Below are 72,089 nucleotides of genomic sequence, written 5' to 3'. Positions count from 1 at the left end.
TCCTTTAACTTTTCTGGAATTGGATTGATCTCCATCCTCTCCCTGTATTGTGCTATGTGTTCCTCAGGATCCGTTGTACCATCATACAGCTTCATAGTAGGGATATGGAACCTTTTGGGTATCTCAGCATCACAAATTGGTGGTGCAAAACAAGATACCTTATGGCTTCCATCTGCAATCTCCGGGATAGGTTTGACTACCCCTGGAACACTTGATATCATATCCTTCAGTTTTTGTAGTTCTCTGGCCATAGCATGATTGATACCTGTATCCTGCATGAATCCATGGTTAGTGGTAAGAGAATTATTAAAAGTGTTACCTCCCATCGGGTTCAAGTTAGGAACATTGGGTGTGAATCCATATTGCTGGGATTCTGGGATAATGGATGGACCAGTGGAAGCAATGGTCTGCATTGGAATAAAATCTCCTTGATGGACATCTAGACTTCCTGTTTGCAAATTCTTCAAGGATCCTGGTATCTGTAGGGATCCTTGAGCCTGGGATGATCCTGGGACGAAGGAGGATCCTTGAACCTGGGATGATCCTGGAACGAAGGATGATCCTTGAACCTGGGATGATCCTGGGACGAAGGAGGATCCTTGAACCTGGGATAATCCTGGGACGAAGGAGGATCCTGAGTTCATGAAGGATCCCATATGTTGAGTATAAGATCCTGCCGGTTGGAAATACGATCCTGATGCCTGAGTCACTACTGCTGAGCCGAAATGCACTCCTCTTGATCCACCCATATATTGAATGTCTGGGACCTCTGATGGCTGAGAAGTAATCATTCGAGTATCAAAATTCAAAGATTTGGGCATCAGTGGGGAATGATCCTCTGTCGTTTTCTTTTGCCTTTTGAGATCTCCGATTTCTCTGAGGATCCTGTCATTAGTTTCATCCTGCTGCTGCATACGATCCCTCATCTGCAAAATCAAAGTAAATATATCACTAGTACTGGGAACAGAAGAAGTTAGAGCAGAAGATGATGGTTTAGAGGAGATAGAAGTTGGTCTCTTCTCAGCATTTTTCTGAGATCCAGCTGGTGGTGGAGGCAAAGGTGGAATGCCAGTAGATGAATTGACTGCCGACATCGCCGTGGAAGTATTCTTCAATGATGAAGCCATGCAACACTTCCGGAATGATCACCAACGGAAAAGCTTTCTTATGAATGAAGCACCAATTGCCCCACGGTGGGCGCCAAACTGTTTTGGTCAAAAATCACACAAGGATAATGCAACCAAACTCTTATGTAAACGGGGAGTGATGCTTGGTTTGTTGAACAAAGTAAAGGATCACTTTAGTGTAAAATACGCGAGTGACACAAGGATTTATACGAGGAAAAAGCCCTTGATCAATGAATGATCTCCGGCATAAAAAACCTCGGGTGATGGAAACTACCGATCACCAAACTTCAATATAACAAATAATGGTTACAACTTCGGATGGTAACGAGCTAGGTACAAGGATCACTATAGTATCGTATGCTAAGGTGTGTGAGAAATGTGTTGTGTCTTCCGAATGTGGAAGAGTGCTATTTATACAAGTGTGAGTGGCCCTATTTTAGGTAAATAGACTAACTATTAGCTCGTTACCCCTTTAGGAATAAAAGTAAATCTAGCCTAAATTATCGCCCTTAAATTATGCTGAGTTTCCATATCGTCCACAACGTTCATCTCTGATTAAGCATACGCCAAAGTTGTAAAGACGAGTCCCTTGTTTATGTTGCTAAGAGCGGATCATGCCAGACATTCCTGCAAGATAACATTAAATCCAATGAAAACAACTGTTAGTATGAGGATCCCTGTGATGGTCCGTGATCCTGATCCTGGAACTCTTCTGAGGATCACTATCTGCCAAAGAAATAAGGATCACTGGTTAGGATCATATGTAAGGATCATAAGTCATAAAAATCCAGCCCTAACACGTGTTACCGAGCTCTACCGAATCGTTAACTGAACGATTTGACGTAAGTTGTTAACTTAATGAGAATGCTTAAGTTATATTCGTTTAGCTTCGTTTGGTGAAGTCGTATGTTGAAATATAGAAATGTTCGTATGAAAGTAATATATATAGACTTGTATTATATATTGCGCCTTGTATATTTTGCCAAAATATATGTATATGCTGTTTAGGCGTTCGAAATAAATATGACAGTTATATTTATTTTATGAAAACTTCATCGAGTCGTTGCATGTTTAAAATAAATATATACTATATTTATTTTTATAAAAGCGAATCCATCTTGTTTGATATTTGGAATAAATATAAAAGCTTTATATTTATTTTTACAAAATGAAATCATATCATTTGATATTCGAAATAACATATAACTATATTTAAGCTTATAAAAGAATTGCCGCCTTTGTAACGTATTGTCAAAAGAAATTATATGTTCGTATTCGTTTTTCCAAAAATTCGATAGTTTATTTTATAATAAAACGTGTTGTATATTCCGGATTTTCTCGAAAAATGGGCAGAGTTTCCTCTGTTTTTGGACGCCCCCGACAACGCAAGTTGTCGTTACTTTTATCAAGATTCAACAACCCAACACATAATATATACGAAATTTATCAAAATGCCAAATATGAATAATCAATTCACTAAATGCAAGATCGTTAGTCGGTTCGAGCTCGTTTGTCACGTTAGATAAAAATAACAAATGAACGTAAATATTAATCGTCATAAATCCTTTACCGAGTCTTCGCGTGTCGAAACATCGAACCATTTAACTGAGTTGACCGGGTCGACTGAGTTGTCCGAGTCAGCTCTTGTTGACTGAGTTGACCGAGTCAACTGAGTTGACTCGGGTTGACTGAGTTTGACCGAGTCGGCTCACTGAGTTGTCTGAACCGCATTCAAAACTGACCCGAGCCTTCTTGTTGACTGTCCTTGACTCTGTTGACTCGCTGACCGAGTCAACCGATCCGCCTGACCAATCCGAACCCGGGACTTCTAAAAACTGAATCGAACATTTACAGCATATTATCATCATCAAATGTGAACCAATCGGTAACACAAGGTTACCGCTGCCGTCTCGGAGCACCGGTGGCCGTGCCGTTGCCGGCCACCACCGTCTTCATCATCATTATCTCACCAACAAGAAACATCCATCATCATCCGTAAAAAAAAAAGATATAAAAAGAACAGGGTGCGGGAGTGTTACCAGAAGCTTGTCGGACCAGAAGGACCACCATCACGCCGCCACTGTCGCCGCCGTGAGCGGCGGCTCCGCTCCGTCTGCCGCCGTTCTTTCTCTCTCTTCGGCCTCTCTCTCTCTATCTCGCCTCTCTCTCTCTATCCCCGTCTCTCTCTCTCTCTTCTGTGTTAAGCCGCCGTACACCACCACCAGTTGGTGGTGGCCGGCCGGTGACCTCCGGTTGTCGGAAATCATGAAGATCGGAGGGGGGGGTGTCTCGCCGGAAATGGAGATCGAGAGGGGAAAATGGAGGTGTTGGGGGTCTGCTGTGATGAACTCGAGAGAGAGGGGGGTGACTTTGATTTGTGTGTGTAAGTAATTTTGTGAGAGAGAGAGGGACCCTTTTGTGTGTGTCATATAAGTTACAGACAAAGAGTGAGGATGGGTGCTTGGCTTTGGGTGGGCATGGGTTTTATAGTAATTTATGTGAGTAATGACTAATGGGGTTTAGCTTGGTTCGGTGAATAAAGATCTACAAGGATCTTATGAAAATTTAGGCAATGATTTGTAGGGATTCCGTAAGATTTCGTAAGATCTTGCAAATCTTGCAAGATTTTGAGAAGATTCTAATATATTATGCGCGGGTTTAGGCTTGTGGGTTTTGGGCTTGGGCCCAGGGCCCACAAGTCCATCTCACGTGTAAGTGGCTCGTAATTCCAACGAGACCCCATATTGCACCCTAATTCCATAAGCATAAAAATTTTCGTGTAACATCCATATTTGTCGGTGTTGTCAGTATTTCGTTCGGTTTCGTTTCGTTATCGCTTAACGTTTAGCTTGCTCCTCCGCAAATCACCGTTCGCGCACTGTAAAGTCGGATAGACGTTCCTAGGCCCTCCAAAGACCTAGTTAAGTTAATTAGCGTCGTAAACACTATTTATTATATGCGTTAATTGCCTGTTAATTACGTAATTAAGCGCGTAAATTACCGGTTGTCACAATTAAAGGAGCATTTGATATCCTGGACCAATATAACATGAAGCTAAATCCTGCTAAGTGTCATTTCGGAGTAGGGGCAGGAAAATTTCTAGGATATATGGTGACCAAAAGAGGAATAGAGGCGAGCCCGGAGCAGATTAAAGCCATCTTGGATATTAAATCACCCTCAAATATGAAAGATGTTCAACGATTAAAACGGAGAGTGGCAGCATTAAACAGATGTATTTCAAGATCCTCAGAGAAATGCTAAGAGTTTTATGATATCCTGAAAAAGAATAAGAAATTTGAATGGGGTGAGAAGCATGAAGAAGCCCTGCAGGATTTGAAGCAATATCTTTCAACTGCACCTCTACTGATGAAGCCTGAAAATGGTAAGCCACTATCCCTATACCTCGCAGTATCAGGGAATGCTGTAAGTGCCGTCCTTGTAAAAGATCATCAACGTTAGCAATATCATGTATATTATGTTAGTAAAAGTTTGTTAAACGCTGAAACTAGGTATTCTCATTTAGAAAAATTGATACTAGCATTAGTTATGGCATCAACGAAGCTTAGACATTACTTTGAGACACATAGGATTCATGTTAAAACAAATTATCCTGTCAAAAATGTGCTTAGGAAACCAGAAATGTCAGGCAGGATGGCCAAGTGGTCAGTGAAGTTGAGTGCTTATGATTTAGTGTATGAACCTAGAAATGCCATAAAGTCTCAGGCTTTAGCTGACTTTGTGGCTGATTTCAGTAGTGACATTCAGGATGAGGTAGACCTAGAAGTCCAACAGTTAGGAGAATCTTCAGGATCCTGGACGTTATACACTGATGGTGCATCTAATGTAAGAGGAGTAGGATTGGGAATACTACTAAAATCGCCACAGGGGGACATATTACCCCAGGCTATTAGGTGTGAGTTCCCTGCTAGTAATAAGGAAGCAGAGTATGAGGCTTTAATTGCAGGATTAGAATTGGCTAAGAATATGAGTATCAAGAATTTGCAAGTATATGTGACTCCTTGTTAATTACTGTCACACCCCGACCACGTAAAACAACAAAACGTGGCGGAAACGTCGGGGAGTGTTGTAACAGAATCATTGTTTCACAACCATGGATTAAACAAATTTCGTTTTATTGAATTAAATGAGTTACAATGTCTTAATAATAAAGAAACATAACAAAAATTAACTAGTCTTGCATCTTTTAATGTCACTAAGGCCTCGTCCAATCCTATGTGAGCATGCATCAATATCATCATCAAATATCATCAACTATTGTACCTGAAACACATGTGAAAATACGTCAGCATAAAAATGCCGGCGAGTACATAGGTTTTATGAAAAATAGGATCCATGACTTAGGTTTAAGAAAATGTTTAACCAAAAACTTGTCATGAATCCAGTTTAAGTGTTTGCTTTTATAAAACGTTTGAAAATCGATGATAGATATGTATAGTTAAAAAGAATGATGTAAGGTTAAATGAATAACCAAGTAAAAATGAGTTTGTATAAAACAAACTGTTTTGTAAAGCAATGTCTTGTGAAAAATATGTTACTTGTGTAAAAATGTATAAATCCAAATGGATGATTTAAATAACGCTACGCCATGTAATATAATACAAGCACTTATATATAGGAAGTACCAGCGGCATATCCACCATGCTTGTATCACATTACACACATCTCGTTACTTAAATCACTTACCCAAACAAACCACCAATGTAAATTGCTCACGTCTAAACCATTGTTAAATGTCAATCAAGCAATGTGTAAACAGAATGTCGTGTATGGCAAGTAAAATATGTAACAACTAAACCATAGGTAAGAATGCACAAACAATGTACTAAGTATGCGACGGATGGACATACATAGCATGATACCAAGTATAAGATGTCTTGTAAAACGATGTACTAAGTATGCACACAATGGACATACATAGCATGTGATGTAAAATGTACTAAGTATGATGAACCTACATAGCATGAAATGTTATGTAAAACGATGTACTAGGTATGCACACAATGGGCATACATAGCAAAAACATAATGAAATCATGTACTACTAGTGTACTAATGAACATAGCAAGTATATGATATGAAATCATGAAAAGCATGAAAGTAACAAGTAGGTACATGTGTTTCACCCCAAAATGTTTGAAAAACAGTAAAAGAGGGGACTATGTACTCACTTGAGATTGCTTAGAAGTCCTAGGATAACCACCAAGCAAAGCTAGAAGATCACGGAATCAAACGACACCTATATAGGTATCTACATTAATAACCGGACCTATCGGAGGATCGGGTAGTACGAGGGTTCGTAAACCAAATAAGTATGGGAACTTATGTAATATGGTTTAACAAAGCTTACGTACTAAAACGAAACCTATCCTTAGTGCTTACGACCCATTACGACCCGTTTAGGTAGCTTATGCTACTTTAATGCGTCGTTTGCGTAAAACGCGTTCGGAAAGCCTAACTAGTCCTATGACAAGTATTATATGCCTTAACATGTCTAATATTGTTGCTAAATCAGTTTAGATGTCAAAAATTACGTTACATAGGCTTAAAATGAATTTTGGCGCAAAAAGGGTATTTTGGTAATTTACCTAAGGCATAAGAACTACTTATCATACAACTACTTAAACGATGTAACCATAAGGTATAACCTCGGAAGGTTATTCCCTATACAACTATGGGCACCTAAAGTGTTTGGTCGGATCCTAAAGATCGACCAATTGGGTCGGGTTCGTAAGTATAAGCGATTGATTAGATCGCTTACCTTTACGACCCTAAACAAGCACAAATCTAAAAGCGACGAGCTAAACATGCTAGAACATGTTTAGTAGAGTTAGAAAACATGTTTGGTATTAAAACAAACGGTTTTAATACCCTAGAGTAGTTTGGTTACAAAATACGCGAGAAAACGCATTTTGGCCGAAACTGCGACTCGTCACTGAGCCTAGATAACGTGGTAATCAGTAGGTATAGTCACTGGGGACTATGACCATCATGATTACGCTCACGTTATGAAGTTCAAACGAACTTCGCATTGACCATAAACTGGTTAATGCAGAAAGTCAAACGCAGTTTGACTTTAACGCTAAAACGAACGAAAAACGCGAAAGAATACTTACAGAAGGTCCCCGCAAGATTCGAACCCGATTCACTCTCAGGTAGGAAGCATATACTTCCACTTAGAGAGTGTAGAATCAGATTCAAATGTGAGGAAGAATGAAATGGGTGAGGGGTATTTATAGATTTCCTTGAACCGTTAAGATCGTTCGTCGAAAAACGTGATTTGATCTAGACCTTACATGTGGGCACATGGTTTTCAAAAACCATGGGAGCCCCTAATGTGGACTATGTTCATTGAATACCATCCCATGGTTTTGCAAAACCATGGGTGAAAACCATTAACACTTCAAAATGGACTAGGTTCATTGAATCTGCCAGAAATTTCAAAAATGGTCCCTACACTTGTAAAACTTGATTTTTTGGCACTTTTAAACCCCTTTAACCTCATTTCAAGGCTCTAAAATGATATTAAAGTATAGGGAACTTAAAATGTGCTCACAGACATCACGGATGTCGGTTCGTTTGGCCGTACGGTTGCGTTATTCGGTTAATTACGACGGAAGTCGTAACGAACGCAAAAACGATCCAAATTAAGCGACGAATGGAATTTTATCATGCCAATCACTAAAATAAAATATTTTAATGATTACATAAATTTTTGGATGTCCGGATATATTCAGGATGTAAGATATGCGCAAAAATGCAAACTTATGCACTTTTGACGCTTTTAGTCTTTATTGAACAATAAAGTTTATTTTAGCATACCGAACCCTTCAAAACTTATTTCTAAGTTATGTAAGGGTTATTTAAGGTATGTTAAGCCTATTTCACTATTCCGGAGTGTTTGTTGCATTAAACTGGTTATATTTACGCATCAGATCGCGTATAACCTTCCAGAAAGCGATTTAAGGCCCGGAATCGAACAAGAATCAATATGTGCAAACGATACACATATTTATACAAATCCCAAGTATGAAATACAATATTTCATTGGTTTGGTATTTGTTTGATGGTGGTGGTGACACAGGTGTCACAGTCTCCCCTACTTTAGGAAATTTCGTCCCGAAATTTATTCGTAGGAGTCTATCTGGGACTTTGTGTCAAAAGCCACCATAGATATGCAAGGCAATATCCTGTCATTTCCTTAACGGAGACTTTTCAGAAATGGAAATGAAGGAAAAAATCAGGGATATTCATTTCCCGTCGAGGGAAAATTTTCAGAAACGAAAAATGCACAGAATGAGTCATTTTCCTTAATGGGTATCCTTTAGAAACGAAAATGCACGGAATGAGTCATTTTCCTTAATGGGTGTCCTTTAGAAACGAAAATGCACGGAATGAGTCATTTTCCTTAATGGGTATCCTTTAGAAACAAAAATGCACGGAATGAGTCATTTTCCTTAATGGGTATCCTTTAGAAACGAAAATGCACGGAATGAGTCATTTTCCTTAATGGGTATCCTTTAGAAACGAAAATGCACGGAATGAGTCATTTTCCATAATTTCTTCAGATACGAAAATGAACAGAATGAGTCATTTTCCACAATTTCTTCAGAAACGAAAATGAACGGAATGAGTCATTTTCCACAATTTCTTCAGATACGAAAATGAACGGAATGTGTCATTTTCCACAATTTCTTCAGAAACGAAAATGAACGGAATGAGTCATTTTCCACAATTTCTTCAGATACCAAAATGAACGGAATGAGTCATTTTCCACAATTTCTTCAGAAACGAAAATGAACGGAATGAGTCATTTTCCAGAATTTTTTTAGATACGAAAATGAACAGGGTTAACTCTAGATACACGACAAAACTTGCTGTGGTTTCTGTGCACTAAATTCCATAATTATGTATGCATCCATAATTACGTAATTCCTTGCACAGTCCGCACAGTTTGTTTTGTAATGTTTTGGGGAAGAATATCAAACTTGTGATGAGAGGGACTAGACTACCATAGGGTCCTTTTAATTAGATCGACAGATGATCTTTTTAACTAGGCCACCAAGGAGTCCTTTCAGCTATATCATCACATGATATTCCTAACTGGATTTTTGGATCAATCTGTTTAACTAGACCACTCAAGGGGTCTAATTATGGAATAGTACAATATAATCCAAGGGTCTTTACTATCACGTAAAAGCCCATTGAGGATTTAATATAGTACCTTTGGATATCCTACTATGAATCCCTTATACAAATGATATGGGAGATTCTACGAGGAATTGGATAACAAAAAACTTGGATTACACCCAAAACATAAAAGGGAACACATAAGCACATAATCACATAGTTTCTTAACTCAGTCATTAATTTGTTATCTTTGGACGCGGATACTTAAAGTACACCAGGAATCCAATCCGTGGATTTCATTTGGCACTTTAATCATTTTCAAGAATCTATCTATGAAGATAGAAAAATCTTAATAGGAATTCGGCTTTGTCCTTATTGAATTGTAATGTACGTATTGAATCATACAGAGAATTCAATTAAGGACTCCGATGAACGTTACTCACCCACAAGGATCTAATTATGAGGATAGAAAGATCCTATATGGATTTTGGAGTTTGTGTAACGAGAGGTGTTCCGACACCTTGCACTAGGCGTGCTTACGTCGATACACAAGGTAGAAAGTTCATGAGGTTAAGGCGCTAGATATGCCAAGGCGACATATGAAGCAGAAATTGAAGGTTAAGCAGCAGCAGGGTTTGTAACAGCTTTGCTTTGGATTGCAAAGTGGCACATGTTAACCAAATGTCCCCATCGTCCAGTGTGTGTACATTTGAAACAGGGTATTTGATTCGGATGATGACGGTGGTATTGGTTGCACCAATGAGCAGTTCCCTTATACGGATTCATCCCTGAGGCGAGTCATGGTGATAGCTAAATCAACAGTCCTCTGGAGTACGACGCCTATTTGCTGGGTAGTTGCAGCACCAGGTTCGGACATTTGGGTGTTGTTGCAATGAAAAGGCATCTTGAAGAAAATGAAAGGCATAGGAGAAAACAAGTGAAAGATAGCCAAAAGAGAATGACAACACATGAAGATTATGACCATTTGTTTGTTACCAAAGGCAAACAAATGAGATGGTGACTAATCAAAGTAAGCGGGTCAATATAATGTATCGCGAAGACATGCTCGCCTATAAGTGGACACTCACCCCAAGAGTTCCAAGGTAAGAGTGACTGGTCCGATACTGCGGATTTGTACGAACACTCTAGCCTTTGACAGAAGACCCATGGTACAGGCACCCACTCTTCCAGTTTGCACGTGTTCACATTATTTAGACCCAAACTTTGACGAGATTTTGAAAATTTAAAGGGTTCGAAACCTTATAACAAAGGGTTCAAAACCTAGTAATCAATCATCCTAGAACAGATGATTAGTTTTCAAAGCAGATCAAATTTATGTTCTTGTTATGGTTGTCACCTAAGGATAACTGACGGTATTGTTTTATGACTAAACGCAAGTAAACTCGCGTTAGGGTCCTAGGAAGGTTATAGTTTAGGTCAAAGCATTACTAATAACCTAATTCTCTATAACCATTGGCTCTGATACCAACTTTTCTGTCACACCCCGACCACGTAAAACAACAAAACGTGGCGGAAACGTCGGGGAGTGTTGTAACAGAATCATTGTTTCACAACCATGGATTAAACAAATTTCGTTTTATTAAATTAAATGAGTTACAATGTCTTAATAATAAAGAAACATAACAAAAATTAACTAGTCTTGCATCTTTTAATGTCACTAAGGCCTCGTCCAATCCTATGTGAGCATGCATCAATCTCATCATCAAATATCATCAACTATTGTACCTGAAACACATGTGAAAATACGTTAGGATAAAAATGTCGGCAAGTACATAGTTTTTATGAAAAATAGGATCCATGACTCAGGTTTAAGAAAATGTTTAACCAAAAACTTGTCATGAATCCAGTTTAAGTGTTTGCTTTTATAAAACGTTTGAAAATCGATGATAGATATGTATAGTTAAAAAGAATGATGTAAGGTTAAATGAATAACCAAGTAAAAATGAGTTTGTATAAAACAAACTGTTTTGTAAAGCAATGTCTTGTGAAAAATATGTTACTTGTGTAAAAATGTATAAATCCAAATGGATGATTTAAATAAAGCTACGCCATGTAATATAATACAAGCACTTATATATAGGAAGTACCAGCGGCATATCCACCATGCTTGTATCACATTACACACATCTCGTTACTTAAATCACTTACCCAAACAAACCACCAATGTAAATTGCTCACGTCTAAACCACTGTTAAATGTCAATCAAGCAATGTGTAAACAAAATGTCGTGTATGGCAAGTAAAATATGTAACAACTAAACCATAGGTAAGAATGCACAAACAATGTACTAAGTATGCGACGGATGGACATACATAGCATGATACCAAGTATAAGATGTCTTGTAAAACGATGTACTAAGTATGCACACAATGGACATACATGGCATGTGATGTAAAATGTACTAAGTATGATATGATGAACATACATAGCATGAAATGTTATGTAAAACGATGTACTAGGTATGCACACAATGGGCATACATAGCAAAAACATAATGAAATCATGTACTACTAGTGTACTAATGAACATAGCAAGTATATGATATGAAATCATGAAAAGCATGAAAGTAACAAGTAGGCACATGTGTTTCACCCCAAAATGTTTGAAAAACAGTAAAAGAGGGGACTATGTACTCACTTGAGATTGCTTAGAAGTCCTAGGATAACCACCAAGCAAAGCTAGAAGATCACGGAATCAAACGACACCTATATAGGTATCTACATTAATAACCGGACCTATCGGAGGATCGGGTAGTACGAGGGTTCGTAAACTAAATAAGTATGGGAACTTATGTAATATGGTTTAACAAAGCTTACGTACTAAAACAAAACCTATCCTAAGTGCTTACGACCCATTACGACCAGTTTAGGTAGCTTATGCTACTTTAACGCGTCGTTTGCGTAAAACGCGTTCGGAAAGCCTAACTAGTCCTATGACAAGTATTATATGCCTTAACATGTCTAATATTGTTGCTTAATCAATTTAGATGTCAAGAATTACATTACATAGGCTTAAAATGAATTTTGGCGCAAAAAGGGTATTTTGGTAATTTACCTAAGGCATAAGAACTACTTATCATACAACTACTTAAACGATGTGACCATAAGGTATAACCTCGGAAGGTTATTCCCTATACAACTATGGTCACCTAAAGTGTTTGGTCGGATCCTAAAGATCCACCAATTGGGTCGGGTTCGTAAGTATAAGCGATTGATTAGATCGCTTACCTTTACGACCCTAAACAAGCACAAATCTAAAAGCGACGAGCTAAACATGCTAGAACATGTTTAGTAGAGTTAGAAAACAGGTTTGGTATTAAAACAAACGGTTTTAATACCCTAGAGTAGTTTGGTTACAAAATACGCGAGAAAACGCATTTTGGCCGAAACTGCGACTCGTCACTGAGCCTAGATAACGTGGTAATCAGTAGGTATAGTCACTGGGGACTATGACCATCGTGATTACGCTCACGTTATGAAGTTCAAACGAACTTCGCATTGACCATAAACTGGTTAATGCAGAAAGTCAAACGCAGTTTGACTTTAACGCTAAAACGAACGAAAAACGCGAAAGAATACTTATAGAAGGTCCCCGCAAGATTCGAACCCGATTCACACTCAGGTAGGAAGCATATACTTCCACTTAGAGAGTGTAGAATCAGATTCAAATGTGAGGAAGAATGAAATGGGTGAGGGGTATTTATAGATTTCCTTGAACCGTTAAGATCGTTCGTCGAAAAACGTGATTTGATCTAGACCTTACATGTGGGCACATGGTTTTCAAAAACCATGGGAGCCCCTAATGTGGACTATGTTCATTGAATACCATCCTATGGTTTTGCAAAACCATGGGTGAAAACCATTAACACTTCAAAATGGACTAGGTTCATTGAATCTGCCAGAAATTTCAAAAATGGTCCCTACACTTGTAAAACTTGATTTTTTGGCACTTTTAAACCCCTTTAACCTCATTTCAAGGCTCTAAAATGATACTAAAGTATAGGGAACTTAAAATGTGCTCACAGACATCACAGATGTCGGTTCGTTTGGCCGTACGGTTGCGTTATTCGGTTAATTACGACGGAAGTCGTAACGAACGCAAAAACGATCCAAATTAAGCGACGAATGGAATTTTATCATGCCAATCACTAAAATAAAATATTTTAATGATTACATAAATTTTTGGATGTCCGGGTATATTCAGGACGTAAGATATGCGCAAAAATGCAAACTTATGCACTTTTGACGCTTTTAGTCTTTATTGATCAATAAAGTTTATTTTAGCATACCGAACCCTTCAAAACTTATTTCTAAGTTACGTAAGGGTTATTTAAGGTATGTTAAGCCTATTTCACTATTCCGGAGTGTTTGTTGCATTAAACTGGTTATATTTACGCATCAGATCGCGTATAACCTTCCAGAAAGGGATTTAAGGCCCAGAATCGAACAAGAATCAATATGTGCAAACGATACACATATTTATACAAATCCCAAGTATGAAATACAATATTTCATTGGTTTGGTATTTGTTTGATGGTGGTGGTGACACAGGTGTCACAGTCTCCCCTACTTTAGGAAATTTCGTCCCGAAATTTATTCGTAGGAGTCTATCTGTGACTTTGTGTCAAAAGACACCAAAGATATGCAAGGCAATATCCTGTCATTTCCTTATCGGAGACTTTTCAGAAATGGAAATGAAGGAAAAAATCAGGGATATTCATTTCCCATCGAGGGAAAATTTTCAGAAACGAAAAATGAACAGTATGAGTCATTTTCCTTAATGGGTATCCTTTAGAAACGAAAATGCACGGAATGAGTCATTTTCCTTAATGGGTGTCCTTTAGAAACGAAAATGCACGGAATGAGTCATTTTCCTTAATGGGTATCCTTTAGAAACGAAAATGCACGGAATGAGTCATTTTCCTTAATGGGTATCCTTTAGAAACGAAAATGCACGGAATGAGTCATTTTCCTTAATGGGTATCCTTTAGAAACGAAAATGCACGTAATGAGTCATTTTCCATAATTTCTTCAGATACGAAAATGAACGGAATGAGTCATTTTCCACAATTTCTTCAGAAACGAAAATGAACGGAATAAGTCATTTTCCACAATTTCTTCAGATACGAAAATGAACGGAATGAGTCATTTTCCACAATTTCTTCAGAAACGAAAATGAACGGAATGAGTCATTTTCCACAATTTCTTCAGAAACGAAAATGAACGGAATGAGTCATTTTCCACAATTTCTTCAGATACCAAAATGAACGGAATGAGTCATTTTCCAGAATTTCTTCAGATACGAAAATGAACAGGGTTAACTCTAGATACACGACAAAACTTTTTGTGGTTTCTGTGCACTAAATTCCATAGTTATGTATGCATCCATAATTACGTAATTCCTTGCACAGTTCGCACAGTTTGTTTTGTAATGTTTTGGGGAAGAATATCAAACTTGTGATGAGAGTGACTAGACTACCATAGGGTCCTTTTAATTAGATCGACAGATGATCTTTTTAACTAGGCCACCAAGGAGTCCTTTCAGCTATATCATCACATGATATTCCTAACTGGATTTTTGGATCAATATGTTTAACTAGACCACTCAAGGGGTCTAATTATGGAATAGTACAATATAATCCAAGGGTCTTTACTATCACGTAAAAGCCCATTGAGGATTTAATATAGTACCTTTGGATATCCTACTATGAATCCCTTATACAAATGATATGGGAGATTCTACGAGGAATTGGATAAAAAAAAACTTGGATTACACCCAAAACATAAAAGGGAACACATAAGCACATAATCACATAGTTGCTTAACTCAGTTATTAATTTGTTATCTTTGGACGCGGATACTTAAAGTACACCAGGAATCCAATCCGTGGATTTCATTTGGCACTTTAATCATTTTCAAGAATCTATCTATGAAGATAGAAAAATCTTAATAGGAATTCGGCTTTGTCCTTATTGAATTGTAATGTACGTATTGAATCATACAGAGAATTCAATTAAGGACTCCGATGAACGTTACTCACCCACAAGGATCTAATTATGAGGATAGAAAGATCCTATATGGATTTTGGAGTTTGTGTAACGAGAGGTGTTCCGACACCTTGCACTAGGCGTGCTTACGTCGATACACAAGGTAGAAAGTTCATGAGGTTAAGGCGCTAGATATGCCAAGGCGACATATGAAGCAGAAATTGAAGGTTAAGCAGCAGCAGGGTTTGTAACAGCTTTGCTTTGGATTGCAAAGTGGCACATGTTAACCAAATGTCCCCATCGTCCACTGTGGGTACATTTGAAACAGGGTATTTGATTCGGATGATTACGGTGGCATTGGTTGCACCAAGGAGCAGTTCCCTTATATGGATTCATCCCTGAGGCGAGTCATGGTGATAGCTAAATCAACGGTCCTCTGGAGTACGACGCCTATTTGCTGGGTAGTTGCAGCACCAGGTTCGGACATTTGGGTGTTGTTGCAATGAAAAGGCATCTTGAAGAAAATGAAAGGCATAGGAGGAAACAAGCGAAAGATAGCCAAAAGAGAATGACAACACATGAAGATTATGACCATTTGTTTGTTACCAAAGGCAAACAAATGAGATGGTGACTAATCAAAGTAAGCGGGTCAATATAATGTATCGCGAAGACATGATCGCCTATAAGTGGACACTCACCCCAAGAGTTCCCAGGTAAGAGTGACTGGTCCGATACTGTGGATTTGTACGAACACTCTAGCCTTTGACAGAAGACCCATGGTACAGGCACCCACTCTTCCAGTTTGCACGTGTTCACATTATTTAGACCCAAACTTTGACGAGATTTTGAAAACTTAAAGGGTTCGAAACCTTATAACAAAGGGTTCAAAACCTAGTAATCAATCATCCTAGAACAGATTATTAGTTTTCAAAGCAGATCAAATTTATGTTCTTGTTGTGGTTGTCACCTAAGGATAAGTGACGGTATTGTTTTATGACTAAACGCAAGTAAACTCGCGTTAGGGTCCTAGGAAGGTTATAGTCTAGGTCAAAGCATTACTAATAACCTAATTCTCTATAACCATTGGCTCTGATACCAACTTTTCTGTCACACCCCGACCACGTAAAACAACAAAACGTGGCGGAAACGTCGGGGAGTGTTGTAACAGAATCATTGTTTCACAACCATGGATTAAACAAATTTCGTTTTATTGAATTAAATGAGTTACAATGTCTTAATAATAAAGAAACATAACAAAAATTAACTAGTATTGCATCTTTTAATGTCACTAAGGCCTCGTCCAATCCTATGTGAGCATGCATCAATCTCATCATCAAATATCATCAACTATTGTACCTGAAACACATGTGAAAATACGTCAGCATAAAGATGCCGGCAAGTACATAGGTTTTATGAAAAATAGGATCCATGACTTAGGTTTAAGAAAATGTTTAACCAAAAACTTGTCATGAATCCAGTTTAAGTGTTTGCTTTTATAAAACGTTTGAAAATCGATGATAGATATGTATAGTTAAAAAGAATGATGTAAGGTTAAATGAATAACCAAGTAAAAATGAGTTTGTATAAAACAAACTGTTTTGTAAAGCAATGTCTTGTGAAAAATATGTTACTTGTGTAAAAATGTATAAATCCAAATGGATGATTTAAATAAAGCTACGCCATGTAATATAATACAAGCACTTATATATAGGAAGTACCAGCGGCATATCCACCATGCTTGTATCACATTACACACATCTCGTTACTTAAATCACTTACCCAAACAAACCACCAATGTAAATTGCTCACGTCTAAACCACTGTTAAATGTCAATCAAGCAATGTGTAAACAAAATGTCGTGTATGGCAAGTAAAATATGTAACAACTAAACCATAGGTAAGAATGCACAAACAATGTACTAAGTATGCGACGGATGGACATACATAGCATGATACCAAGTATAAGATGTCTTGTAAAACGATGTACTAAGTATGCACACAATGGACATACATGGCATGTGATGTAAAATGTACTAAGTATGATATGATGAGCATACATACCATGAAATGTTATGTAAAACGATGTACTAGGTATGCACACAATGGGCATACATAGCAAAAACATAATGAAATCATGTACTACTAGTGTACTAATGAACATAGCAAGTATATGATATGAAATCATGAAAAGCATGAAAGTAACAAGTAGGCACATGTGTTTCACCCCAAAATGTTTGAAAAACAGTAAAAGAGGGGACTATGTACTCACTTGAGATTGCTTAGAAGTCCTAGGATAACCACCAAGCAAAGCTAGAAGATCACGGAATCAAACGACACCTATATAGGTATCTACATTAATAACCGGACCTATCGGAGGATCGGGTAGTACGAGGGTTCGTAAACCAAATAAGTATGGGAACTTATGTAATATGGTTTAACAAAGCTTACGTAATAAAACGAAACCTATCCTAAGTGCTTACGACCCATTACGACCAGTTTAGGTAGCTTATGCAACTTTAACGCGTCGTTTGCGTAAAACGCGTTCGGAAAGCCTAACTAGTCCTATGACAAGTATTATATGCCTTAACATGTCTAATATTGTTGCTAAATCAATTTAGATGTCAAAAATTACGTTACATAGGCTTAAAATGAATTTTGGCGCAAAAAGGGTATTTTGGTAATTTACCTAAGGCATAAGAACTACTTATCATACAACTACTTAAACGATGTGACCATAAGGTATAACCTCGGAAGGTTATTCCCTATACAACTATGGTCACCTAAAGTGTTTGGTCAGATCCTAAAGATCGACCAATTGGGTCGGGTTCGTAAGTATAAGCGATTGATTAGATCGCTTACCTTTACGACCCTAAACAAGCACAAATCTAAAAGCGACGAGCTAAACATGCTAGAACATGTTTAGTAGAGTTAGAAAACAGGTTTGGTATTAAAACAAACGGTTTTAATACCCTAGAGTAGTTTGGTTACAAAATACGCGAGAAAACGCATTTTGGCCGAAACTGCGACTCGTCACTGAGCCTAGATAACGTGGTAATCAGTAGGTATAGTCACTGGGGACTATGACCATCGTGATTACGCTCACGTTATGAAGTTCAAACGAACTTCGCATTGACCATAAACTGGTTAATGCAGAAAGTCAAACGCAGTTTGACTTTAACGCTAAAACGAACGAAAAACGCGAAAGAATACTTACAGAAGGTCCCCGCAAGATTCGAACCCGATTCACTCTCAGGTAGGAAGCATATACTTCCACTTAGAGAGTGTAGAATCAGATTCAAATGTGAGGAAGAATGAAATGGGTGAGGGGTATTTATAGATTTCCTTGAACCGTTAAGATCGTTCGTCGAAAAACGTGATTTGATCTAGACCTTACATGTGGGCACATGGTTTTCAAAAACCATGGGAGCCCCTAATGTGGACTATGTTCATTGAATACCATCCCATGGTTTTGCAAAACCATGGGTGAAAACCATTAACACTTCAAAATGGACTAGGTTCATTGAATCTGAAAGAAATTTCAAAAATGGTCCCTACACTTGTAAAACTTGTATTTTTTGGCACTTTTAAACCCCTTTAACCTCATTTCAAGGCTCTAAAATGATACTAAAGTATAGGGTACTTAAAATGTGCTCACAGACATCACGGATGTCGGTTCGTTTGGCCGTACGGTTGCGTTATTCAGTTAATTACGACGGAAGTCGTAACAAACGCAAAAACGATCCAAATTAAGCGACGAATGGAATTTTATCATGCCAATCACTAAAATAAAATATTTTAATGATTACATAAATTTTTGGATGTCCGGATATATTCAGGACGTAAGATATGCGCAAAAATGCAAACTTATGCACTTTTGACGCTTTTAGTCTTTATTGATCAATAAAGTTTATTTTAGCATACCGAACCCTTCAAAACTTATTTCTAAGTTACGTAAGGGTTATTTAAGGTATGTTAAGCCTATTTCACTATTCCGGAGTGTTTGTTGCATTAAACTGGTTATATTTACGCATCAGATCGCGTATAACCTTCCAGAAAGCGATTTAAGGCCCGGAATCGAACAAGAATCAATATGTGCAAACGATACACATATTTATACAAATCCCAAGTATGAAATACAATATTTCATTGGTTTGGTATTTGTTTGATGGTGGTGGTGACACAGGTGTCACAATTACTAATCATTTTAATGGATCCTATACAGTCAAGGGTGAGAAATTAATCGAATACCTCGATATTCTCAAAAAATTAGCAGGATATTTCGATGTTTTTACACTTAAGCAGGTACCAAGGCAGGATAATGCTGAAACAGATGCCTTAGCAAACCTGGGATCATCGACCAGGATACCAGACGGGACCCAAATACCAATATTACATATCTTGTATCCTGCAACGAATCCTCAGGATAAAGAAGTAGCAGGTATTCAGGATCCTGGAGTAGAGTATCCTGAAAAGGATCCTAAATCCTGGATGACTCCAATCATGAGATATCTCAAGGAAGGACATATCCCCGGAGATGAAAATCCTAAGGCATTTAGGATGAAGGTATCACGATTCACAATTATTAACAATGTTTTATACAAGAAATCTCTTGCAGGACCGTATTTGAGGTGCTTGGAGGGTCCTGAAGCCAAAGAAGTACTTCAGGATATACATGAAGGGGATTGTGGTAACCACACTAGGGGCAGGTCATTGTTCTCCAAAGTATTAAGGACAGGATATTATTGGCCAACGATGAGGAAAGATGCTGCAGAATATGCTTGAAGGTGTGATGCATGTCAAAGGCATAGTAACATACTACATCAACCAGCTGAACCACTATATCCTGTAGCGTCCCCTTGGCCGATCATGAAATGGGGGATGGATATAGTAGGGAAGTTACCAAAAGCTCCGGGAGGAAAAGTCTTTATGCTAGCAATGACGGATTATTTCTCTAAGTGGGTTGAAGCTGAAGCATTTGTCCAAGTTAGAGACCAAGAAGTAGTATCCTTCATAAAGAGGAATATCCTGACCAGGTTTGGGGTACCAGCTGAAATCATTTGTGATAAGGGGTCCCAATTTATAAGCAAGAGGACTACTGACTTTTGCAAGAGTTGGGGAATCAAAATGATCACGTCTACTCCGGTGCATCCTCAAGCGAATGGACAAGCAGAATCCTCAAACAAGATAATTGTCAATAACTTAAAGAAGAGACTTGGAGCAAAAAAAGGAAGATGGGCAGAAGAATTACCTTTTGTTTTGTGGGCTGATAGGACAACGGTAAAGAATGCGACAGGCCAAACCCCATTTTCCTTGGTATTTGGAGCAGAAGCAATGATTCCAACGGAAATGGCGATACCTACTGCAAGATCTATCCTACAGGATCCTGAACAGAATCCTGAAGCCTTATGTCAAGATTTGGATACTATAGATGAAAAAAGGGATGCAGCAAGGCTAAGGATGGCAGCATATCAACAAAGAATATCCAGAGCATATAACAAGAATATAAGGACTAGGAGATTTCGAGTTGGTGATTGGGTGCTAAGAAAGGCTTTTCAAAATACCACTAATCCTGCCGATGGCAAGCTAGCTCCAAAATGGGAAGGACCATATGAAGTTGAGTCAGAAGCAGGAAAAAGAGCATAAAGACTCAAGAATATGGAAGGGGATATGCTACCGAGATCCTAGAATGCAATACACTTAAAGCTCTATTTCAAGTAAGAATAGAATTTAATTCCTATCTCAGAGTGGTATGTATTCTATCTCTTTTAAATATATTTGTGTATTATCTTGAACCCAATACTGACTTAAGCATCGGAGGGGTGTTAGCTAGGCTAACACCCACCTTAGTTTATAGTTGTGTTGCAGCATATGCTCTAGGATATAGCTCCAGGATTTGCACTCGGGATAAATTGAAATATTAGAGGATTGGCCCCCTCTCTCATGTTTAAGGGATCCTGATCCCTTCAAAGGTTTAAAGGTATTCACCTTTCTTTCGAAGTGGGTTTAAACACCTCGCCTGGAGCGCAAGTTATCTAGGTATAGTTCAAGGTAGCGGGACCAGTTCATGTAAAAGTGGCTGACAATTTCGTTACTGTTGACTATATCCTGGATCCTGAAGGTATATGAGGACTGATCACCCTCTCTCACGAAAGGGTATTTTCATACTCTCTAAGGTTTAAAGGTTTTCACATTTCTAGGATTTGGAGTTTATACACTCTCGCCTGTAGCGCATGAAACTCAGGGTTTATCCCCAGGATATCAGGGTTTATCCCCAGGATATTAAGGATTTACCCCTAGTATGCTAAGGATTCATTTCAGGATATCAAGGTTTTTGCCTCGAGGTGTTTGGAATTTATTCAAGCCAAAGTATGAATACATTTGCATTTCTGTGTCATACACAGGGGACATACATTATACTATTCAAAGGTTGGATCCAAGTTTATAAGTGTGCACTGGGGACATTCCTAAGGTGGAAGATTGGAGTTGACTCTCTAAGAGTCTTTGGTATGATCTCTCCTTTTTTCAAAAGACTTGAGTTTTCTAAGTTATATGATGATATCCTGACTAGGATATCTCTTAGGATACTTGTCAGGATATTCTCAGATGGTGTTCCCATAATATTTCCAAGAGTTTTCAAACAAAATAGTTTTCATAAGAAAAATTCGTGTAATGAAATATAATAACAGGAATAAAGCCAAAGAAAAGTTATATTATTAACATACCAAAAGATGTGCTCTTAGTTTCACCTCAAAACAAGGCCCATCCACTAAGAGCACTAATAGTTCCTTATCATATTTACTTAACAGTTGAAGGCTTTGTCTCAAACTGAGACCCGTCCACCTCCAATTGTTATATTGTTCAAAAGAAAAGCATACTAACGGTGATGACCAAGGGCTTCGTCCTGAAACTCAAGATCCCTCCACCTTTGGTCATCATATTGTTCAAATGCAGAAAAGTAAAATGCAGGAAAACTAAATTGTTTTGAGTTACATGCCAACCATCAAATCTAAAAAAGTGGGCTCCGGCCTAAGCATCAACATCCATCATCGCCCACTCAAATGCCCTCACACAGCGGCGTCTTCACCAGCCTTCTTCGTCTTCTCAGCTTCAGCACCATGAATAGCATCCTCACCAGCATCCGCCTCAGCATCCTTCTTGGCTCCAGCCTTGTCCACCACCTCTGCCGACTTCGAGGATTCACCAGCTTCAGCAGGAAGAGGCACGGCCTTGCCTCCAAGCTCCTTCAACTTTGCCACCCAAGAATCAACCGGCCAAGCTGGGCACGCAAGGCCTGTCTCCTTGGCCTCATAAGCCATCTTTGTTTTGGTCAAAAATCACACAAGGATAATGCAACCAAACTCTTTGTAAACGGGGAATGATGCTTGGTATGATGAACAAAGATAAGGATCACTTAAATGAAAATTGCACAAGTGACACAAGGATTTATACGAGGAAAAAGCCCTTGATCAATGAATGATCTCCGGCATAAAAAACCTCGGGTGATGGAAACTACCGATCACCAAACTTCAATATCACAAACAATGTTTACAACTTCGGATGGTAACGAGATAGGTACAAGGATCACTATAGTATCGTATGCTAAAGCGTGTGAGAAATGTGTTGTGTCTTCCAAATGCTGAAGAATGCCCTTTATATAAGTGTGTGTGGTCGTATTTTAGGCAAATCACCTAACTACTAGCTCGTTACCCCTTTAGGAATAGAAGTAAATTTAGCCTAACTAATTGCCCGTAAATTGTGCTAAGTTTCCATATTCTTCATAACGTCTATTCTTGGTTATGCATGTGCGAAATCAGCGTGACAGATTCCTTGATAACGTTGCTAAGACCAGATCCAACTCGTAATTCCTGCAAAACAATATTAAATTCAAAGAGAGTAATCGTTAGTATGAGGATCCTTAGGATGATCCATGATCCTGACCCTGAAGCTCTTCTGAGAATCACTATCTGCCAAAGAAACAAGGATATTAAAATCCTGCCCTAACAATTGCCCCCAAAATATAAGGAGTAATTATGTAATATTAACGAGTTATATTTTGCCGAATCTTATCTATAACTAACTCAACGGAAATATAGCCATTAAGAATGAACTATCCGTTGCGATCTGACGTCATGGCGATGACAGCCCTGCACAAATCATCATTATAAATAGAAATAGGGATAGGATCGTTTGCATTTAAATTCAAGTACTCTTCCCTTTATAATCGCGACCAGAGGATTGAACAGGTATTCCCCTTTATCTTCTCTCTTGCTTACTCTGTTTTTCTTTCTCTTTCCATCCTTCTGTAAAAAATGTTGCTCCGGAACTCTCCTAGCAAGGATCCTAAGAAGGACAGTCCCTTGAAGGGTCAAGGGATCATCAAGGATTCTCCCACCGAGAGGTGTTGTTGTACTGATCCTCAAATTGACAAGATTCGTCATTGTTTTCCGGCGAACACCCTCTTTAAATCTTTTAACCCTACCGCTCTGAGCGATTATATCTCTGAGACTTGGGTGGCTTTCCTGGTCACTCCTTTTATGATAGGATACTCGTATCCTTTCCCTCAATTCACCGAATCCTTTTTCTCTCTCACCGGCATCTGCTATATCCAGGCTATGCTGATGATCTGGAGGGTTTTATACACCCTTGAAAGGATCATCGAACAAGAAGGAATTGATCTGGGTATGGCGGAGCTGGCTGAGATGTATGATCTCACAACTTTTGGATCCCACCGATACTTGTTCAAATGAAAGGCTGGAGAAGAGCACCCTGTTCTCAAAGTTACCAAAAATGACATGAACTGGAAGCGGCGGTTCTTTTTTGTGAGGAGAGATACCATCCCTGATGGGAAGGATTTGCCCAAGAAGTGGGCTACTCATGGTAGGATAGAGGATCCTAGAAGGATCACCATAGAACTTATTCCTTAGCATAAGGATCACTGACTTTTTTCTGTTTCCTTATTGTGCAGCTATATCCATTTCTCATCTTAGGTTAACTCCTGCTGCAAAAGAGAGACTCCTGGCCTTTAAGAAGCTTGATCTTGAAATAAGAACTTTCCAGGTTACCACCCAGGATTCTCAGGAAGTATCCTCTGCCTCTGCCACAATGTCAAGTAAGTATCCATATTAAGAAGTAATTCTATGTGGGAATTCGAATTAAGTTAAAATACTTATCTTATTTTGGTTGTGTAGGTGTTGGAAAATCCTCTAAGTCTGCTTCGAAGTTCGGCATTGATGATCTTACTAATGTCAAATCCGCAAGGAAGAAGACTCCTGCTGCTAGCCCAACTGCTTCAGCCCCTAAAGCACCTATCAGGGGAAAAGGAAGCAAGAAGAGAAAGGCCTCTGAGGATTTGCAAGGTCTGCCCCTACTCCGCCAACAGTGTCTGGATTACATCACCGAGGTACGGATCACTGTCCTGCTTTTGTATCCTGCTGGTCTAAGGATCACTTGGTTTCTGACATCATTCCTTGTCTTCCTTGTAGAAATTTGCTGAAGTAGAGACATATGTTGGCCATGTTGAGGATCAGGATCGCCAGATTGCTGACCTCCAATAGGTTGGGGTGTTGAAGGATCTCAAGATAGCCGATCTTCAGAAGGAGCTCCAGGCCACCAAGAATGATGCTGCCAAGATGCTGATCAACTTTGACTATGAGAAGCACGAGATCACCCAGGACGCCAAGGTCTCTGCCGCGATAACTATGTACAAGATCCGGCTGCAAATGGCCATGGAAGCTTAGGATCCTGCTTTTGACAAGAGCACCTGGGATGTCGAAGGCTGGAAGGCTAGGCTGGCTGAACTGGAGGATGACGAGGGGGCTGAGGAGATCCCGATGCTTGAGGGTGGAGACATTGGCAAGGATCAGGGTGGAGAGGCAAGTGGAGCCGGTGGTGATGGTGAAGCGAAGGATTGAGCTGCAGGATTGGGCAATGATGGAAATTTCGAGACTTAGCCGGAGCCCAATTTTTTTGTTTGGTGGTTGTGATGTTTTAAAACAGTTATGGTCTGTATTTGAACAATAGGTTTAGGGTTGAGGATCTAGGATCCTGTGAACAATAGGTAGGATTACATATGGTGGAGGGATCCTCTGTTTGGGGGATGAAGCCATTGTGATCCTGCCGCCTTTAATTTCCTGCACTTGCTATGACCGCACGAACAATGGACACCCTTTGCCAACCCATGTGGACGGGCCACGTTTTGCTGGTAGAAACGTGGGTTGGCAATTTTGACAACTTTGAAGGGTTTAAACTTTTGTTAATAAAATAACTCTAATCTTTTTGGCTTATCTTGTGTTGTTATCCTTGTTTATCCTTTTAATTTCCAATTGTTTTGATATATATTTGTCTGAGTAAGAAAAGTTAAGCAAATTATGTTTAAGAAATTTAGGATACGTTCCAGGATCAAGCATCCTATAGTTGAAAACTTCCAAAAAGTAGTTCATTTTAAGGATCATAGGTTCAGTTGTCAAGGTCTAAGGGTTATTCAAATGAATAATGAATGAAATTAAAAATAGTTAAGGATCATACCTGAGGATCCGAGTTAGGATCCTAATCTTTGATCAGGATAACCATAAAGAAAACTTTAATGGATAATAAGGATTGGGGATCCTTAATTGTTTAACTTCGAAAACCTGAAAAATAGAATATAACTTGGGACTAAGCCAATATAAAAGATAAGTTAGTAACTGGGGACAAGCCCAAAGGATAACTGGGGACAAGCCCAAAGGATAACTGGGGACAAGCCCAAGGATAACTGGGGACAAGCCCAAGGATAACTGGGGACCAGCCCAAGGATAACTGGGGACAAGCCCAAGGATCGTGTGTAAACTGGAGTATGGCCCTCATTGGCGACTATCCAAATTAGTGACATGAAAATGCCAAAACCTTAGCTAACGTGAAAACGTTAGAAACCTTAGGAACGGATGTATGGTACGTCTACCATTATACGTAGGATCCTAGGTATAGCCAGTACGATGGAATTATCAGCCCCTAAAGCGAGTACTGGTCCCAAAGACGTGAACTATACCAGGATCATCGTGCGCTACAGGCGAAACTGGGGACAAGCCCAGGGATAACTGGGGACAAGCCCAAATAACTGGGGTTGAACCCAAGGATCTGAGTTGCTTCTGAAGATTGTCGACAATATGCTAAGGATACCTGGACTATCAGAACTCAAAATCTCGTGAGAAAAGGATGAAGGACACATGATCCTCATCCTTAAATAAGAAAATATGTAAATAAGAGTTCGAGCTTAGGACATTACCAGAGTAAGGATCATTGATGCTTCAGGGATCCTTGAAGGATACTTCCAATGTAAGGATCATATATGCCAGAAGGATCCTGCTCACATGAAATATTTCTTCAAGTGGACAGCATTCCAGGCTCTTGGTAACAGATTACCTTCCATGGTAAGCAATCTATATGCCCCCTTTCCTGCTTCGGCTTCGATAAAATAAGGGCCTTCCCATTTTGGTGTCAATTTCCAATCAGCAGGATTGGTGGTATTTTGGAATGCTTTTCTCAATACCATATCCCCAACTTGGAATTTCCTTATCCTGACATTTTTGTTGTAAGCACCAGCCATTCTTTGTTGGTAGCTAGCCATCCTTATCCTAGCCAGATCCCTGATTTCCTCAATAGTATCCAAGTCTTGAGCCAGGTTTGCATCACTCTCCTCAGGATCACGGGTACTTGTTCTAGCAGTTGGAACCACCATTTCTGTTGGGATCACTGATTCTGCCCCAAATACCAAAGAGAAGGGTGTTTGACCAGTAGCATTCTTGGGAGTTGTCCTATCAGCCCAAAGCACATAAGGCAATTCCTCTACCCATTTCCCCTTCTTGGATCCAAGTTTCTTCTTCAGATTGTTGATGATGATCTTGTTGGATGAGTCTGCTTGACCATTGGCCTGTGGGTGGACTGGTGTTGATGTTATCATCTTAATCCCCCAGCTGTCACAAAAGTTAGTAGTCCTGCTCCCAATAAATTGGGAACCATTATCACATACAATTTCGGAAGGAATGCCAAATCTAGTTATAATATTTCTCTTAATAAAGGATATAACTTCCTTCTCTCTGACTTGGGCAAAAGCTTCAGCCTCTATCCACTTGGAGAAGTAGTCAGTCATAGCAAGCATGAATACTTTTCCACCAGGTGCTTTAGGGAGCTTGCCAACTATATCCATCCCCCATCTCATGAATGGCCAAGAGGACGGTATAGGATGTAAAAATTCAGCTGGCTGATGAAGGATATTGCTGTGTCTTTGACAAGGATCACACTTCTTGGCATACTCCACAGCATCCCTTTTCATAGTTGGCCAGTAGTATCCTGTCCTTAAGATCCTTGAGAACAATGCCCTGCCCCCAGTGTGGTTTCCACAATCTCCTTCATGGAAATCTTTTAACACTTCTTGAACTTCAGGATCCTCGATACATCTTAAATATGGTCCTGCAAGAGATCGCTTATACAACATGTTATTTAAGATTGTGAATTGAGATACCTTAATTCTGAAAGCCCTAGGATTTTCTCCCATAGGAATCTCTCCGTGTTGTAAGTATCTCATGATTGGTGAGATCCATGATCCTGAACAAGATTGAGTATCCTCACTAGAGATCATTGCAGAATCCTCTTCTATTTCCATGGCCACCTGATTTTCAATAGCAGGAGCCAGGATATGGATGATGGGGATACTTATATCCTCTGGGATCTTCAAAGATGATCTTAGATTGGCCAATGCATCAGCTTCTGTATTTTCTTCCCTTGGTACCTGTGTCAAACTGAAGGAAACAAAGGAGAGTGCCAATTCTTTGACTATCTCTAAATATTTGGTTAGTTTTTCACCTTTAACAGCATAGGATCCATTAAAGTGATTAGTGATTAACAATGAATCCACGTATACCTCAAGATACCTGATCCCCATATGCTTAGCAATTTGCAAACCAGCGATTAAGGCTTCATATTCAGCCTCATTATTAGTGGCTTGGAACTCACAAGCTATGGAGTGGGGTATTATGTCCCCCTGTGGTGATTTTAGTAGTATACCAAGCCTCGTGCCTTTAACATTTGAGGATCCGTTAGTATGTAGTATCCAAGGATCCTTGGTTTCATCCAGCCGCTGGACTTCCAATTCGGCTTCCTTTTGTAAATCACTACTGAAATCAGCCACAAAGTCTGCTAATGCTTGGGATTTGATGGCTGTTCTAGGCTCATATCTTATATCATGGGCACTAAGCTTTACTGCCCACTTAGTTCTAACAACAATAACATGGGTTTCAAAATAATGTCTTAGTTTAGTAGATGCCATAATTAGTGCAAGAATAAGTTTTTCAAGGTGTGAATACCTGGATTCAGCATCAAGTAAACTCTTACTTACATAATAGACAGGATATTGTGTACCTTCATGATCCTTAACAAGGACTGCACTTACTGCTTTTGAGGATACTGCAAGGTATAAGGATAACACATCTCCTTTTTCTGGTTTCATCAATGCTGGAGCTGAGGACATGTATTCTTTTAGGGCTTGTAAAGCATTCTCATGCTTTTCAGTCCATTCGAATTTCTTGTTCTTTCTTAGGATATCATAGAATTCTTTACACTTTTCTGAAGATTTGGATATAAATCTGTTTAGAGCTGCTATCCTGCCTGTTAGCCTTTGCACATCCTTAGCGTTGGCAGGGGATTTGATATTTACTAATGCTTTGATTTGTTCCGGGATTGCTTCAATGCCCCTCTGGGTTACCATATATCCTAAGAATTTACCTGCCTTAACACCAAAGTGACATTTTGAAGGATTAAGCTTCATGTTATAATTATCAAGTCCCTTAGGTGATCCTCAGCTTTTTTGGATTTCACCACCATATCGTCTATGTACACTTCCATAGTTTGTCCAATTTGATCTTTGAACATCATATTCACCAGCCTTTGATATGTTGCACCTGCATTTCTTAATCCAAATGGCATAGCAATATAACAATATAAACCGGTTGGGGTCATAAAAGCCGTATCCTCTTGTTCAGATGGTTCCATCTGAATTTGTTGGAATCCAGATGATGCATCCATAAAGGTTAACAGTTCATGACCCGCCGTTGCATCCACCATGGAGTCAATGTGGGGTAATGGGAAAGGATCCTTGGGACATGCCTTATTCAAATCAGTGAAATCGACACATACCCTCCACTTTCCATTTTTCTTTTGAACAACAACCACATTGGCCAGCCAATTCGGATACTTCACTTCTCTAATCATACCTGCTCGTAGTAATCTTTCTACCTCTTCCTGGATAATGGCGTTTCTTTCTGGTGCAAACTTCCTCCTTTTTTGATGGATTGGTTTAACTGACCTGTCAATGCCAAGTTTATGAGTGATAATATCCTTAGATATGCCTGTCATATCCTCATGTTTCCATGCAAAGGTAGATTTTCTTCTTTTGAGGAAGGATACAATGTCTTCTTTCATTTGTCCAAGGATCCCTGATCCGATATAGATTTTGGATTCAGGATCATCAGGATCCAGGAGGATTTCATCCACATCCTGCTCTCTTGCCTCCAAGACATCCCTTGGAGGATACCTTAATTGCTATTGCTCCCTCGATTTCGAGGCTGGTTTCATTGATGAGGTGTAACAATCCTTAGCCTCCTACTGATCACTATCGATCTTGATTATTCCCCAAGGGCTAGGGAGCTTCACACATTGATGGTAGGTGGATGGGACTGCCTTCATATCATGTATCTAGGGCCTGCCAAGGATAACATTACAACAAGACAAACAGTCAATAACACAAAATGTTTGATAATTATGTAATCCTTCCACGTAAATTGGGAGTTTGATGTCCCCCAGGGTTTTCTTAGTTTCGCCACTAAATCCCACAAGCACGGAGGATCTTGGTGTGATGTCTGATTCAGGAATACCCATTTTCTTCAGAACATCAAGCTGGATAATGTTTACTGAGCTTCCTCCGTCAATAAGGATCCTGCGGACAAAATGGTTAGAAATAAAGAGAGTAATAACTAAACTATCATGATGAGGATCTTGGATGTTAATTCTATCATCCTCATCGAAGGTTATGATTTTTCCTTCCGAGACACTTGATGTTCGAATAGGTCTTTCTCCGTTATCCATTTTAGCTTCCTTTGCATGCCTTTTAGCTGCTGAGAAGGATGTACCACAGATGTCTGATCCTCCAGAAATAAAGTTGATCACTTGTGCATCTGCCGGAGGGGCTGGAGCTTTTTCAGGGATCCTTTCAGGATCCTGAGTCGTTTGCTTTTTTCTTCCCAACAATTCTTTCAAATGCCCCTTGCTCAGCAGATATCCAATTTCCTTTCTTAATGCGATGCATTCCTCTGTCAAATGGCCAAAATCCTCATGGTATGCACACCACTTTGATTTATCTTTAGCTGCGGCTGGTTTGTCATTTTTTCTGGGCCATCTGGCTTTTTCTCCTAGATTCTGCATTGCAAGGATTAGTTCATGGTTATCAACGGAAAAACAGTATTCAGAAATCGGAGGATAATCCTCATCATCCTCTTCTTGGTCAACAGCATGCACATTCTGGTTGTCAGCTCTGTTATAGGATTTGAATTTGTTGCTTTTGAAAGAGGATCCTTGTCTCTCTTGTTTTGAGGATCCTACTTGTCTCTCCTGGATCCTCTTGTCATCCTCTAGCCGGATGAACCTGAGTGCCCGAGTCCTTACTTGGTCTAGGTTCCTGCATGGTGTCATAACAAGATCATCATAGAACAATGAATCCTTAAGCAATCCCCTCTTGAAGGCCTCAACAGCTGTGGCCACATCCAAGTTGGGAATGTCCAAGGATTCTTTACTAAATTTGGTTATATAATCCCTTAATGATTCATTATGACCCTGAGTTATCCTATATAAATCACTAGTCAATCGTTCAAATTTTCTGCTACAAGAAAATTGATTATTGAATAAGTTAACTAAATTAGCAAACGAAGTAATAGAGTAAGGGGGAAGACTTAGCAGCCATTTAAGAGCTGATCCAGTAAGGCTTGATCCAAATCCCTTGCACAGGCATGCTTCCTTTAACCTTTCTAGAATTGGATTGATCTCCATCCTCTCCCTGTATTGTGCTATGTGTTCCTCAGGATCCGTTGTACCATCATACAGCTTCATAGTAGGGATATGGAATCTTATGGGTATCTCAGCATCACAAATTGGTGGTGCAAAACGAGATACCTTATGGCTTCCATCTGCAATCTCCGGGATAGGTTTGACTACCCCTGGAACACTTGATATCATATCCTTCAGTTTCTACAGTTCTCTGGCCATAGCATGGTTGATACCTGTATCCTGCATGAATCCATGGTTAGTGGTAAGAGAATTATTAAAAGTGTTACCTCCCATCGGGTTCAAGTTAGGAACATTGGATGTGAATCCGTATGGCTGGGATTCTGGGATGATGGAGGGACCAGTGGAAGCAATGGTCTGCATTGGAATAAAATCTCCTTGATGGACATCTGGACTTCCTGTTTGCAAATTCTTCAAGGATCCTGGTATCTGAAGGGATCCCTGAACATGGGATGATCCTGGAACAAAGGAGGATCCTTGAACCTGGGATGATCCTGGAACGAAGGAGGATCCTGAGTTCATGAAGGATCCCATATGCTGAGTATAGGATCCTGCCGGTTGGAAATATGATCCTGATGCCTGAGTCACTATTGCTGGGCCGAAATGCACTCCTCTTGATCCACTCATATGTTGAATGTTTGGGACCTCTAATGGCTGAGAAGTAATCATCGGAGTATCAAAATTCAAAGATTTGGGCATCAGTGGGGAATGATCCTCTGCCGGTTTCTTTTGCCTTTTGAGATCTCCGATTTCTTTGAGGATCCTATCATTAGTTTCATCCTGCTACTGCATACGATCCCTCATCTGCAAAATCAAAGTAAATATATCACTAGTACTGGGAGCAGAAGAAGTTAGAGCAGAAGATGAAGGTTTAGAGAAGATAGGAGTTGGTCTCTTCTCAGCATTTTTCTGAGATCCAGCTGGTGATGGAGGCAAAGGTGGAATGCCATTAGATGAATTGACTGCAAACATCGCTGTGGAGGTATTCTTCAACGATGAAGCCATGCAATACTCCGGAATGATCACCAACAGAAAAACTTTCTTATGAATGAAGCACCAATGGCCCCACGGTGGGCGCCAAACTGTTTTGGTCAAAAATCACACAAGGATAATGCAACCAAACTCTTTGTAAACGGGGAATGATGCTTGGTATGATGAACAAAGATAAGGATCACTTAAATGAAAATTGCACATGTGACACAAGGATTTATACGAGGAAAAAGCCCTTGATCAATGAATGATCTCCGGCATAAAAAACCTCGGGTGATGGAAACTACCGATCACCAAACTTCAATATCACAAACAATGTTTACACCTTCGGATGGTAACGAGATAGGTACAAGGATCACTATAGTATCGTATGCTAAAGCGTGTGAGAAATGTGTTGTGTCTTCCAAATGCTGAAGAATGCCCTTTATATAAGTGTGTGTGGTCGTATTTTAGGCAAATCACCTAACTACTAGCTCGTTACCCCTTTAGGAATAGAAGTAAATTTAGCCTAACTAATTGCCCGTAAATTGTGCTAAGTTTCCATATTCTTCATAACGTCTATTCTTGGTTATGCATGTGCGAAATCAGCGTGACAGATTCCTTGATAACGTTGCTAAGACCAGATCCAACTCGTAATTCCTACAAAACAATATTAAATTCAAAGAGAGTAATCGTTAGTATGAGGATCTTTAGGATGATCCATGATCCTGATCCTGAAGCTCTTCTGAGAATCACTATCTGCCAAAGAAACAAGGATCACTTGTTAGGATATTATGTAAGGATCACAGAGAGACTATAGCAGAAACCTTGATTCCCTCCCGGAAAGAGACCATGGCTTGTTCATGATCCATTTGGGCAATAGCCAGCTTGACCTCAACATCCTGGGTGACCTTCTTCAGCTTGTCCTCGTAGTGCCAAGTCATTGCTTCAGCAATGGCGCCTTGGTCAGCGATGGTAGTTTCAAGCTGCTTGATCCTAGCTTCATGGAGTGCAGCAGTACCGCAGGAATCGTTGTAAAGCTGGAGCAGATGTTGGAGGCCCTGTAAGTTAAATTCAGGTATAAGTTAATATTCGCTAACCATAATATCCTATAAGGATATTCTATCAGGATATTATGCAGGATGTAGTGCCAGGATATTACCTTGTTTAGGAAGGATGTTATCGGTTCCAAGGAATCGGTAAAGCTGAGCTCGTCATAGGAGAACCCTTCGGAGCCTGGAGCACTAACTTTAGAGCCCTTCCTCTTTTTTGCGGTGGAAGCACGGGTCCTCGGATTAGCCTTGGGAGCCGGAAGCGGCTTGGAGCTGGTGGCAGCATGGGTCTCTTTCTTGACCATGACTGGAGTAGGATAACTGTCAAGCTCGTCAAGGTCAAGGAGGATCGGAACTTTGCTGGAATCTGCATACAGGGAGTAAAATTCTTTCCTAAATATTTCAAATAAAAGCATGTATGCAGGATATCGAACAGGATCCTTACCAGACATGTTTACACTGGAATGAGGGCTTGGAGATGGTGGAGACGGGTTAAAACTTCTTTCAACTTCAGGAAGAAGTCTGATAGCGTCAATACTCTTTTGTGATTCAGCAAGGGGAGGTGCAAGCTTCCTAAAATCAGCTGTGTACAAGAAAACAACAAAGTCAGTTCAAGATATGTGGCAGGATATAAGACAGGATCGTCCTAAAACCCTAGGTCATACCCTTTTTCAACCATTTCACCGGATAATCCGCTCTACCAGGGATTGAATCTCTTTTTACAAATAACAATTTGGATTTCCATTCCTCTTCATTCCTGGTGGCTCGGAGGATTAATGGGTCGCTGGAAGTAGAGTAAAACAAGAATCGACAAGAGCCGTGACATCTAAGCCGGTATGCTAAAGGGAGGTCATGGACGGAGAGGTTAGGGATATGATTCTTCTTGATTTGATCAAGAACAGACAGGACCCGCCAAAGCATTGGCATTGTTTGACTAAAAGAAATCTTGGTGAGGTTAAAAAACTCGGTGATAAACTCAGAGAAAGGAAATCGTTACCCTGAGGTTAAGGGAAAAGCATTAAAGCATAGCCATTCATCGAAAACCATATCTGATCGGATTTCCCGATAAAATGGTCGGAACATCGTCCCTTCTGGGAAGATGCCGGAGGTTTTAAGGGCTGACAAGTGAGCACTATCAAAAGTGCATATTTCCTTCTCCGGATCTTAGAGAATATTCTGCTGGATAAACGTAGGAGCAGAATCACCGGAGCTCGATCTAGTTTGTCTAGCCATTTGATGCCGGAATTTGAAACAAGTGCAAGGATGAAGATGAGAATGGGAGAGAAAATATTTACCTTTTTTCTCTTCGGTGATAGTTAAAAGAAGATGAGCATGAGAAGATATAGGGAGCAATGAGTAAATGTAGACTGAACGGTTACAAGCGGTCACATCATGGGTCTTATCTCTTAATTGCCTCGTTCTCCGGAAAAAAAATATAACCGTTAGTGCCAAGATACTAAACGATAACATTTTTTGGGGACAATTGTTATGGGTGAAATTCTGAGCCCAAATTTTGAGACATATCTTGGATTATATCTTGGTTATATGATATCTGTTCATATCCGGGATGCTGATTCAGGATATTGGTAACATCCGGAATGGTATCCTCAGGATCACTAACGGATTATGTGCAGGTACGTGGGTTAGAAGCTAGCAACGTTCACAAGGAATCATTTCGCGGAAGACTCGGTCCAAGTCGTTCGAATAAAGACGTTGAAGCCGCATTACTCGGTCTACAACGTTTACAAATGGAATATTCGGAGCATCCCATATTTATAGGAATTTTCGTTTGTAATTTGTTACTATAAATAGGTGGGTATACCGGATCGAAAAGGACATCACATCAACACTCACTACACTCTCACACTTGTTCTCTCGCAATTTTTACTTTCACAAAAAGCATTGTAACACTTAGCGATCTGGTCAATATCCTGCACTGTATCCTGAAGTTTGAAGCAATAAGAAGAACTAGGCAGCTGCGATTGTCAGCTCCCGAGGTTTTATGCCGGCGATTTAGATTGATCAAGGGCTTTCCTCGTATATCTCGTGTCACCCTCTTTACTTTTTGCTCACTGTTTGATCATAGATACAGCTCAATATCCTGAGCCGTATCCTGGATACTGTTTTTCCAAATAACTTAACCAACATATTTTCAACACACTTTTTAGCACACTACCTCACTTAACTAATTTGATCACTTAGTTGCTTCGGTAATTTTTGACCAAAACAACAAGTATCCAATTTCTTTTCTTAATGTGATGCAATCTTCTGTGAGATGCCCAAAATCTTTGTGATATGCACACCATTTTGATTTGACTTTAGTGGCAGCTGGTTTGTCACTTTTTCTCGGCCACCTGGCTTTATCACCTAGATTCGGCATCGCAAGAATTAGCTCATTGTTATCAGCAGAAAAATAGTATTCAGGAATTGGAGGATAATCCTCATCATCCTCTTCTTGTTCTACTGCATGCACATTCTGGTTATCAGACTTGTTGTAAGACTTGAACTTGTTGCTTTTGAAATAGGATCCCTGCTTTTCCTGTTTCGAGGATCCTGCTAACCTCTCCTGGATCCTCTTGTCATCCTCTAACCGGATGAACCTAAGGTCCCTGGTTCTTACCCATCTAGATTCCTGCAAGGTGTCATAAAAAGATCGTCATAGAATAATGAATCCCTAAGCAATCCCATTTTAAAGGCTTCTACAGCCGTTGCTATATCCAGGTTAGGGATATCCAAGGATTCTTTAATAACTTAGTGATATAATCTCTCAATGATTCATTATGACCTTGGGTTATCCTATATAAATCACTAGTTAAATGCTCAAATTTTCTACTACAAGAAAATTGGTTATTAAATAGGTTAACTAGATTAGCAAATGAGGTAATAGAGTAAGGGGGAAGACTTAGCAGCCATTTAAGAGCCGATCCAGTAAGTGTGGATCCATTATCCCTTGAATAGACATGCTTCCTTTAACATTTCCGGGATGGGATTGATCTCCATCCTTTCTCTGTATTGTGCTATATGTTCATCAGGATCAATTGAGTCATCATATAACTTCATGGTCGGTACGTGGAATCTTTTGGGTATCTCAGCATCACAGATGGGTGGTGCAAAACGAGATATCTTATGGCTTCCATCTGCAATTTCAGGGATAGGCTTGACTACTCCTAGAACACTTGATATCATATCCTTTAGCTTTTGCAATTCTCTAGCCATAGCATGATTGATACCTGTATCCTGCATAAGGCCATGGTTAGTGGTATAAGAATTATTGAAACTGTTACCTCCCATTGGATTCAAATTCGGAACGCCGGATTTGAGTCCATATTGTTGAGATTCTGGAATGATTGAAGGACTAGTAGAAGCAATGGTCTGCATCGGAATGAAATATCCTTGATGGATATCTGAACTCCCTGGTTGCAAACTCCTTATGGATCCAGGAACCAGAAAGGATCCTTGAAACTGAGAGGATCCTTGGACCTGCGAGGATCCTTGAACCTGCGAGGATCCTTGAACCTGAGAGGATCCTTGAACCTGAGAGGATCCTTGAACCTGAGAGGATCCTTGAACCTGAGAGGATCCTTGAACCTGCGAGGATCCTTGAACCTGAGAGGATCCTTGAACCGGCCAGAATCCTTGAATCTGTTGCGTCCCCAAGTATCCCCCTGAGCTACCGGAGGATCCTATATGCTGAGGGAGAGATCCTGCTGGTTGAAAGTATGATCTTGAGGCCTGAGTCATTGCTGATGATCCGTAGTGCATTCCTCTTGGTCCTCCCACGTATTGAACATCTGGAGCTGCCGAATGTTGAGAGGTTATGACCGGAGTATCGAAATTCAAAGATCTGGGCATCAATGGGGAATGACATGTCTTCGATTTCTCTGAGAATCCTTTCATTTGTCGTATCCTGCTGCTGTATGTGCTCCTTCATCTGCAAAATTAAAGTAAACAGGTCACTAGTAGTAGGAGTATAAGAAGCAGAAGAAGTTGGAGATTTTGAGAAAATAGGAGTCGGCTTCTTTTCAGCATTTTTCTGAGATCCAAAAGGTGGTGGAGGCAAAGGTGGAATGTCCTGAGATGAATTGACTGTAGACATCGCACTTGAAATATTCTTTGCTGAGGAAGTCATCTGGTTGGATGCAACGAACCAAAATGATCAAAAAAAAAAAGAATTTCTTGGGAATGAAGCACCAATTGCCCCACGGTGGGCGCCAAACTGTTTTGGTCAAAAATCAAGCAATGATAATGCAACCAAACTCTCTGTTATGGGGAATGATGCTTGAATTATTGAACGATATAAAGGATCACTCTGAAATGCAATGAACAAATGACACGGAGATTTATACGAGGAAAAAGCCCTTGATCAATGAATGATCTCCGGCATAGAAAACCTCGGGTGATGGAAACTACAGATCACTAACTCAAATTGAACAAGAAATGTATTACAACTTTGGATGATAGCGAGCTAGTTACAAGGATCACTATAGTGTAACGTGCATAAAAGTGTGTAATCGGCAAGTGAACGGTTACGAGCTGGTGAGAGCAGTTACTAGTGTGTGTTTAGCCAAAATTAGCCAAGTGTTTCTATCTTAGCTCGCTATCCCATTTAAAAATAGAAAATATCTAAGCTAACAAACATTCCGCATGTAACATTTGTGCTTGTAATCATTATGAACAGTTCAATTATCAATAAAACAATGTTATTTTATCCCAATGATTGTTTGGTTGTGTTTTGCATTTTTCATGTTTTGACTTTTGTTCAAATTCAAACTCTACATCGCTTTCTGGAGAATTATACGCAAACTGGTGCGTAAACGTACTCAGTTTAATGCGACAAATACTCCGGAACATCAACATATACTCAACATACCTTAAATAACCTTTACATAACTTAGAAATAAGTTTTGAAGGCTTTTGTATAGCAAAAACAAGTTAATTCGCTTACAGGGACTAAACTTGACAAACTGCGAAAGTATGCCAATTTGAACTGTAACGGACATTCCGGAACATGTCCATAAGTTAAACATACCATAAATATCTTTTACATAGCTTAGAAATAGGTTTTGAGGGGTTTGGTATGCTAAAACAAACTTTTGGATCATTCAGGGACTAAAAGTGTCAAAAAGTGCATAAGTTTGCACTTTCGCGCATAACTTACGTTCAGAATACATCCGGACATCCAAAAATTTATGTAAGCATCCTTATATTATGCCTTAGTGTTTGGCATGAGAAAAATCCATTCGTCGCGTCATTTGGATCGTCTTTCACGCTTATGCGCATTCCGTCGTAATTAAGCGAACATCGCGATCGTACGGCCAAACGAACCGACATCCGACATATTTTTGGGCATGTTTCATGTCCACAATGTTTAGGCATCATTTTAGGGCCTTAAAGATGGCTTTACAGGTCTTAGAAGGGCTGGAAATAGCTTAAACACGCAACAGGGACCAAAAGTGTAAATTCTGCAAGTGGTGCAGATCAGAGAGGGCCAGGCGGCCCGCGTGAGTTTTGCCCAAATGTGAGGCGGGCCGCGTGGGGATGTCTGACAGAAAGATTTCGCATTTAATGCAGAATCTGGCCTTTCGTTCGATCAAGGGACAATGCCTTTTCACCCAATGAAGAGCCAAGGGTCAAGTTCGACTTATCCACTGGACACATGTACGCACGTGATCAAGGCTCGATATTCGATAAAACGATCCTAACGGTTCCACTTTTCCTATAAATACCCCCCCCCCCTTTAGTGTAAAAATCACAAAATCAGATCCTAAAGCTCTAAGTTGAAACCATTGTTTCATACCTGAGCTGTTTGGTCTTGATTTGCACTCGGGGACCCTCCGTAAGTCTTCTTTCGCTCTTTTATTCGCTTTTCGAGTCCGAAAGTCAACGTTTAGTTGACTTTCTGCATTGACCAGCTTATGGTCGATGCGAAGTTCATGGAACTTCATAACGTGAGCGTGATCACGATGGTCATGGTCCGTAGAGACCATACCTACTGATTACCCCGTTATCTAGGCTTAGTGACGAGACGCAGTTTCGGCCAAAATGCGCATTCTTGCGTGTTTTGTAACCAAACTACTCGTGGGCATCAAAGCCGTTTGTTTTGATGCCAAACCTGTTTTCTAAACTAAGTTAAGCATGTGCTAACATGCTTAGCTCGTCACGTTTAGTATAGTGCTTATATAGGGTCGTAAGGTAAGCGATCTAAACCATCGCTAATACTTCCGAACCCGACCTATTTGGTCGATCCTTAGGATCCGACCAAACATATTAGGTGACCATAGCTATAACCTTCCGAGGTTATACCTTGTGGTCGCAATGTTAGGCGTTCCGAACGCGTTCTACGCGAACGACGCGTAAGGTGGCATAAGCTACCTAAACGGGTCGTGCTGGACCGTAAGCACTTAGGTTAAGTTTCATTTTAGTATGTAGGCTTTGTTGAACCATATTACACGAGTCTCCATACTCGTTTGGTTTACGAACCCGCGTACTATCCGATCTTCCGATTTGGTCCGGTATATTAACATAGCTACCTATTAGGTGCCGTTGATATTCCGTGACCTCTCGCATTACCTGGTTATTTCACAAGAACAACAAAGCAACCTCAGGTGAGTACATAGAACCCCATCTTTTACTGTTTTCCAAACTGTTTTGGGGTGAAACACATGTGCCTATCTGTTACTTTCATGCTTTCCATGTTTTCACATCGTATATCTGCTATGCTCATTAGTACATTATAGTACATGATTTCATTACATTTTATGCTATGTATGCCCATTGTGTGCGTACATAGTACATTGATTTACATTACATTTCTGTTGCATATGTTTACTCAGCATATGGACACATTGATTTACATTACATTTCTGTTGCATATGTTTACTCAGCATATGGACACATTGATTTACATGAACATTTTTGTTGCATATGTTTACTCAGCACATGGACACATTGATTTACATGAACATTTCTGCTGCATATGTTTACTCAGCATATGGGCACATTGATTTACATGAGCACTTTTGCTTCGTATGTTTACTTAGCATACTTAGTACAATTGTTACATCACATGCCTTCATTTTGCTATGACATTTGGTTTGTTTAACATGGGACAATACATTCATTAACATTAGCTACGCCGTTCGTTAGTAGGTAGTGGTACCATAGGAATTGACAACTCCCATTTCTGAAGTCCTGGGTTTGATAGGACTGGAAGGAATGACCGAATTCGATATACATAATGTAGATAAACCTTTAATTTGTTTAAGGGTTTATCGCCGCAGTCTCAAGGCTTGGATGTATGCATAGTTTACAATACCGCATAAATGTTAATATCAATAGAGCATGCATTTTTCCACAGAACATAACGTTGATTTAAACCACGTGTTACTTCGACGACTTGTTTTGTGCAGTTTACATATGGTTTAAGTTGATACATTTCGCTTACCATACACGATACATTTTGGGATACATATTACATGATTTACATTGAACATAAACACGTCGACATTGACATACACATTTGGTCGTTTACATTTGAACATAAACATTTGACATGGTTTACAATAACGCTTGACATTTGGTTTACACATGAATAATTTACATGGTGGATTGGTTTGGGTAAATGATTTAAGTAACGTGGCGTATGTAATATGATACAAACATGGTGGATACGCCGCTGGTACTTCCTATATATAAATGTTTGTATAATATTACATATCGTGGCGTTATCTAAGTCATTTCAGTTTAGACACATTACACTTTACATAAGTAACATATTCTTCACAAGACATTATTTTCACAAACAACTTATCTTATTTAACTCATTTTACTTGGTTATTCGTTTAACCTTGCACTTATCTATACATATCGTTTGATGTTATCGTTTTTCAAATGATTTACAAAGCAAAACAAATTACAAGGTTCATGACTGACTGTTATTAAACATTTCTTTAACCTCAAGTCATGAACCCCATTTTCACAAAACCTATGTATCTCACAGGCATTTTTATGCTGACGTACCTACTTTCACATGTGTTTTCAGGAGCTGTTCCATAGGACGATGGTCATGATTCTAGGGCGGACCTGTGCCTTAGAGCCTAAAAATGAAGTTTGAACTAGCTTAATTATGTTTTGATTTCCGTACTCTCTTTCCAAGACAATGTAACACCTTTGTTTATAAATAAAATACAACTTGTATGCCATGGTTATGAAACAATTTAATTCTGTCCACAACACTCCCCGGCGTTTCCGCCGCGGTTGCATGTTACACGCGGCCGGGGTTTGACAGAAGAGTTGGTATCAGAGCCATTGGTTATAGGGAATTAGGTTATTAGTAATGCTTTGACCTAGACTATAACTTTCTAGGACCCTAACACAAGTTATCTTGTGTTTAGAGTTTAAAACATGCACATCACCTATCCTTAGGTGATAACCACAACGGGAACTTCGGTTCCGAATACGCTTTGAAAATTAATCATCTGTTCTAGGATGATTGATTACTAGGTTTTGAACCCTCTATTATAAGGTTTTGAACCCTCTGTTATATGGTTTTGAACCTCTTTGGATTTCAAAAAAAAAAAAAAAAAAAAAAAAAACCCCGTCAAAGTTTTGGGTTAATAGTGTGAACACGTGCGAACTGGAAGAGTGAATGCCTGTACCCTGGGTTTTCTGTCTAAGGCTAGAGTGTTCGTACAAATCCACATAATCGGACCAGTCACTCTTACCTGGGAACTCTTGGGGTGAGTGTTCACTTATAGGCGAGCATGTCTTCGCGATACACTAATTCTGACCCATTTACTTTGACTAGACATTTCACGTCGCTTATTTGCTTTGCGATGCATAACCGCCATCTTTGCTTTTGATTGCTTTTGCTTCATCTCATTCTCTTCATCCAATCATCTCACTCGTTTCATTTCATGTTTTTCTCTTCTAGAATGCCTCCTCGACGCGACAACCAGATAGCTACTGCCGAGCTGGCGGAGATTATTGCGCAGCAGATGGCTGCTCAATTTCCGAATCTCTTTGCTCAATGGAACCAGGCCAACAACAACAATGGTACATGCAAATACAAGGATTTTAGCTCGGCTAAGCCACTCAAGTTTAGTGGTTCTGAGGGAGCAACTGGGCTTCTTCAGTGGTTCGAGAGCATCGAGAACACTTTCCGTCATGTGCAGTGTCCTGACAATCGCAAAGTCGAGTTTTCTTCAAGCGTGTTTCAGAAGAGGGCTCTTACATGGTGGAATGGGGTTATGAGAGATCAAGGTGCAGAAGTTGCTCTAGCTCAAACATGGGCTGAACTGAGAGCTCTTATGATGAGGGAGTTTTGTCCTCGTCATGAGCAACGAGCGTTGGAGAAAGAATTTGATGTGTTGAAGCAAGATAGTGGCGAGCACAGGGCTTATACAGATAGGTTTGAGGAGCTGTGTCTTCTTTCCCCGACTATGGTTACCCCACTCGATAAGGCCATCGAAAGATACATCGACGGCCTACCTGACTCAGTACAAGACATTCTCACTGGTAGCAACCCTACCACACTCCGTCAGGCAATCGAGTTATCGGCGACGTTGACTGAGTCGCAGATCCGAAAGAATAAACTACACAGGAAGGGTGACAAGGGCAAGAAGCAGTCGGCTGACAAGGAGGATAGTAAGAAAGCTCAGAACAAGAAGGGAAAGGACTCTGGTTCCTCAAGGGGGTCAAGGAAGCGTAAGGCTTCCCAAAATTTTGCTGTCACTGCCCAAGCAAACCAGGCAGCTCCCAACCAGCCTCCAGCAAAGAAACCCTACTCAGGAAGTGCACCTTTGTGCAATCGATGCAACAGTCACCACCAGCCACAATATCAGTGCCGTTTCTGTACTAACTGTGGGAAATCGGGTCATCTTGCCGATGTTTGTCGGTTTGCTCAGAATCACGTAGTCCAGAACCCTGCTCAACAGGTTGCTCAGCAACAGGGTCAGGCTGCACGACCAAACTACCCACCAGGTGCTTGTTATAACTGTGGGGATCTGACCCACTACAGAAATCGGTGTCCAAGACTAGCCAACCAGAACCAGAATGCAAACCAGAATCAGGCACAGGCTCGAGGACGAGTCTTCAACATGAATGCCCAAGAGGCACAAGCAGGCAATGAAGTGGTGAACGGTGCGTTCTTTATTAATAATCAGCCAGCATCTGTTCTTTTTGATTCGGGTGCCGACAAGAGCTTTGTGTCATTGTCTTTTGAGACAATGCTTCGCGTGTCTATAACGAAACTAGGTAAACCTTTGACAGTAGAGGTTGCCAGTGGTGAACCCATTGTTCTTAATTCTGTTCTACGCAACTGCCAGTTAAACCTTAACGACCATATTTTTCCTATTGACCTCACGCCAATGCAACTTGGAAGCTTCGACGTTATAGTGGGAATGGATTGGTTATCCAAGCATCACGCAGAGATAATTTGTTCTGAGAAGATTATTCGTGTACCGCTGTCAACAGGCGAGATCCTGCAGGTTCGTGGTGAGAAGCCTGCCGGTGGTCTCAAACTCATGTCCTGTTTTAAAGCACGGAAGTATCTACGAAAGCACTATGTGGCTTTCTTAGCACATGTTACAGCAGATAAGGGCAAGGGTAAGTCTATTTTAGATATTCCTGTCGTTCGGGATTATTCCGAAGTATTCCCTGAAGACTTACCTGGTCTACCTCCAGCACGCCAAGTCGAGTTCCGTATTGATCTCGTACCTGGTGCACATCCCGTTGCCAGAGCTCCATATCGTCTTGCACCGTCCGAGATGCAAGAGTTGTCTAAACAGCTGCAGGAACTCTCCGACAAAGGTTTTATCCGTCCTAGCTTTTCACCTTGGGGTGCTCCCGTTCTCTTTGTAAAGAAGAAGGATGGATCTTTTAGGATGTGTATCGATTATCGTGAGCTTAACAAGCTTACAATCAAAAATCGATATCCCCTACCTCGCATTGATGATCTCTTCGATCAATTACAAGGCGCATCTTACTTTTCAAAGATTGATCTACGATCTGGATATCATCAGCTTCGTGTACATGAAGAAGACATTCCCAAGACAGCGTTCCGTACTCGTTATGGACATTATGAGTTCACAGTCATGCCATTCGGTTTGACTAATGCTCCTGCTGTTTTCATGGACTTAATGAATAGGGTCTGCAAGCCTTATTTAGATAAGTTCATCATCGTTTTCATTGACGACATTTTGATATATTCTAAGACGCGAGCTGATCATGAGCAACATCTCCGTCTTACTTTGGAACTCCTAAAGAAAGAACAACTTTTCGCCAAATTCTCCAAGTGTGAATTCTGGCTTAAAGAGGTTCAATTCTTAGGACATATTGTCAACGAACAAGGTATTCATGTAGATCCCTCCAAGATCAGCGCGATTAAGGATTGGAATACACCTGCTAACCCTACTGAAGTTCGTTCTTTTCTTGGTCTAGCGGGTTATTACCGCCGCTTCATAGAAAATTTCTCGAAGATTGCAGTTCCTCTAACTGCTCTAACTCAGAAGAACAAGCCATTTGATTGGGGAGTCAAACAAGAGGAAGCGTTTCAGACTTTGAAACAAAAGCTTTGCGACGCGCCTGTCCTAACATTGCCTGAGGGCAACGATGATTTCGTCGTTTATTGCGACGCAACTAAATTAGGACTTGGCTGCGTCCTGATGCAAAGAAACAAAGTCATAGCATACGCATCAAGGCAGTTGAAGATACATGAGAAAAACTACACCACTCATGATCTTGAGTTGGGTGCAGTTGTCTTCGCTCTTAAGATCTGGAGACACTATTTGTACGGAACAAAATGTGTGGTTTTCACTGACCACAAAAGTCTTCAACATATCTTCAATCAAAAGGAACTCAACATGAGGCAAAGACGTTGGGTTGAACTTCTAAACGACTACGACTGCGAGATTCGCTACCATCCTGGTAAGGCGAATGTCGTAGCCGATGCATTGAGTCGCAAGGAACATATTAAGCTTCATTGTGTTCGTGTCCAATCTGTTATTCAAACCGACATCCAAGCACGTATTTCTCAGGCTCAACAAGCTTGTGTTTCACAAGGTTTAATGGATAAGGAATTTCCTTATCACATAACTCCTGCTTTAGAGCTGAAGGACAATGGATCATATTATTTCATAGACCGTTTGTGGGTCCCAAGCCAAGATGATCTTCGTACCTTGCTTATGGATGAAGCCCATAAGTCTCGTTATTCCATTCATCCTGGCTCAGATAAGATGTATAAGGATCTTCGTATTCAGTATTGGTGGCTTGGTATGAAGAAAGACATTGCCTTATACGTATCAAAATGCCTTACTTGTCTTAAGGTTAAGGCTGAACATCAGCGTCCTTCTGGTTTATTAGAGCAACCAGAGATCCCAGTCTGGAAATGGGAAAACATTACTATGGATCTCATTACCAAACTCCCGCGCACAAAGAAAGGTCACGATGCCATCTGGGTAATCGTTGATCGTCTTACCAAATCAGCGCATTTCTTGCCAATCCGTGAGGATTTTTCGGCTGACAAACTTGCTCAAATCTACGTGGATGAAATTGTAGCACGACATGGTGTTCCTTTGAACATCATTTCTGACAGAGATGCTCGTTTCACTTCTCACTTTTGGAGAACCATGCAATCTGCTATGGGGTCCCAACTTAATCTGAGCACAGCTTATCATCCGCAAACGGATGGTCAATCTGAAAGAACAATCCAGACACTGGAGGATATGCTTAGAGCTTGTGTGATCGACTTTGGTGGTAGTTGGGATTCACATCTTCCGTTGATTGAATTCTCCTACAACAACAGTTATCACTCCAGCATCAACATGGCTCCTTTCGAGGCTCTCTATGGTCGAAAATGTCGTTCACCAGTCTGCTGGAATGAGATCGGTGAGGCTCAACTTACTGGACCTGCCCTCATTTTAGAGACAACAGATAAGGTAAAGAAAGTTCGTGATAACCTTCAGGCAGCTAGAAGCCGTCAGAAGAATTACGCGGACTTAAAACGCAAGCCCTTGGATTTTCAAGTCGGTGATCGTGTATTACTTAAGGTCTCACCTTGGAAAGGTGTGATCAGATTCGGAAAGAAAGGAAAACTTGCACCTAGATATGTTGGACCATTCAAGATCGTCGAAAGAATCGGTAAGGTAGCCTACAGACTTGAGTTACCTCCTGAACTTGGAAATGTTCATCCAACCTTTCACGTGTCCAATCTCAAGAGGTGTTTAGCTGATGAAAACCTCCACATACCGCTTGACGAAATTCGTGTTGATAAAACACTAAAGTTTGTTGAGAAACCGGTAGAAATCATGGAACGTGAAGTCAAGTGGCTTAAACGCAAGCGCATTCCTTTGGTCAAGGTTCGTTGGGAATCTAAGCGTGGACCCGATTTTACTTGGGAACGTGAAGATCAAATGAAGGCAAAATATCCGCATCTTTTTCAATCAGTTTCCTCTAAATAAATTTCGGGACGAAATTTCCACAAGTAGGGCAGACTGTAACATTTGTGCTTGTAATCATTATGAACAGTTCAATTATCAATAAAACAATGTTATTTTATCCCAATGATTGTTTGGTTGTGTTTTGCATTTTTCATGTTTTGACTTTTGTTCAAATTCAAACTCTACATCGCTTTCTGGAGAATTATACGCAAACTGGTGCGTAAACGTACTCAGTTTAATGTGACAAATACTCCGGAACATCAACATATACTCAACATACCTTAAATAACCTTTACATAACTTAGAAATAAGTTTTGAAGGCTTTTGTATAGCAAAAACAAGTTAATTCGCTTACAGGGACTAAACTTGATAAACTGCGAAAGTATGCCAATTTGAACTGTAACGGACATTCCGGAACATGTCCATAAGTTAAACATACCATAAATATCCTTTACATAGCTTATAAATAGGCTTTGAGGGGTTTGGTATGCTAAAACAAACTTTTGGATCATTCAGGGACTAAAAGTGTCAAAAAGTGCATAAGTTTGCACTTTCGCGCATAACTTTCGTTCAGAATACATCCGGACATCCAAAAATTTATGTAAGCATCCTTATATTATGCCTTAGTGTTTGGCATGAGAAAAATCCATTCGTCGCGTCATTTGGATCGTCTTTCACGCTTATGCGCATTCCGTCGTAATTAAGCGAACATCGCGATCGTACGGCCAAACGAACCGACATCCGACATATTTTTGGGCATGTTTCATGTCCACAATGTTTAGGCATCATTTTAGGGCCTTAAAGATGGCTTTACAGGTCTTAGAAGGGCTGGAAATAGCTTAAACACGCAACAGGGACCAAAAGTGTAAATTCTGCAAGTGGTGCAGATCAGAGAGGGCCAGGCGGCCCGCGTGAGTTTTGCCCAAATGTGAGGCGGGCCACGTGGGGATGTCTGACAGAAAGATTTCGCATTTAATGCAGAATCTGGCCTTTCGTTCGATCAAGGGACAATGCATTTTCACCCAATGAAGAGCCAAGGGTCAAGTTCACTGAACTTATCCACTGGACACATGTACGCACGTGATCAAGGCTCGATATTCGATAAAACGATCCTAACAGTTCCACTTTTCCTATAAATACCCCCCCCCCCCCTTTAGTGTAAAAATCACAAAATCAGATCCTAAAGCTCTAAGTTGAAACCATTGTTTCATACCTGAGCTGTTTGGTCTTGATTTGCACTCGGGGACCCTCCGTAAGTCTTCTTTCGCTCTTTTATTCGCTTTTCGAGTCCGAAAGTCAACGTTTAGTTGACTTTCTGCATTGACCAGCTTATGGTCGATGCGAAGTTCATGGAACTTCATAACGTGAGCGTGATCACGATGGTCATGGTCCGTAGAGACCATACCTACTGATTACCCCGTTATCTAGGCTTAGTGACGAGTCGCAGTTTCGGCCAAAATGCGCATTCTTGCGTGTTTTGTAACCAAACTACTCGTGGGCATCAAAGCCGTTTGTTTTGATGCCAAACCTGTTTTCTAAACTAAGTTAAGCATGTGCTAACATGCTTAGCTCGTCACGTTTAGTATAGTGCTTATATAGGGTCGTAAGGTAAGCGATCTAAACCATCGCTTATACTTCCGAACCCGACCCATTTGGTCGATCTTTAGGATCCGACCAAACATATTAGGTGACCATAGCTATAACCTTCCGAGGTTATACCTTGTGGTCGCAATGTTAGGCGTTCCGAACGCGTTCTACGCGAACGACGCGTAAGGTGGCATAAGCTACCTAAACGGGTCGTGCTGGACCGTAAGCACTTAGGTTAAGTTTCATTTTAGTATGTAGGCTTTGTTGAACCATATTACACGAGTCTCCATACTCGTTTGGTTTACGAACCCGCGTACTATCCGATCTTCCGATTTGGTCCGGTATATGAACATAGCTACCTATTAGGTGCTGTTGATATTCCGTGACCTCTCGCATTACCTGGTTATTTCACAAGAACAACAAAGCAACCTCAGGTGAGTACATAGAACCCCATCTTTTACTGTTTTCCAAACTGTTTTGGGGTGAAACACATGTGCCTATCTGTTACTTTCATGCTTTCCATGTTTTCACATCGTATATCTGCTATGCTCATTAGTACATTATAGTACATGATTTCATTACATTTTATGCTATGTATGCCCATTGTGTGCGTACATAGTACATTGATTTACATTACATTTCTGTTGCATATGTTTACTCAGCATATGGACACATTGATTTACATTACATTTCTGTTGCATATGTTTACTCAGCATATGGACACATTGATTTACATGAACATTTTTGTTGCATATGTTTACTCAGCATATGGACACATTGATTTACATGAACATTTCTGCTGCATATGTTTACTCAGCATATGGGCACATTGATTTACATGAGCACTTTTGCTTCGTATGTTTACTTAGCATACTTAGTACAATTGTTACATCACATGCCTTCATTTTGCTATGACATTTGGTTTGTTTAACATGGGACAATACATTCATTAACATTAGCTACGCCGTTCGTTAGTAGGTAGTGGTACCATAGGAATTGACAACTCCCATTTCTGAAGTCCTGGGTTTGATAGGACTGGAAGGAATGACCGAATTCGATATACATAACGTAGATAAACCTTTAATTTGTTTAAGGGTTTATCGCCACAGTCTCAAGGCTTGGATGTATGCATAGTTTACAATACCGCATAAATGTTAATATCAATAGAGCATGCATTTTTCCACAGAACATAACGTTGATTTAAACCACGTGTTACTTCAACGACTTGTTTTGTGCAGTTTACATATGGTTTAAGTTGATACATTTCGCTTACCATACACGATACATTTTGGGATACATATTACATGATTTACATTGAACATAAACACGTCGACATTGACATACACATTTGGTCGTTTACATTTGAACATAAACATATGACATGGTTTACAATAACGCTTGACATTTGGTTTACACATGAATAATTTACATGGTGGATTGGTTTGGGTAAATGATTTAAGTAACGTGGCGTATGTAATATGATACAAACATGGTGGATACGCCGCTGGTACTTCCTATATATAAATGTTTGTATAATATTACATATCGTGGCGTTATCTAAGTCATTTCAGTTTAGACACATTACACTTTACATAAGTAACATATTCTTCACAAGACATTATTTTCACAAACAACTTATCTTATTTAACTCATTTTACTTGGTTATTCGTTTAACCTTGCACTTATCTATACATATCGTTTGATGTTATCGTTTTTCAAATGATTTACAAAGCAAAACAAATTACAAGGTTCATGACTGACTGTTATTAAACATTTCTTTAACCTCAAGTCATGAACCCCATTTTCACAAAACGTATGTATCTCACAGGCATTTTTATGCTGACGTACCTACTTTCACATGTGTTTTCAGGAGCTGTTCCATAGGACGATGGTCATGATTCTAGGGCGGACCTGTGCCTTAGAGCCTAAAAATGAAGTTTGAACTAGCTTAATTATGTTTTGATTTCCGTACTCTCTTTCCAAGACAATGTAACACCTTTGTTTATAAATAAAATACAACTTGTATGCCATGGTTATGAAACAATTTAATTCTGTCCACAACACTCCCCGGCGTTTCCGCCGCGGTTGCATGTTACACGCGGCCGGGGTGTGACACCGCAAATGGTGCAAGTCCTCCACGATCTCCATAACGTCTATTTCAGTCATGCACGTGCGGAATAAACATGGAATATGCTCCAGGAATATCGCCAAGACCAAGTCCAAGCTCGTACTCCTGCAAAACAACATCATATTCAAAGCAGACAATCGTTAGTATAAGGATCCTTATGATGATCCATGATCCTGATCCTGCAAAACTTCTAAGGATCACCAATTCAAACAGAAGTGAGGATCACTAAACCCAATCAGCAATTGAGGATCACAAATCACTAGAAAATCCTCCCCTAACAATAAGCACTGAGCTTCATTGCCCATTTAGCCATCCTTCCTGACATTTTAGGTTTCCTGAGAACAATCTTAATTGGAAAATTAGTCTTAACAATAATGGGATGTGTTTCAAAATAATGTCTTAATTTAGTAGATGCCATAATTAAAGCAAGGATAAGCTTTTCTAAATGTGAATACCTGGATTCAGCATCAAGCAAACTCCTACTTACATAATAAATAGGATGTTGTGTACATTCATGATCCTTAACAAGGACCATACTTACTGCTTTTGAGGATACTGCTAGGTATAAGGATAATATATCCCCCTTTTTCTGGTTTCATCAAAGCGGGGGCTGAGGATAGGTAATCCTTAAGAGCTTTGAGCGCACTTTCATGCTTCTCAGTCCATTCAAATTTCTTGTTCTTTCTCAGGATGTCATAGAATTCCTTGCATTTTTCCGATGATTTGGATATGAACCTGTTTAAGGCTGCGATCCTGCCTGTTAATCTTTGCACATCCTTAGCATTGGTAGGTGATTTAATGTTCACAATATCCTTAATTTGCTCTGGACTTGCTTCAATGCCCCTCTTAGTCAACATATAGCCAAGGAATTTACCTGCTTTAACACCGAAAGTGACACTTGGAAGGATTTAGTTTCATATTAAATTTATTAAGGATATTGAATGCTTCCTCCAAGTCTCTAAGGTGGTCCTCAACTTTTTTAGACTTAACCACCATGTCATCTATATAGACTTCCATAGTGTGTCCAATTTGTTTCTTGAACATCATATTGACTAGCCTTTGATAGGTAGCACCTGCATTTCTTAGTCCAAATGGCATAGCAATATAACAATAAATACCAATTGGGGTCATAAAGGTTGTATCCTCTTGATCAGATGGTTCCATTTGAATTTGTTGAAATCCAGATGAAGCATCCATAAAAGTTAACAGTTCATGACCCGCGGTAGCATCCACCATGGAGTCAATGTGGGGTAATGGGAAAGGATCCTTGGGACATGCCTTAGTTAAATTAGTAAAGTCGACACATACCCTCCACTTTCCATTTTTCTTTTAAACAACAACCACATTGGCCAACCATCTTGGATACTTAACCTCTCTTATCATACCTGCTCGGAGTAATTTTTCTACCTCCTCCTGGATAATGGCATTTCTTTCTGGTGCAAACTTCCTCCTCTTTTGATGGATTGGTTTGAATGACCTGTCAATGCCGATTTTATGAGTAATTATATCTCTAGATATAACTGTCATATCTTCGTGTTTCCATGCAAAGGAAGTTTTTCTCCTTTTGAGGAAGGATACCAAATCCTCTTCTATTTTGCTAAGGATCCCTGATCCTATATAAATTTTGGATTCAGGATCATGAGGATCCATAAGGATTTCTTCTACATCCTACTTTCTTGCCTCCAAGACATCCCTTTGAGGATACTTTAATTACTATTGCTTTCTAGGCCTTGAGGCTGATTTCATTGATGATGTGTAGCAATTCTTAGCCTCTTGCTGATCGCTCTCAATTTTCACCACTCCCCATGGACTAGGAAGCTTTACACATTGGTGATAAGTGGATGGGACTACCTTCATGTCATGTATCCAAAGCTTGCCAAGGATAACATTACAACAGGATAAGCAATCTATAACACAAAATTTTTTATAAGAATTTAATCCTTCGATATAGATTGGGAGTTTGATGTCCCCCAGAGTATTCTTGGTCTCCCCACTGAATCCCACAAGCATTGAGGATCTTGGTATAATATCGGATTCAGGAATATTCATCTTCTTAAGTACATCAAGCTGGATGATGTTCATAGAGCTTCCTCCATCTATAAGGATCCTGTGAACAAAATGGTTAGAAATAAAAAGAGTAATAACAAGACCATCATGATGAGGATCCTGAAAGTCAACACGATCATCCTCATCAAAAGTTATGACTCTATCCTTGGTAACACTGAATGTTCGAATGGGTCTGTCTCCATTATCCATCTTGGTTTCCTTGGCATGTCTTTTGGTTGCTGAAAAGGAAGTACCACAAATGTCTGATCCTCCGGATATGAAGTTTATAACTTGTGCATCTGCTGGAGGAGCTGGAGCTTTCTCCGGGATCCTTTCAGGATCCTGGGTTCTTGATTTCTTTCGTCCCAAAAGTTCCTTTAAGTGCCCCTTGCTTAACAAGTAACCAATTTCTTTCCTCAGGGCAATGCATTCTTCGGTGAGATGCCCAAAATCCTCATGATATGCACACCATTTTGATTTGTCGTTCGTAGCAGCTGGTTTATCACTTTTTCTTGGCCACCTAGCTTTCTCACCTAAGTTCTGCATTGCAGGAATCAGTTCATTGTTATCAACAGAAAAACAGTATTCAGAGATTGGAGGATAATCCTCATCATCTTCTTCCTGTTCTACTGCATGCACATTCTGATTATCAGACTTGTCGTAGGATTTGAACTTGTTATTCTTGAAGGAGGATCCTTGCTTTTCTTGTTTTGAGGATCCTGCTAGTCTCTCCTGGATCCTTTTGTCATCCTCTAACCGGATAAACCTAAGGGCCCTGGTTCTTACTTCATCGAGATTCCTGCATGGTGTCATAACAAGATCATCATAGAATAACGAATCCCTAAGTAAACCCATTTTAAAGGCTTCTACAGCTGTAGCTATATCCAGATTAGGGATATCTAAGGATTCTTTACTAAACTTAGTGATATAATCCCTGAGTGATTCATTTTGACCTTGAGTTACCCTATACAAATCACTAGTTAATCGTTCAAACTTTCTACTACAAGAAAATTGATTATTAAACACGTTAACTAGATTAGCAAATGAAGTAATAGAGTAGGGGGGAAGACTTAGCAGCCATTTAAGAGCCGATCATGTGAGTGTGGATCCAAAACCCTAGCATAGACATGATTCTTTTAACCTCTCTGGGATGGGGTTAATCTCCATCCTTTCTCTGTATTGAGCCACGTGTTCTTCAGGATCTGTTGAGCCATCATATAACTTCATGGTTGGTATCTGGAACCTTTTGGGTATCTCGGCATCACAAATAGGTGGTGCGAAATCAGATATCTTATGGCTCCCATCTGCAATCTCAGGAATAGGCTTAACCGCCCTTGGAACACTGGATATCATATCCTTGAGCTTTTGTAACTCCCTAGCCATAGCTTGATGGATACATGTATCCTACATAAGGCCATGGTTAGTGGTATAAGAATTATTGAAAGTGTTACCTCCCGTCAGATTCAAGCTCGGAATCCCGGATGTGAATCCGTATTGTCGAGATTCTGGTATGATTGAAGGACCAGAAGAAGCAATGGTCTACATTGGAATGAAGTCTCCTTGATGGACATCAGAACTTCCAGGTTGCAAACTTCTTAAGGATCCTTGATCCTGGGAAACATTGGATCCTTGATGCATTGTGAACGGGGGTCTTGGAGGATAATCCATGGATCCGAAAACCTGAGAGGATCCTTGAGGCTGAAAGGAGGATCCTTGAACCTGAGAGGATCCTTGAACCTGCTGCATCCCCATGTATCCTCCTAAGCTAACGAAGGATCCTTGATGCTGAGAGAAGGATCCTGCTGGTTGAAAATAATATCCTAGAGCCTGGGACGTTGCTGAGGATCCGTAGTGCATTCCTCTTGTTCCACCCAAGTATTGGACATCTGGAGCTGCAGAATGCTCAGAGGTTATGACCGGAGTGTCGAAATTCAAAGATCTGGGCATCAATGGGGAATGATCCTCTGCCGATCTCTTCTGTTTCTTAATATCTCCAATTTCTCTGAGAATCCTTTCATTAGTCTTATCCTGCTGCTGTATGTGATCCTTCATCTGCAAAATTAAAGTAAAAAGTCACTAGTAGTAGGAGTATAAGATGCGGAAGAAGTTGGAGGTTTTGAGAAAATAGGAGTCGGTTTCTTTTCAACATTCTTCTGGGATCCAAAAGGTGGTGGAGGCAATGGTGGAACTGTTTTGGTCAAAAATCACACAAGGATAATGTAACCAAACTTTATGTAAACGGGGAATGATGCTTGGTTGACTATGAAAGTAAAGGATCACTTCTGTGATAAAGATGCAAAGACACAATGATTTATACGAGGAAAAAGCCCTTGATCAATGAATGATCTCCGGCATAAAAAACCTCGGGTGATGGCAACTACCGATCACCAACTTCAATATAATAAAAATGTAGTTACAACTTCGGATAGTAATGAGCTGAGTACAAGGATCACTGAGTGTCTAAGTGTGTGAGAGCTGTGTCGTATGTTGTGTGTCCTCTTCCGAATGAGGAAGAGTGGTATTTATATGTGTGTAGGTGACCTATTTTAGGTAGTTAAACTAATATTCAGCTCATTACCCCTTTAGAAATGAGATACAATCTAGCCTAAATAGCCGCCCATAAATCAAGCCTTGTTTCCATATCCTGTGCAACGTCTATCTTTAATTAAGCTCTTGCCATAATTGTGAAGACGCGTCCTTTGATCATGATGCTTAGAGCGTATCCTGCTAGATATTCCTGCAAAATAATATTGCATTAAGCGAAGATGATCGTTAGTATGAGGATCCTATAATGTCCCATGATCCTGATCCTGAAGTCCTGCTGAGGATCACTGTCTGCCAAAGAAATAAGGATCACTGGTTAGGATCACGTGTAAGGATCACCTATAATAAAAATCCAGCCCTAACAATTGCCCCCAAAATATAAGGAGTTAATTGTAAATAGACGAGTTATATTTTGTTTCGATCCTATCTCTAACGGGCGACTCCAAGAAACTAGCCGTTATGTTCGGACTAGTCGTTGTGATCATTACGTCAGAGATGTGACAATCCTGCAGATCATGATTATAAATAAGAGATAGGGTTAGGATCAGTTTGTATTTAAATTCGAGATACACTCCCTTTATATTCTTCACCGAAGATCGATCAGGTACTTTCATCTTCTCTTCTTCTTCTCTCTACTCTCTTTGCTCTACTTTGTTTCTGTTCCAAACATGTTGCTCCGGAATTCTCCGCACAAGGATTCCAAGAAGGGTAGTCCCTTAAAAAGCCAGGGGATTATCAAGGATTCTCCTACGGAGAGGTGTTGCTTTAGTGATGCTCACGTAGACAAAATTCGTCATTGTTTTCCGGCGAATGCCGTTTTTAAATCCTTTGATCCTACTGCTTTGAGCGACTTTGTCTCGGATGTCTGGGTGGCTTTTCCTGCTACCCCGTTTGCTATAGGGTACTCGTATCCTTTTCCAGACTTTACCCAGTCTTTCTTTTCCTTAACCGGCATCTCTTACATCCAAGCTATGCCGATGATCTGGAGGGTTCTTTATACCTTCGAGAGGATCATCGAGCAGGAAGGGATTGATCTGGGGATGGCGGAGTTAGCTGAGTTTTATGATCTCACCACCTTCGGTTCTCACCGATATTTGTTGAAACGGAAAGCTGGGGAGGATCACCCAATCTTCAAAGCTACCAAGAATGATACAAACTGGAAACGTCGGTTTTTCTTCGTTAAGAGGGATTCCATCCCGGATGGGAAGGATCTGCCCAAGGAATGGGCCACTCATGGTAGGGTAGAGGATCCTCGAAGGATCACTATCAGTCCTGTCTCATATGATGAGGATCACTGATGTCTTTTTTCCTTTGTCTTTTATGCAGCTATTTCCATTGCTCGTCTGAAATTAACCCCCGCTGCAAAAGAGAGAGTGTTAGCTTTTAAAAAGCTTGATCCTGAAGTTAGAAGCTTCCAAATCACTATCCAAGATTCTCAAGAGATATCCTCTGCATCTGCCACAATGTCAAGTAAGTATCCTTATAGAAAATAAGTTTTATGTTAAAGTATTTAATTTAACAAGGGAACTTATCTTGTTTTTGAATTGTGTAGGTGCTGGAAAATCTGCCAGGTCTGTTAAATCTGCCTCCAAATTTGGGATAAGTGATCTTGCCAATGTCACGTCTTCAAAGAAGAAGGCTCCTGCTGCCAGTCCTTCAGCATCAGCTCCCAAAGCGTCTATCCGGGGCAAGGGAAAAAAGAGGAAAACCTCTGAAGATCTCCAAGGATTTCCCCTCCTCCGTCAGCAATTCCTTGACTACGTGAATGAGGTAAGGATCACTGCCCCTGTTGGTCATCCGTTTCGAATATCCTGTTTGTGTATCCTGTTTCTTCGAGGATCATCCGGTTCTGAACTTACCTTATTTCCTTCTTTGCAGAAACTTGCCGAGATCGAGACCTATCTTGGCCATGTTGAGGATCAAGAGAGCCAGATTGCTGACCTTCAACAAATGGGCGTACTTAAGGATCTCAAGATAGGAGATCTTGAGAAGGAACTCCGGGCCACGAAGGCTGAGGCTGCTCAGAGGTTGATTGATATGGATAACGAGAAGCAGGAGATCACCCAAGATGCTAAGGTCTCCGCGGCAATTGCTATGTATAAGATACAACTTCAGATGGCCGAGGAGGCTCAGGATCCTACCTTTGACAAAAGCTCGTGGGATGTTGAAGGTTGGAAGGCAAGGCTGGCAGACCTGGAGGACGAGGATGAGGCTGAGGAGATCCCCATGCTGGAGGGTGGTGGTGCTGAGAAGGATCAAGGTGGAGATGCTGGTGGTGACGAAGCAGCGAAGGAGTAGGCTGCATGATTGGGCGATGATGGATATTGTTGACTAGGCCGGAGCCCAATTTTTTAGGTCTGGTAGTGTTTTTTTGTGGTTGTTGATGGTTTGAAACAATTATGGTCTGTAATCTCTGAACAATAGTTTCTTAGGGTTAAGGATCCTGGATCCTTTGAACAATAGGTAGGATTGCAAAAGGTGGAGGGATCCTCTGTTTGGGGGATGAAGCCTTTGTGATCCTGCCGCTTTAATTTTCCTGCACAACGCTAAGACCGCATAGACAATGGACACCCTTTGCCAACCCATGTGGACGGGCCACGTTTTGCTGGTAGAAATGTGGGTTGGCAATTTTGACAACTTTTGAATGGGTTAATGATCCTTTTGTTTAATAATATAACTTAACTTTTCTGTTTTATCTCGTGTTGTTATCCTTATCTTCTTGTTTCTTAGTTGTCTTTGTAATATATTTGCAAGAGTTGAAAATATATTTAATAAATTTAGGATATGATCCTAGATCAAATATCCTGATATTGAAAATATTCAAAGTGTTTTAGTTCAAGGATCATAGGTTTGGTTGTCAAAGTATAAGGGTCGGTTAGGATAACGAATATAATCAAAATAGTCAAGGATCATACCTGAGGATCCAAGTCAGGATCCTAACCTTCAATCAAGACAATCGTGGATAAGACTTTGATGGATAATAAGGATTAAGGATCCTTATGTGTTTTACCTTTGACAAACCTGAAAAACGAAGCGCAACTTCGGACTAAGCCAATGTAAGAAGTAAATTAGTATCTGGGGTCATGCCCAAAGGATAACTGAGAATGATCCCAGAGGATCACTGGGGACAAGCCCAAAGGATAACTGGGGACAAGCCCAAAGGATAACTGGGGACAAGCCCAAAGGATCGTATGTAAACTGGAGTATGGCCCTTTCTGGCAACTATCCAAACTTAGTGACATGAAAATGTCAAAACCTTAGCTAACGTGAAAACGTTAGAAACCTTAGGAACGGATGTATGGTACGTCTACCATTATACGTAGGATCCTAAATATAGCCAGTACGATGAGGTTGTCAGCCCCGAAAGTGGGTACTGGTCCCAAAGACGTGAACTATACTAGGATCATCATGCGCTGCTGGCGGAAACTGGGGATAATCCCAAGGAAAACTGGGGTTGGACCCAAGGATCTGTGGTGCTTTCGGAGATCTTCGACGATTTGCTGAAGACACCTGAACTATCATAACTCAAATGGTTTGTAAGTAGAGGATGAAGGATGCATGATCCTTATCCTTAGGTAAAAAGTAAGAAAATGCAATAGTTTTAGGATAAGCATACTACCAGAGTTAGGATTACTGATATCTCCGGGATCATTCAAGGATACTTCAATGTAAGGATCACATGCATGAAGGATCATGTTCACATGAAATATTTCTTTAAGTGAACAGCATTCCAGGCTCTTGGTAATAAGTTTCCTTCCATGGTTAGCAACCTGTATGCCCCCTTTCCTGCTTCAGCTTTAATCAAGTAGGGGCCTTCCCATTTTGGTGCTAACTTCCCGTCAGCAGGATTGATAGTATTTTGAAATGCTTTTCTCAACACCATGTCTCCGACTTTGAACCTCCTTATTCTGACATTTTTGTTGTAGGCACCAGCCATTCTTTGTTGGTAGCTTGCCATCCTTATCCTAGCTAGATCCCTGTTTTCCTCAATAGTATCCAAATCCTGAGCTAGGATTGTAGCATTTTCTTCAGGATCACGAGCACTTGTTCTAGCAGTTGGGATCACCATTTCTGTTGGGATCACTGCTTCTGCCCCAAATACTAAAGAGAAAAGTGTTTGACCAGTGGCATTCTTGGGAGTTGTCCTATCAGCCCATAGCACATAAGGTAATTCTTCTGCCCATTTTCCTTTCTTGGATCCTAGCTTCTTTTTCAGATTGTTGATGATGATCTTGTTGGATGATTCTGCTTGACCATTGGCTTGTGGATGAACTGGTGTTGATGTTATCATCTTGATTCCCCAACTGTCACAAAAGTTAGTGGTTCTGCTTCCAATGAATTGGGAGCCATTATCACATACAATTTCAGAGGGAATGCCAAATCTGGTTATAATGTTTCTTTTAATGAAGGATATGACTTCCTTTTCTCTGACTTGAGCGAAGGCTTCAGCTTCTATCCACTTGGAAAAATAGTCAGTCATGGCAAGCATAAATACTTTTCCACCAGGTGCTTTAGGGAGCTTGCCAACTATATCCATTCCCCATCTCATGAATGGCCAAGAGGATGGTATGGGGTGTAGTAATTCAGCTGGTTGGTGAAGGATATTGCTATGTCTTTGGCAAGGATCACACCTCTTAGCATACTCTACAGCATCCCTTTTCATGGTTGGCCAGTAGTATCCTGTTCTAAGGATCCTTGAGAATAATGCCCTGCCCCCAGTGTGGTTTCCACAATCTCCTTCATGGAAGTCTCTCAACACTTCTTCAATTTCAGGATCCTCAATACATCTTAAATATGGTCCTGCAAGGGATCGTTTATATAGCATATTATTTAAGATTGTAAATTGAGATACCTTGATCCTGAAAGCTCTAGGATTTTCTCCCATTGGGATCTCTCCGTTTTGCAAGTATTTCATGATTGGTGGGATCCATGATCCTGAATAAGATTGAGCTTCTTCACTAGGGATTACTGCAGTATCCTCTTCTATTTCCATGGCTACTTGATTTTCAATAGCAGGAGCCAGGACATGGATGATAGGGATACTTATGTCTTCTGGAATTTTTAAGGATGATCCTAGGTTGGCCAATGCATCAGCTTCCGTGTTATCCTCCCTTGGTACCTGTGTTAAGCTAAAAGAAACAAAAGAGAGTGCCAATTCTTTGACTATCTCTAAATATTTGGTTAGTTTTTCACCTTTAACAGCATAGGATCCATTAAAGTGATTGGTGATCAATAATGAATCTACATATACTTCGAGATATCTTACCCCCATATCCTTAGCAATCTGTAAGCCAGCAATTAAGGCTTCATATTCAGCCTCATTGTTAGTTGCTTGGAATTCACAGGCTATGGAGTGGGGTATTATGTCCCCCTGTGGCGATTTTAGTAGGATCCCTAGCCCTGTGCCTTTGATATTTGAGGATCCGTCAGTGTGTAGTATCCAAGGATCCTTGGTTTCATCCAGCTGCTGGACCTCCAATTCTGCTTCTTTTTGTAGATCACTACTGAAATCAGCCACAAAGTCAGCTAGTGCTTGAGATTTAATAGCTGTTCTTGGTTCGTATCTTATATCATGGGCACTAAGCTTTACTGCCCACTTAGCCATTCTCCCTGACATATCTGGTTTCCTGAGGACATTCTTAATTGGAAAATTAGTTCTAACAATAATAGTATGGGTTTCAAAATAATGTCTTAACTTAGTCGATGCCATGATTAATGCAAGGATAAGTTTTTCGAGGTGTGAGTACCTGGATTCGGCATCAAGTAGACTTTTACTTACATAGTAGATAGGATATTGCGTACCTTCGTGATCCTTAACAAGGACATCACTTACAGCGGTTGAGGATACCGCCAGATATAAGGATAACACATCTCCTTTTTCCGGTTTTGCTAATGCTGGTGCTGAGGACATATACTCTTTTAGGGCTTGTAGAGCGTTCTCATGCTTCTCAGTCCATTCGAACTTCTTATTCTTCCTTAGGATATCGTAAAATTCTCTGCATTTCTCTGAGGATTTCGATATGAATCTGTTCAGGGCTGCTATCCTGCCTGTCAGCCTCTGCACATCCTTAGCATTGGTAGGGGATTTGATATTTACTAATGCTTTGATTTGCTCCGGACTTGCTTCGATTCCCCTCTGAGTCACCATATATCCTAGGAATTTTCCTGCCCTTACACCAAAATGGCATTTTGAAGGATTAAGTTTCATGTTGTAATTATCAAGGATATCGAATGCTTCTTCCAAATCCCTTAGGTGATCCTCAGCTTTCTTTGACTTGACCACCATATCATCTATGTATACCTCCATAGTTTTTCCAATTTGATCTTTGAACATCATATTTACCAGCCTTTGATATGTTGCACCTGCATTTCTTAGTCCAAAAGGCATGGCAATATAACAATATAAACCGGTTGGGGTCATAAAGGCTGTATCCTCTTGGTCAGATGGTTCCATCTGAATTTGTTGGAATCCAGATGATGCATCCATAAAAGTTAACAGTTCATGCCCCGCTGTTGCATCCACCATGGAGTCAATGTGGGGTAATGGGAAAGGATCCTTGGGACATGCCTTATTCAAATCAGTGAAATCGACACATACCCTCCACTTTCCGTTTTTCTTTTGGACAACAACCACATTGGCTAACCATTTTGGATACTTTACCTCTCTGATCATACCTGCTCGAAGTAGTCTCTCTACTTCTTCTTGGATAATGGCATTCCTTTCTGGTGCAAACTTCCTCCTTTTTTGATGGATTGGTTTGATAGACCTGTCAATGCCAAGTTTGTGAGTAATAATATCCTTAGATATACCTGTCATATCTTCATGTTTCCAAGCAAAGGTAGATTTTCTTCTTGTGAGGAAGGATATCATGTCTTCTTTCATCTTGCCAAGGATCCCAGATCCGATATAGATTTTTGATTCAGGATCACTAGGATCCAAGAGGATTTCATCTACATCTTGTTCCCTTGCCTCCAAGACATTCCTTGGAGGATACTGTAATTGCTATTGCTCCCTTGGTTTCGAGGTTGGCTTCATAGATGAGGTATAACAATCCTTAGCCTCCTGCTGGTCACTATCGATCTTGATTATTCCCCATGGGCTAGGGAGCTTCACGCATTGATGGTAGGTAGATGGAACTGCTTTCATGTCATGTATCCAAGGCCTGCCAAGGATAACGTTGCAACAAGATAAACAGTCAATAACACAAAATTTTTGGTAATTATGTAATCCTTCCACGTAGATTGGGAGTTTGATGTCCCCCAGAGTTTTCTTCGTTTCCCCACTGAATCCTACAAGCACGGAGGATCTTGGTATGATGTCTGATTCTGGGATTCCCATCTTCTTCAGGACATCAAGCTGGATAATGTTCACTGAGCTCCCTCCGTCAATAAGGATCCTGCGGACAAAATGGTTAGAGATAAAGAGAGTGATAACTAAACTATCATGGTGAGGATCCTGAATGTTAATGCGATCATCCTCATCAAATGTTATCATCTTCCCTTCTGAGACACTTGAGGTTCTAATAGGCCTTTCTCCATTATCCATTTTTGATTCTTTTGCATGTCTTTTGGCCGCTGAAAAGGATGTACCACAAATGTCTGATCCTCCGGATATAAAGTTAATCACTTGTGCGTTTGCCGGAGGTGCTGGAGCCTTTTCAGGGATCCTTTCAGGATCCTGGGTCCTTTGCTTTTTTTCTCCCCAACAATTCTTTTAGATGCCCCTTGCTTAGCAGGTATCCAATTTCTTTTCTTAAGGCTATGCAATCTTCAGTTAGATGCCCGAAATCCTCATGGTATGCACACCATTTGGACTTGTCTTTAGTCCCGGATGGTTTATCATTCTTCCTGGGCCACCTAGCCTTTTCACCTAGATTCTGCATTGCAAGGATTAGTTCATGATTATCAACGGAAAAACAATATTCTGAGATTGGAGGATATTCTTCGTCATCCTCTTCTTGGTCAACAGCATGCACATTTTTGTTCTCGTTTCTATGGTAGGATTTGAACTTGTTGCTTTTGAAGGAGGATCCTTGCTTATCTTGTTTTGAGGATCCTACTTGTCTTTCCTGGATCCTCTTGTCATCCTCTAGCCGGATAAACCTGAGTGCTCGAGTTCTTACTTCATCTAAATTCCTGCATGGTGTCATAACAAGATCATCATAGAATAATGAATCCTTAAGCAGTCCCATTTTGAAGGCTTCAACAGCCGTAGCCATATCCAAGTTGGGAATGTCCAAGGATTCTTTACTAAATTTAGTTATATAATCCCTTAATGATTCATTATTATTTTGAGTTATCCTGTACAAATCACTAGTTAATTTTTCAAATTTTCTACTACAAGAGAATTGGTTATTGAATAAATTAACTAAATTGGCAAATGAAGTAATAGAGTAAGGGGGAAGACTTAGCAGCCACTTAAGAGCTGATCCAGTAAGAGTGGATCCAAATCCTTTACATAGGCATGCTTCCTTCAATTTTTCTGGGATAGGATTGATCTCCATCCTCTCCCTGTATTGTGCTATATGCTCCTCTGGATCCGTTGTGCCATCATACAATTTCATGGTAGGGATATGGAACCTTTTGGGTACCTCTGCATCACAAATTGGTGGTGCAAAACGAGATACCTTGTGGCTTCCATCTGCAATCTCTGGGATAGGCTTGACTACCCCTGGAACACTTGAGATCATGTCCTTTAGTTTCTGTAATTCCCTGGCCATAGCATGATTGGTACCTGTATCCTGCATGAATCCATGGTTAGTGGTAGGATAATTGTTTAAAATGTTACCTCCCATTGGGTTCAAGTTAGGGAATCCATATTGCTGGGTTTCTGGAATAACGGAGGGACCAGTGGAAGCAATGGTCTGCATTGGAATGAAGTCCCCTTGATGGACATCTAGACTTCCTGTTTGCAAACTTTTTAGAGATCCTGGCATCTGTAAAGATCCTGGTATCTGGGATGATCCTGGAACGAAGGAGGATCCGTGAACCTGGGATGATCCTGGAACAAAGGAGGATCCTTGGCCCTGGAATAATCCTGGAACAAAGTAGGATCCTTGAAACTGCTGTGCCCCTGGATAGGCTCCCGGATTCATAATGGATCCCATGTATTGAGGATAGGATCCTACAGGCTGAAAATGTGAGTCTGATGTCTGGGTCATTGCTGCCGAGTTGAGATGTGATCCTCTTGACTCCCCTATGATTTGCACGTCCGGGATCCCTCATGGCTGGGAAGTGATCATTAGAGTGTCAAAGCTCAAGGATTTGGGCATCAGTGGAGAATGATCCTCTGCCGCTTTCTTTTGTCTTTTGAGATCTCCAATTTCCCTGAGGATCCTTTCGTTAGTTTCATCTTGCCGCTGCATACGATCCTTCATCTGCAAAATTAAAGCAAATACATCACTAGTACTGGGAATAGAAGAATTCATAGCAGAAGAAGATAGAGGTTTAGAGAAGGTGGGAGTTGATCTCTTCTCAGTATTTTTCTGAGATCCTGCCGGTGGAGGAGGCAAGGTGATCTGTGATGAAGTGACCGCAGACATCGCCGTGGACGTGTTCTTCAATGATGAAGCCATGTAACTCTCTGAAATGATTTCGAACAAAAGATTTTCTTATGAATGAAGCACCAATTGCCCCACGGTGGGCGCCAAACTGTTTTGGTCAAAAATCACACAAGGATAAGGTAACCAAACTTTATGTAAACGGGGAATGATGCTTGGTTGACTATGAAAGTAAAGGATCACTTCTGTGATAAAGATGCAAAGACACAATGATTTATACGAGGAAAAAGCCCTTGATCAATGAATGATCTCCGGCATAAAAAACCTCGGGTGATGGCAACTACCGATCACCAACTTCAATATAATAAAAATGTAGTTACAACTTCGGATAGTAATGAGCTGAGTACAAGGATCACTGAGTGTCTAAGTGTGTGAGAGCTGTGTCGTATGTTGTGTGTCCTCTTCCGAATGAGGAAGAGTGGTATTTATATGTGTGTAGGTGACCTATTTTAGGTAGTTAAACTAATATTCAGCTCATTACCCCTTTAGAAATGAGATACAATCTAGCCTAAATAGCCGCCCATAAATCAAGCCTTGTTTCCATATCCTGTGCAACGTCTATCTTTAATTAAGCTCTTGCCATAATTGTAAAGACGCGTCCTTTGATCATGATGCTTAGAGCGTATCCTGCTAGATATTCCTGCAAAATAATATTGCATTAAGCGAAGATGATCGTTAGTATGAGGATCCTATAATGTCCCATGATCCTGATCCTGAAGTCCTGCTGAGGATCACTGTCTGCCAAAGAAATAAGGATCACTGGTTAGGATCACGTGTAAGGATCACCTATAATAAAAATCCAGCCCTAACAGGAACGCCTTGGGATGAAATGACCGCAGACATTGCACTTGAAGTGGTTTTTCCTTGAGAAGCCATCTGGTTGAATGTGATGAACCGGAATTACCGAAATGAACGAAATTTCTCAAAAATGAAGCACCAATCGCCCCACGGTGGGCGCCAAACTGTTTTGGTCAAAAATCAAGCTAAGATAATGCAACCAAATCTTTATGTGTGAGGTGTGATGCTTGAATCAATGAACAATATTGAGGATCACTCAGAAATGTAATAAACAAGTGACACAATGATTTATACAAGGAAAAAGCCCTTGATCAAGAGTTGATCTCCGACATAAAAAACCTCGGGTGATGGAAACTACTGATCACCAAGTTAGAATAAACAAAAAGTGTGTTACAACTTCGGATGATAGCGAGCTAGTTACAAGGATCACTAAAGTGCGAAGTGTAAAAATGATGTGTAATCGCCGAACAGAGTGTTGTAAGCTAATGATAGCAGTATGAGTGTGTGTGTTTAGCCAAAAATAGCCAAGTGTTCTAATCTAGCTCACTATCCCCTTTTAAATTTAGTAAATATCTAAAATAACTAACTATCCGCAATTCATGCCCTCTCCCCACGATCTCCATAACGTTCACCATGGTCAAGCACGTGCGGGATAAAAGAGAATATGCTCCAGGAATATCGCCATGACCAAGTCCAAGCACGTACTCCTGCAAAACAATTCCATATTCAAAGTAGACAATTGTTAGTGTAAGGATCACTATGATGATCCTGGATCCTGATCCTACAATACTCTCTGAGGATCACCAATTCAGATAGAATTAAGGATTCTTAAACCCGACAGCCATTTGAGGATCCCTGATCATAGGAAAATCTACCCCTAACAGAACTATAAGTGGTATCTTGACAAGGGGGTTATCTTTTATATCTTCTCTTCGATCGATACAATTGGGGCTTGAGAGCAATCTGCAAAACGAACACCATTACTCGTTAAGATGAGGAGGGAGTTCTTCTCTTAACTAGGCTCTGGCATGAGAATAAGTAGTTGTTCTTTCAAGGAAGAATGGAAAACAAGTCTGTGTTAAAAGTGAGAGAGTGAGAAATCGAATGCATAAACCTTTGGTGGAGCTTGGTATTTACAGCTGGATGGTTGGTAAAGGATTGGGCTGACGGGCTCAAGGGCCAAACGTCATTTTCAAGGCATTGGCAATATCCATTTGGTCCCCTCTAACACGACAGGAAGTGTGCACAGAGGTGGAGTACATCCATGCGCTGTGATTGACCACACGTCAATTTCCAAATTTACTTGTTGTGTCGTGTTTTGGTCAAAAATCAAGCAAAGATAATGCAACCAAATCTTTTGTTGTGAGGTGTGATGCTTGAATCAATGAACAATGTTAAGGATAACACAGAAATGCAAAGAACAAATGACACAAGGATTTATACGAGGAAAAAGCCCTTGATCAAGAGTTGATCTCCGGCACAAAAAACCTCGGGTGATGGAAACTACTGATCACCAAGTAAGATTAAACAATAGAAATTCACAACTCGGGATGATAACAAGCTTGTTACAAGGATCACTAGTGTGTAATGTGCAAAAAATGTGCGGAATCGCCAAGTAGTGTTCGAGAGCTGATTGAGAGCTGTTACGAGAGTGTGTGTATGCCAAAAATAGCTAAGTGTTCTACTCAAGCTTGTTATCCCCATTTTAAATTAGTAACAACTAAGATAACTAACTATCCGAAATTTGTGCAAGCTCCCCACTGTTTTGGTCAAAAATCAAGCAATGATAATGCAACCAAACTTTCTGTTGTGAGGTGTGATGCTTGAATCAATGAACAATATTAAGGATCACTCTGAAATGTAATGAACAAGTGACACGGAGATTTATACTAGGAAAAAGCCCTTGATCAATGAATGATCTCCAGCATAAAAAAACCTCGGGTGATGGAAACTACCGATCACCAACTCAGATTAAACAAGAAATGTATTACAACCTCGGATGATAGCGAGCTAATTACAAGGTTCACTATAGTGTAATGTGCAAAAAAGTGTGTAATCGCCAAGTGAATTGTCAAGAGCTGGTGAGAGTAGTTACGAGTGTGTGTGTTAAGCTAAAATTAGCCAAGTGTTTCTATTTAGCTCGCTATCCCCTTTAAAAATAGAAAATATCTAAGCTAACAAAAATTCCGCATTTGGTGCAAGTCCTCCACGACCTCCATAACGTCCACTTCAGTCATGCACGTGCGGAATAAACATGGAATATGCTCCAGGAATATCGCCAAGACCAAGTCCAAGCTCGTACTCCTGCAAAACAACATCATATTCAAAGCAGACAATCGTTAGTATAAGGATCGTCATGATGATCCATGATCCTGATCCTGCAATACTCCTGAGGATCACTAATTCAGACAGAAGTGAGGATCACTAAACCCAACAACAATTGAGGATCACTGATCATTGGAAAATCCTCCCCTAACAATTGCCCCCAAAATATAAGGAGTAATGATGCAGATAACGAGTTATATTTTCTCGTCCTTATCCGCAACGAATCAACCAGATAACTAGCTGTTATAAGCGGACTAGCCGTTAACATCCTGACGTCATTGAGGTGACTATCCTGCAAAATCATCATTATAAATTGAAGTTAGAGATAAGGGTTAGAGAGAATTTAAATTCGTGCGTTTCCTCTTTAAATCCTCATTCGAAGACTCGATCTGGTCCTTCTTTTTCCTTTCTCTCTTCATCTTCTAACTCTGTTTCTCCTTTTTCACCATCGTCATAATCAAGTTGATGTTAAGATCCTCACCGGCTAAGGATCACAAGAAGGACAGCCCCTTGAAAAGCCAAGGGATCATAAAAGATTCTGCAAAAAACGTTGCTGCTTCACCGATCCACAAATAGACAGAATCCGCCATTGTTTTCCGGCGAATACCGTTTTCAAACCATTTGATCCCACCGTTCTAAGTGATCTCGTTTCTGAAACCTGGGTAGCTTTTCCGGTCACCCCATTCACAATAGGATACACATACCCTTTTCCAGATTTCACCCAATCCTTCTTCTCTCTCACTGGCATCTCCTACATCCAGGCAATGCCTATGATCTGGAGGGTCTTCATCACCCTTGAAAGGATCATTGAACAACAAGGTATTGATCTGGGAATGTCGGAGCTTGCAGAGATGTACGACCTCGTAAGCCATGGGTCTCACCGATATCTACTCAAAAATAAGCCTGGTGAAGAACATCCCATCTTCAAAGCCACTAAGAACGATACCAACTGGAAACGGTGATTCTTCTTTGTCAGGGGGGATTCTATCCCTGATGGAAAGGATCTGCCTAGAAAATGGACCACTCATGGTAGGATAGAGGATCCTTAGAAGGATCACCGGATGAGTTTGCTTCTGACCAGGATCACTAACATGTTTTCATTTCTTTTGTGCAGTTGTTTCTGTTTCACGTCTCTTCAAGACACCTGCAACAAAGGAAAGGCTTGCTGCTTTCTGAAGACTTGATCCTACAATAAGATCATTTAAAGCAAACACCCAGGATTCTCAAGAAGCATCCTCAGGTTCTGTCACTATGTCGAGTAAGTATCCATGTTTATATGTAATTGAATTCTTAAATAAGAATAAGATAAGGATACTTATCTGTTTTGAATGTGTAGGTGCTGGAAAATCTTCAAGATCTGCCTCCAAATTCAGTGTCACTGACCTTGACACTGTCTGATCCTCAAAGAAGAAGCTTGCTGCCAGTCCAACTGTCTCAATCCCCAAGGCACCCACCTCTAAAGGCAAGGTGGCAAGAAAAGGAAGACCTCTGAGGCTGACAATTTACAAGGCTTGCCTCTGATCCGTCACCAGTTCCTTGAGTACTTTAATGAGGTAAGGATCACTGACTGTAGGATCGGGTTTGGCCCTGATTGAGTCGATCAGAAGAATTCCTATCCAAATCAAGAGGCGAAAACTAATGATTTGGTGCTATTTCAGTTGGATTCACTTTAAATTGCTGTTGTATTGATCTTGATAACGTTTACAGACTCTGACAGCACTTCGGCAGCACTTCGTTGCTAACTGGAAGAAAAACACCTTCAACACACACACTAGGTTTGCTTGAATGACCTATTTATAGATGACATGGTTTCGCTTATATGGTCATGACATATAAGCGGAACTATCATGTTCACATAAGCGAACCTATTTCACTATGACACATAAGCAAACCTATTAGACTGACAAATAAGCGAAACTATTTCTATCTCATGTTTCTAGGATTTCATGCCATATCTAACCTATACAACACTAGACTCGATATAAGACGTAGTCGATAGATGTAGTGCACCAACAAACTCCCCCTCGGATGTTGACGGAGTCTTCGAGTCTTCGATTGTCAATCTACAGTCTTTATCAGTCTTCAATCTTTCTCTGAAGTATTTGTCATTTCAAGAATCCGCAAACTCTATCTTCATCATCAACAAACTCCTCTCTCTCGGATGTTGACACGGTGTCTTCAGTCTCCCCCTCTCAATTTGCTTGGATCGTAGTCTGGAATTCACAGCTTCAAAATTTATCTCAAGATCAATACCTGGCTCTATTCCATCACAGAATAGTCACCTGGCACACATTTACCTGCACAATCTCTACCTTCACATAAGTTTCTTTAAAGATTAAACTTTCAAACTTTTAGAAACTTTTGCAAGAATTTCCAAAAATAATTTTACATTCAGGATCTTTTACTGGCTCTTTTCAAGCAAACTTAACAACATCACATACTCTCTCCCAAACCTGTTCTTCATGTTTAGCACTTTTAACTTCGAAAATCAGCTTCTCAACACCAGTTGTCGAAAATCTTTTTGAATTTTCTGAAAGAAAGTAACTAACACTACTTGAAAAAACACAAAATAATGCAGAAATGAAATATTTACAGACAATATTTTTGTGAGTTCGTGCAAGAGGATCATATCAGTTTTAAGACATATCAACAACACCGTTAAGCTAGATTTCATTTTAAGCTCTAAACAATTTACCTAGATTGTCAGTATGTTTGTCCTCTTAAATTTTCACACAGATTTCAACTGTTTCGAGATACACAATTAGTGTCTTATATACTTAAACTTATTTGTGTGTCCCACTACTTGAATATACTCCCGTATCCAGATCCCAATATTCAGTCTTACAGGTGAGTATACCACAGTTGATATCTGTAAAGGGGTTATGTGCGAGGGCCGTGAGAGCTCAGGTCGATACTTCCGTATACGCAGAGAGATGACGGCTTCGACTTTCGGTGTGTCCCCTTTAGAGGATCTTTTAATGACAACAGCAGCGACTATCAATTTTATTGTTTCATCAGCATGCTGAGGGCGAGCTTATATTTCAAAGCTTTTTGCAGAAAGCACTATCCGGGGACTAGGTCAGTATTTCCATACAGCAGAAGTCCCGGGATAATACCCCAGATATCACTGAGTATAAAGACCTAGTATCTCAGAATAAGGGACCTTTCAAACAAGATTTCAGGGGTTACCTATATATCCAAGCAGTTTTGTTAACCCACAGAATAAGCAAGTTTGATTTTAGGTTTATATCTCGTTACAGTTTACTAAATGTGCAAAAACCTACTGACACATCCACAGTAAGATTGTTTATCACATTTTGACTTTACATTTCTTTAGCATGTCGCGATAGTCCACTGATGTACTATCATTTTCTCTTTTATGCAACAAGAACTCATTTTTCAGTTTTATCATGTTTTCGGCTTTTTCAAATTTTCTGATGTTTTTGGATTTTCTAAAATTTCTTACTCCCCCTAAAATTCAAATACATCTAAAGAAAATTGAAAACATACTATACAGAACATGACAACTGATATCGAATCGCTTCAAATCTCCATCCGTTTGGCTTAAACAATCAGAAATCCCCCTCACAACAAACTATTTTCCCATAATGATTTCAAAACACTCAAGTTTGTTTAAATCAAAATAGTTTTTCCGGAAAATAAGTTTGATGGATTTTACCACTTGTAAATTTGTCCATTAACAAATTCGGGGATGAGGTTTACCAAATTATCTTTCAACCACTTGTAGTAAAAATTCAAGTACAAATTAATGTCCTCGATTTACCATATGCAGATATGCACAAACAAATCTTCAAACCTGTTTTTCAACCAATTACCATCAGTTGGTTGAATTCTCAAGGTGCCGATTCCTACTCCTCGCTTACAAACCTAGGAGTTCCGGCAAGTCCTGCAAAAACTTCTCAAACACATTATACAAAACATGATAAAGAATGATGCCGATTCCTGATCCACAATTACCAACTTGGGATCTCCGGCAAGTCAGGTTTTTATTCTTTGAAAAATATATCCACCCAAGCCTGACCTTCCTTGGGTGTAAGAACATTTTCTTCATCTTTACTTTTAACGGATTTGTGAATCCCTCTTTTGGCAGCATAAAATTCTTTAACACCTTTGGCCTTACCATTGACCATTTTGCCAAAAATGTGTTTCACATTTCCGTTGAAAGTCTTTTCAACATCAAATTTCTTCTTATCAGAATAAAATTGATTTGAAATTTCAAATTTTCCAACTTTCTTCATAAAATTTTCAGCACGCAAC

The sequence above is a fragment of the Helianthus annuus genome, chromosome 17, assembly GCF_002127325.2.
Source record: "Helianthus annuus cultivar XRQ/B chromosome 17, HanXRQr2.0-SUNRISE, whole genome shotgun sequence".
Taxonomy (NCBI): domain Eukaryota; kingdom Viridiplantae; phylum Streptophyta; class Magnoliopsida; order Asterales; family Asteraceae; genus Helianthus; species Helianthus annuus.
The sequence above is the reverse complement of the archived record's forward strand: the minus strand, read 5'-3'. Positions refer to the sequence as shown.